Genomic DNA, 72,089 nt, shown 5'->3' with positions numbered 1-72,089 from the left:
AATATCCAAAATCAATATCCTTGTTCCGTAATACAAAAAATGTCATAAAGAAAAAGCTAAATGCTCAATTTCCTAACAATTCAGAAAATATTTGGGCATTTGAACTAAACACCGTGTGAGTATAAGCCTTCAGCGAGTCCCAATTTGCATCTAACGTTGCATCCCTATATAACTCAAAACAAGACCTCTATATAAGCCTTCAGCAAGTCCCAATTTGCATCTAATGTTGCATCCCTATATAACTCAAAACAAGACCTGTGACAAAAGACAAGGTTAATTATAAATTATTATTGAATAAGACACGATGACCATACACGGTAAATAATATTTTGTGCATATCTGTCTGAAAATAATTTTTTTAACCATGTACCTTCACATGAAGTAAATGAGCATAAAATAACAATGAAAAACACATTTGGTAACCAGCACATATTGTAGAATCACTATTGTTCTTTAACAAAATTGAATACAATACCAAACAATTAGACTGCCATCCATCAATAATATGTTGGAAGAAGAAAACAGTTGTTGACTCTCCAGTCAAAAACCTAACAAAGCTAAACCTCTCAACCTCAGAAGGAAGTCCCAAAATATTACTCCGTACTCCCCATGTCACCTTACTAATACACACTGACAATCTTTGAATACATAATAGCCTTGAATACCAAATTGGCAAATTCACTCAACCCACAGTGAATATGAATTGATTTGTGCATTCAAGTATCATGGTGTAGAATAAATGAATGCAATGCATGTTTCAATTAAGTGCATATATATCATGTACCCCGTATTATGTAATAGTATCAAATCGAGAAAACTTCATTAATAGCATTGTAAAAACAAAGCTTTCATACTAGAAAGCATGGCTTGGCAAGTGGAAGTTTTATTCAAAAAAAAAATTGAGGAAGGATAACAGAGTCCTACTGCAAAGCAAATAAGCAGTTAAATTGGTGGCAAATGAATATTTATTCTCGCAGCCAGAAATTTTACAAAAGCTGCAAACTTATAAGACACGCCCACTTATTCCCAACTTAATCCTAAGAGTTAAGGCCTGATCTCACCAATTCAAACCAGTTGCAAATCAACTTGGCCAGATCTCACCAGTACCAAATCGTAAAATAGCCCAGAAACAAACGAACTCAAAGTTCAACAACAAAGGGGGATTGAGACAGATATTACACTATGGAATGAGAAAGACATACCTCTAACATAAATAATGTTTAGCGATTTCTGGAGGTAACTTACCAAGAATCTTGCACAAAATACCTTCAGTCATGATTTCTGGAGTGTATTCCATGTCTTTATTATTAGCAGCACTTTTCTCTTTCGCTTTCCTTTTGTTGTTATTGTTCTCATCAACTAGACTTGTCATTGAATTAGCAAGCTTAAGTATACCAAAGTCTTGAAGTCTTGTCTTATTAGCAAGCTTAAGTATCCCAAGCTCACCAGGAATAAAAACTTCGAAACGATGCAATACATTCACAATAAATCAATATCACACAAACTGAATGTATTGTATGTCGTAAATTGAGCAATTCTCTATATTCATCAATGAGATCCAGAAACTACCTCAAAATGACGTAACTTCATATGTATCCTCCAAGCAAAGCCACTGTAATTAATAATGAAAAGATAAGTGAATTGGTGACAATAGACAACATTCAAAGTAAAAATGAACTTGAAACAAATCTTTCATCATGTATAAATTATTGTTTACTCTCCATGCCCATCAATTACAGCTACAACCACCAAAGACGAAGAGGGCCAACACAAGAAATAATATTTCTTTGCAGAAACGCATTCTCCCTTCCCACTTCCCGTAGGACATATCAGTTACCAAGTCTTTTTGCTTACATAATATAATATCAATTTCTCAACCCTCTCGTTGACATGTTTTCTATAATGTGGATTAAAATAATGTGCAAATATAATTGGTCAGCAATGTTTAAAAAAAAAAAGCGGGTTCTAGGTGAATATATATACTACATGTACGTCAAACAATCAAACAAGCAAAGATGAAACTTGAAAGCATTCATTAATTAATTAGCTCTACAAAGCAAATCTTAGCTTGCTTGTTGTGTTGTCATTAATTACCCTGTCTTTCTCTTATGTTATTTCTGAGATTAAATCGTTAATATTCTTTGTAAACCAACGTTTATACTTTCATTATCGATCTGTCTGTCCTAACTTTTATGTCCTACATCCTATACTTTGCTTAGATTAACAATCAAGAACCACCTCTTCTCTTTTTTTAACTCTCTCAATTTCCCAGCTGACATTAGTTACCACCATTCTCACACATTTCACTTCACACCAGCTAATAACCTGTTCTACAAGTAATACAGTTAGCAAAGAATTCGCCGACCTACACTAACTTGAGAGTTACAAACTAATACATGGCTTGATAAAGTACTCGAAGCAACCAATGAATCAAATGCTAAATAGTAAATACCATACATAATTTGGGAAATAACGGACTACAAAGAAACTGAATAGCTTCATCAGTAAGCTATGGAAGTGCACACCACACCACACCACACCACACACTAAGGGTGTATTTGGATTGAGAGAATTAGAGGGAAAGGGAGGGGTTTAATTTCCTTTGTTTGGTTACAATATATTGAATGAGGGAAATGGAAGGGGAGGGGAATGAGAGGATTTAGTTTCCCTCCTTTAGACCAAACTAAAATCTTGCCAATGAAATCTTTCCATCATTGGCAATATTTGGAAAGAAAACTTTTTTTTACTCTCGTTTCATCAACATCCTCCATCCACTCTACCATCTCCCTCTCTTCCTCCCCTTCCATCACCCTCTCATCATTTTTGTTATCCAAACAACCATAATTTATTTTCCCTTCCCTCCCCTCCCCTACCCTACCCTACCCTACCCTACCCTACCCTACCCTACCTTTCCTTCCCCTCACTCCCCCTTCCCTCCCTTTCCCTCCTAAAATGGTATCCAAATACACCCTAAATTTCACGAATTGGAGGAAGATTGCAGCAGAAATGAAATAAGTTTACTGAGCGGTATGTATGCAACCTTACCCTTGTATTATCAATACAAAGAGGTTGTTTCGGAACTATGGAAGATGAAAATTGCGTCGAGAACTGCATCGAAGGACCACTACTTGACAAAAGAAGAAGCGCAACCCCTTTAGTGAGACATCTTAATTTATTCCATTATAACCATAACCAAAGAGTAATGAGTCAATAAATATTATGATACATACTCAAGTATGGCAACTGTATATTACCACTACCAATCCATTCGCCAATACTTCTGACAAATGAGATAGATAAAACGGGTGGCTTGTATAGCAAAATTAATGAGGCTAATACATGAAACAGTTCACACGTCTTTTTGTATTTTTAACACTATCGTTGATGAATCATGTATAATCCAATATAACTACGCATTAGATACAAGGTAAGCTTTGATTAATAATATAATTATGTTCTAGTAATCAATTCATCTCAATCGAGTAAAGATTATATCACCAATATTAAAAATCAACGCAACATCAAACAATTCAATAACAAATAGAATTGAGTTGCAACACACACACAAAAAAAAAAAAAAAAAAAAAAGCAGTCGAAAAATTGAAATTTCCGAAACTGAATCGCCGTACCTGATAGAAAATTGGGAATATTGCGGGTGAAGTCGATCGATGCAGACGATTGAATTGAATAGCGAAAAACAACTGATGAAGACGATTAATATAATTGGAGGCGCTTGTAAAAGACGATTGAACTGCAGTAGTATTTTTTTCGGTACATCGAACTGCAGTGGTATTGAAGACGATTAGATGATTTAGATCAAAATGTCAAATGGCGATTGTTATCTCTATTTCTAATCTAAACAGATTAAAGTGTGAATTTGCTTTTTCCGTTTTTTTTTTGGCTTTTTTTTTTCTAATTTTCGCTTATCCCACCTAATTTTTACACTTTTAGTAATTTTTTTCATTTTTAAAAATTCTAAAAAAAAAAAAATTTAAATTATGACTTTTAACCGGTTCGGACAAGGCCGGAACCGGAATGGACCAAAACCGGAATCACAAAAAATTAAAGGTCGGAGTCCGGATTGAAATCAAAATTCTGGATCGGAAAATTCCAGTCCAAGGCCACACCGTTGGACCCGTTGACAGAATTTTTCCATACTTACCTATTTACATCAACTTTATAAATGATTTATTAATGTTATACCTATAAAAATGAAAAATATATATTATTATCGTATAATAACGACAAATTACGCATATTTGAACAAGATTTATAATGAATCTTATAAACTAACGTACGTAAGTAAAAAAAATAGAAATATAAATTACGGTCTTTCCAGTACAATCGGGAAAAGTCGAGTCCGAATCGGAATCCTTAAAAGCTTGGACCAGAAATCGAACAATAATTTTTAGTTCCAATTTCAGTCTGGTCCAGTTAATTTTTTTTTTGTACGGACCGGAAGTAAAACACCCCTACATTGATGACACATTGCAACATATCAAAAAGGTGTTGCTAGAACATCCACGAAATGTAACAATTAGAAAATAATGTTGCTCCTGTAGTGATAAAATGCAACATTTTTATGATAAGTGTTGCTTAGATAATATCTTTATTATAATTTGCAACATTAAAAGTAAGTGTTGCGTGCAATATGTTACAATAGGGCCATTTTGTACTAGTGAAAAAAAGAGCGGGTTTTGTAATTAACAACATGAACGAGAACGATTTTAACAACGATTTCAACAATGAAACTAGTAACGAGGTGAGTTTACGATTTAATTTTGTTTCAAATTTATGTTTTATTAGCGATCGATTCCCGAGTTAGGATAGATGCCTCGATTTCAGACGGAATTAGGATAGATTTGTTGACGGAATTAGTCAAAAATGGATTCGAAAAAAAAAAATATATACGAAATGTGTTGGACGAAGAACTTTTTCGTCCAAACCCAGACCCGGACGACAAATTCCTTCGTCCCGTATGGGCCTTCGACGAAGAAATTTTTCGTCTGGGCCTGGATTTGGACGAAAAATTTCTTCGTCCAAGACCCATACTGGACGAAGGAATTTTTCGTCCGGGTCTGGGTTTGGACGAAAAAGTTCTTCGTCCAGCCCATTTCGTATATTTTTTTTCCTTCTTTTTTAGTTTTCGTACGTTGTATTATTTTTTTATTTTTTATTTTTATTCTTTCCGACTCGTTTTGTTTTCGTATAAAATAATTAACATAATTAATTATTATTAACTAATTTATCGAAATGCGTGCGCAGGTGTATAACGATAATATCGGTGGCGACGGTATTGATTACTCTAATCATTTTATGCCCTCCAAAATTTTTTCGTCAAGTATGGAAGGTATACTTGGGCATTTGAGACCGGACTTAAACTCGGGTTTGGTATAAAAAGAGCAAGCAACAAGAGAGTTGGTCATCACACGAGTTCGAAACAGGATTATTTTGTTTGTCGGATGGGTGGAAGATGTCCCGTAAATAATGATGCCGATGCTTTAATGAGGGCTAACACGGTTACCGCGTGATGCAATTGCAAATTTCAAATGAAAGTTGTTGAATTACAAGAGAATAAGTGGAAGCTTGTCATGCTATTCAGGTTTCATAATCATGATTTAACGTTGTATTGTGACGGCGATAGATACTTTGCAAAGTTTGATGAAGAAGAGTTGGCTTATATCGACGCCCAAGTTAGAGCTCACGTAAGACCGGCTATTATTAGTGCGGGTTTGCATCAGCGGAATCCTGAAAAGTCAAGACCTAATCGGCGACAAATCTACAATCGTTCTCAGAAAGTAAGGGCCGAGGAAAGAGATGGGAGAAACCCGGCACAACAGATGTTAGCACTTGCGGTTCAGCATAAGTACTTCACTACTGGGTCACTGATCGGGGGACCGAGGAGCTAACCCACGTGTTCATGGCTCATCTAGAAGCCGTTAAGATGTTTCGATCATACTATTATGTGGTCTTAATCAATTCCACGTACAAGACAAACTTATACGGTCTTCCGCTTGTTGAGATGGTTGGAGTCACACCCGTTGGGAAGACCTTTGTGATCGCGTATGCTCTTGTGACGCATGAGTCCGAGGATGGATATCGTTGGGTCTTACAGCAACTGAAGGCCCTTCTCAATGATGTCGTTCAACCTAATGTTATTGTTACTGATTGCGAGCAAGGGTTGTTGAACGCGATTCTCACCGTTTTTCCGGATTCGTCTCACTTGCTATGTCTTTGGCATATATATGATAAAGTGGAGACGAGAGCACTTCATATCACGAGTCAGGATAGTTGGGCTAAGTTCGTAACTTGTAACTTGTTTAAAGCGGTTGTCGAGGCGGAGACCCGAGACGAGTTTGATGTGGCGTGGGCCAATTTGGCAAGGCAATGGCCGGGAGTGGCGGCTTATATTGAGGGTCAATGGTTCCCGCACGTGGAGAAATGGGCCAAGTACAGAACGAACAAGATAACACATTTTGAGAACACTTCTACATCCCGGGTTGAGTCGGCTCATACGAATTTGAAGAAATGGTTGAATAGCGCGAAGCTGGCCATTGATAGCATCTGGATCCGTTTTCATTCTTTGTTGGAAACACAACATGTTGAGATCCGACGCTTGTTGGAGTTATCTAGATCGAGACGGTTGACTGGTATTAATCAATTATTCTCCAGACTTTCTTATAAAATCTCAAAGACTGCCATCACTGAATTGCGTGGAGAATTCGAAAGAGGCGCCAAGATGACGGAAGATGCCTTGATGATCGATTGCGGTTGCGTAAAGACTACTACACTTGGTTTGTTATGTGCTTGTTCACTTCATTGCATTTCTAGAAACGGATCTCGAGTCCCTCTTGATGCCTTACATGTATTTTGGAGGAAGTTGGGGTACGATGGTTCGGAGGCAATGCCATAGAGTGGCACTAGGAACCACTAATTCAAGTCGAAAAACTAGCACTAGTAAATCTGCAACGATTTGATCGATCCTTAGTTGATAAGCTCTGATTTTTTGAGTATTTGTGAGAACCATTTTAGTATTGTAGTGATTGAATAGGATGGGATGTTATGATTGAAATGGACATAGCAAGGGGTATTTATAAGAAGTCGGTTCATAACGGTTATTTTTGAATTATAACGATGATTTTTGAATTATAACGGTTATTTTTGAATTAAAACAGTTATTTTTGAATTATAATGGTTATTTTTGAATTATAACGGTTATATTCCATCCATTTTCTCCTAGATCTCATCTATATAAACCCCCAAATATTCTTCTATTCTTCACTAACATCTTCATCTTCTTCTATTCATCTTCTTCTATTCTTCACTACCTAAATTGCCCCAAAATTTTTTTCCCCCAAATCTCTTTACTTATGTCGATATCATCCTCAATGTGGAGAAACCACCCAATTGAAGACCTTAATTTTAAGAATCAATCTTGCAATCGTTGTGGCAAACACGCTATCATCAAGATTTCCGGTCAATTAATAATCCAATGAAAGCGTATTTTAAGTGTGTAGATTGCAATAATTTTGTGACGTGGTTGACTGAAGATCATTTGACAATAACGAAAAGGTTCAAGATAGCATGTGAAGGTGAAGCTGATGATGCATCAAGTGGAAATGTCATGAAAGAGCAAGTGATATGTTTAATAGAAGAGATTTCGGGTTTGTCAAGGATGATGAAGTTTTATTTCAAATGTATCTTGTATTTGTTTGTTTTCCTTATGTTAGCCATTGTTATGAAGTAGTGCGTATTTGCAAAAATTTTAAAATTTGTATCAGTTGATTGTTATGCGTTTGTATGGTTTTCCAGAAATTTCAGAATTAGTAATATCATTGTTATGCGTTTGTGCGGATCTCCAAGAGCACGACCGAGGCTGAGTAGGGTCAATTACCGAAGGTGGATCGGGTCTGAACATAGGAAAATACTCATAGATCCACGATTGCAGCAAAGTCAAGCAACCACCAATAGTCTTCACACCAGCACGTTAAGCCACACCCAACTGTCGGTACATGTAGGCTAGTGCACCGGCTCCCCAAGAGTAGTGGTGTACACAAGCAGTATCAATCACTAAGAGAAACAACTGAGGACGTAACCTATCACCGGATTTGTCGACGAAAAGTGTCGACCCCAAGACCACAACCAAGAACCCCAGAGCATGAACATCACCACAACTAGCCATCGCCATGTCACAAACTGCATCTACCAATATACCCTCCATTCTTGTAAATATGGGCCTTCTTATTAGGGTTCAACGGCAACCTCAACTTGTTTTGAGACTTCACAAAGAAGCCACAAACATACATAAGGGGATCCACCAACGTCCCGTCCGCATTCTCCACCTTACATTAATCACCATCTACCCGAACACCTAAGATCTGCGCAACATCGTGAAGGAGTATGGACATCTCCCCAAAAGGCATGTGGAAACTGTTGGTGTCGGGTTGCCATCTCTCAACGAAAGCAGAAATAAGGGGCATGTTAAAATGCTCAGCCATGTAATCTGTAAGATGGGAAAGACCACTACCGTCATAAATAGTCCGAACGGTCGAAGGTAGTCGCCAGCTACTCAACAACCTCGTCCTACCAAACTGGTGGTAACCCGTCAAAACTGGTCGACCGACCTCATTAGGAGTCGGCCATAAGGTGTGGGCAATGTGGCCCCCAAAGCTGGGAATCACGTGGGGAACAAACGGACCACCCGGAACAGGATCGAAAACCAACCAAGAGACATTCTTAGTCGACTTCTTCTTCTTCGGAGCCACGACACTACTATAACTACCATTCGACATCCACTGGAAACGTCCCTCGTCATCCCGTCTACGGGCCACCCTACGCACTCGCTCCGTACCCGCCTCATCCTCACCTATCTCATCAGCAGCCCGAACCACCTTCTCCTCCAAATCCTACGCAGTCCACGACTGGTACTACCCTCTCCAACCACCGGTGCTACCTTAGGCTCAAACTGGAGCCCCTTTCGAGCTCGAACGTGACGATGTTTTCCTCCACCGGCCATCTATTCACAAAATAACAAAAAGGCATTGATTAGTTAAATTAATAAAACCAAAAAATTTATTAATTATAATGTTATTCTTCACTATTTCTTTTTATTTGTCGTGAAGACGGAAAAATAAGTTTAAAAAAATTTAAAAAATAAAATAAATAAAAATACAACGAATTAGGCCCGAACGGGGTTTATTAGTAATAATTAATTATTTTTTTACGAAAACAAAACAAGACGGAAAAATAAGTTTTAAAAATAAATAAATAAATAAATAAAAATAAAAATACAACGAATTAGGCACGGACGGGGTTTATTATTAATTTTTAAAGAAAACAAAACAAGACGGAAAAATAAGTTTTAAAAAAAAAAAGAAAAAAAATCACGGTTTGGGCTTTGGACGAAGAACATTTTCGTCCAAAACCTGGCCCAGACGAAAATTTTCTTCGTCCAGTATGGACGAAGAACATTTAGTATGAACGAAGAACATTTTCGTCTAAATGTTCTTCGTCCAAAGCCCAAACCGTGATTTTTTTTTCTTTGTTTTTTTGACAAAAAATCGATTAAAATGTTGCAATTCGACTTATTCCGTCTCAAATCAAGGCATCTATCCTAATTCCGTCTCCAATAAAGGCATCTATCCTAATTCCGTCACAAACATACAAACTAAGAAAATATTAAAAAAAAATTACTAAAGAATACATACCTTGTTGAATGTTTGAATTTGATGACGGAAATGATGTGGTTGAAGACGGTGTTTTCGTTGTTATGTGAAACGGGTTTTTTTCCTTTAAAGTTTTAGTGTGAAATGGTATTTTTGGGAGATAGTGTGAATATAAGGGGGAGTGTGAGGGAGGGGTAGTTTAGGAAGTTCATTAATAATTGTCGACGATAACTAGTAATGTGTCGACGATCTTTAGTAGGTTGGTTGGGTAATGGGTTTGTTGACTTGGGGTGCCAAGCTAGTCAACGCATGATTTACAAATTTATTCATGAATGTTGAGTTTATCGATCCGGTACTTAAGAGGGGGAGGGGGTGAATTAAGTACCCTTTTAAAAATTAAAGCGAAATTAAAGCAAAAGGTCGTTCACGAATTTCCTTCTGAAACAATACACAGGCTAATTGAACAGTCTCAGTGACTGTTCAAAACAATCAGAGTTGTGCTGTATTGTACGTTTGAGTAGATACGTGAATAAAAAGGGAAAAACAGATAAAATCAAAGGCAAACGAAATAAAAGAAAGCAAGAGACACACGATTTTTAACGTGGTTCGACCTACTCTCTAAAGGTCTACGTCCACCCTCTCTCTTATTATTATTTCCTTTATAACCAAACTCGATTACAAAGAAAACCCCCACGACCAACCCCGATCGTGCGACTCAAGTACAACCCCGTACCCCAAAAACACTCTCTCACAAAAGAAAGATTACAACACACTTTGTCTCCTTATATGGTTCAATAATTTAGAACGATGGAGAACAAATATATATTTTTTTTTTTTTTTTTTTTTGTAAGAAGTGAGCTCTTTCATTAAAAGAAAGAAAAGGACTTACAAAGTAGCACCAACTAGAGGACAGGACCCCTCTGTTCGTTTATTATGCTAATTTTTTATTTAGACGATTCTACGAAGCTAGACTAAGACTAACTGCCTCTTTAGTGAGGCCATTCATACAAGCTAAGACACGAACTCGGATTACATTTTTGGTTACATGAATTAGTTGCTTTGAAGATCGAAATGTATCCTGAAAAATCCGTGCATTCCGTTCAGCCCATAAGTTGTAAACTGCAGCACTGAGAGTACATCTAGCCCATTTCTTCCGAATATTCTTCCCAGTAACCATGGACAGTCTTCTAAGCTCGTGGTTAAGACTCAATGGACGTCTTGTGATCCCTTGCCAAGTGAGGAGAGCTTGAAGTACTCCCTTAGAGTACTCACATTCAAAGAAGAGGTGCGGGGTGGTCTCTGCAGCCTTTAAGCATAAGATACAGCGACTGACCATGTGAAAACCTCGTTTGCAGAGGTTGTCAGTGGTGCTGAGACTGTTTTGCATTGCAAGAAGGACTATAACTTTATACCTGGGCATAACAACAGAGTCCATGAGAGCTTTAGTCCAGTACAACTTGGGGGTGGCTCCTCTGAAAACCTGGTAGTTCATCCTTAATCTGAAATGGGGTGGGGCAAGGGCAGGAAGGAGCTTGGCCTGTTGCAGTCCCGTATCAAGAATGAGCTGGTCACGAAGCTTAAGAAAACGTTTCCAAACAGGGGAGGAGGACACCAGGGGTTGTATGGTCCAAATATCAGCATCCTTGATGATATAGGCATGCATCCATTTAGTCCATACCGACCCAGTGGTGTGAAAGAGTTTCCAGAATTGTTTCAGCATTAACGCTTTATTCCAGCTAAGGATTTCCCTGATATCAAAGCCCCCAGCTCTGGTGCTGCGACAAACTTTATCCCAGCTGAAGAAAATAAGCTTTCGTTCACCCTGTGAATATCCCCAAATAAATTGCCTGCACAGTTTTTCAATATGCTTTATAATATCAGCTGGTAAGAATAGACAGGAACACCAAAAACTTTCCAAACCAAAAATGGCGGAATTAAGAAGCTGCACCCTCCCCGCATAACTCAGATTAATACTTGCCCAGTGATTAATTCTGCTCTGAATTTTCTGAATAAGAGAGTGGTACATGGCTCTGGTTAACCGAGAGGAGTGAAGTGGGGTGCCCAGATATCTAAACGGGAAAGACCCATGTGAGAATTGGGTAGATTGCAGGATGGAATCCTGGATATGCTGATTAACACCACCAAAATAAATGCTAGACTTTTGAGCATTTGCTTTGAGTCCAGACCATGAAGCAAATTGGCTGATCCCAAGAAGAGCAGCATTCACAGAAGCAGTGTCACCCCTAGTGAAGAGCAAAAGGTCATCCACAAAAAGCAGGTGGGAGAGACCAATCCTGGCACACTTAGGGTGAGAGTTAAACTTCAGGCTCCTAAGATGTCTAGAAAGGACCTCCATACAAAGCACAAATAAGAGAGGGGAGAGAGGGTCCCCTTGCCGCAAACCTTTTTTTCCAGGGAAGTACCCGTATCTTTTCCATCTCCTTATCATGCACGCCTTCCCAAGTATCCTCCGATTGCTCTCCATCGTGTTCAACAATCGGACTTGGTGATGGAACAGCACTTTTCCGGCCTTTTCTAATCAAAACCCCTTTTCCCTTTCGATTTATAGCAGCAGAGACAACAGCAGTGTCTTCCAACACACTCGCAGCAGCGATTAGGTCCTCAGAGACGGTTGCATGTGATTTTGTAGACCGGGTTGGAATGGATTTGGTTGGAAGCAAGGGTTTAGATTTGACATTGGGTGATTTTGTGGTGGTTTTGGGAGAGGTATCGGGTGAGAGGGTTGTTTCCGGTGAAGGTTCAGGTTCGGGTTCGGTTTCTGTGTGTCGGGTTTTTGATCGGGTGGTGGTGGAAGCTGGGACGATGGGTTTGGGATCGGCCTTTTCAACGGCGGCCGAGTGCTTGGGTTTGGTGGTTTTTTTCGCCATTGTGGAGATGAAGAAGGTGGGTGGTTGTTTGGAGAATTGAAGAAGATGGGTGGTTGGAGTTTATTGATGGAAGGTGGAGGAGTTAGGATGGGAATTGATTGAGGGTTTTTGTTTTAGGTGAACGGTTTGAGGGTTTTTATGTGGACGGGGTTGTATAGTGGGTGGGCTGGAGTTTTTGGTTGGGTGGGAAGTGGGTGGGCTTTTAGATGCGGTTTTAATTTTGCCATAAACTGCTTGCATGAATACGAATGATAGCATCTCAGAAATAGATCAACTTATTACTAGTCTAGATGAAAACACCAACTAGAGTAAGTAGACTGCACTAAGTTCAATAACTGTAAGACACATTGTCAAAACAAAACGCCTGAATCTCAATTCTAGTCAATCATTTAGGGGAGCAATTTAAGGACAATAGAGACTATGAGCTACTATTCAAGAGACCCAATTCTAATCGGATTTTCTCAAATTGTTCTCTAGCCAAAGGTTTAGTGAAAATATCCGACAACTGATCTTCTGTTTTACAAAATTTTAAGCTTATGTTCCCTTTTTCCACATTATCGCGAAGAAAATGATGACGAATGTCAATATGTTTTGTCTTGGAGTGCTGGACGGGATTTTTAGAAATATTAATTGCGCTAGTGTTATCACAAAGAATGGGAACACAATTAATGATCATACCGTAATCCCGCAGCTGTTGTCTTACCCATAGTATTTGAGCACAACATTGAGCAGCAGCAACATATTCACTCTCAGCCGTAGATAGAGCAACCGTATTTTGTTTCTTGGAAGCCCAAGAGATAAGACACGGTCCTACAAAGGTGGCAATACCAGATGTGCTCTTTCTTTCTACTGAGCAACCTGCATAATCTGCATCTGAATACCCCGTGAGAGTGAAATTGCAGTCCATAGGATACCATAAGTATAAGTCATGGGTACCAATCAAATACCGAAGAATGCGTTTTACAGCTGTTAGGTGTGATTCTTTGGGATTTGATTGAAACCGGGCACACAAGCATACACTATAAAGAATATCCGGACGACTAGCTGTGAGATATAAAAGAGAGCCTATCATACCTCGATACACCTTTTCGTCTACACTTTTACCTTTTTCGTCTCTGTCAAGTTTGAGTGTAGAACACATAGGTGTAGGAAATGGATTAGCTGTAGTCATACCAAATTTCTTTAGCATCTCCTTGATGTATTTTCTTTGATGGATCATTATGCCATGTGTGGTTTGCTTTATCTGAAGACCCAAAAAGAATCCTAGCTCGCCCATCATGCTCATCTCGAACTCCGATTGCATAAGATTGGAAAAATATACACATAAAACATCATTAGTTGCTCCAAAAATGATATCATCTACATAAATTTGAACAACTAATAAGTCCTCCTTCACTGGTTTTAAAAATAGTGTTTTGTCAACTGAACCTCCTTGAAAACCATTTTCAATAAGGAACTTTGATAGTCTATCATACCAAGACCTAGGTGCTTGTTTAAGACCATAAAGTGCCTTATCTAATTTATAAACATGATTAGGAAAATTACTATCTAAAAAACCGGGAGGTTGTTCAACATACACTTCCTCTTGCAAATAGCCATTAAGAAACGCGGTCTTAACGTCCATTTGAAAGAGTTTGATACCCATATGAGCGGCAAAAGCAACAAGGAGACGAATGGCTTCAAGTCTCGCCACTGGAGCAAATGTTTCATCGTAATCAATCCCCTCCTGTTGATTGTATCCTTGCACGACAAGTCTAGCCTTGTTTCTCACAATCACACCTGCATCATCCAATTTGTTTCGAAATACCCATTTCGTTCCTATGACGGAACGATCTCTTGGACGTGGTTCCAAGTGCCACACCTTGCTTCGTTCAAATTGGTTAAGCTCCTCCTGCATAGCAATAACCCAATCAGGATCAGTTAAAGCAACATTAATGTTAGAGGGTTCTAATTCTGATAAGAATGAATAATGGGCACAAAAATTTCTTAAAGAAGATCTAGTTTTGACTCCCTCATGAATGTCAGTCAAAATGTTATCCATTGGATGTGAACTTTGATGCTTCCAACGTCGAGGAACAAATGTTCCTGTTTCTGGTGTAGATTGAACAGTACTGGGTTCTGTTTGATTCTGCTCGTCATACGTAGCTTCAGATTGAATGGTACTGGGTCCTGTTCGATTCTGCTCAACATTTGTATTTGTCTTTCTTGGCGTATTTGAGCTACTGGAGGCCTGATTTGTCTCATTAGACCGTGCAGTCGTCTGTTCAGAGACGCCTGAACTTGGTGATTTTCCAGGATCGGGACGGTTACGTGTTCATTCATTTCCCCACTGAATTAGTGGATACTGTTTCGCACTGTTTCCTTCCAACGACGAGGGATTCTCCTCTAGTTCCGGTGGATCATCTCTTATAAATCCAATCTCAAAGTCATCATCATCATCCTGCAATTCAGCGTTAAGCACATTAGTTTCATCGAAAATTACATGTACACTTTCCTCAAAACACATAGTTCTTTTATTGTAAACTTTATAGGCCTTGCTTTCGTTTGAATATCCAATGAAAACCGCCTCATCGCTTCTTGGATCAAATTTACCCAAATTATTTTTGCCATTGTTGTGAACATAACATTTTGATCCAAAACAGCGGAAATGTGAAATGTTTGGCTTTCGCCCATATAGAAGCTCATAAGGCGTTTTCCTGTGGATAGATCTAATAGCAACACGATTACGAATATAACAAGTCGTGTTCACACTTGACCCAAAAAGTTTCTAGGCAGCTCGCTACAAAGTAACATGGATCTTGTCATATCCTCCAAAGTTCTATTCATTCTTTCCACTACACCATTTTGTTGCGGTGTTCTAGGAGCAGAAAAGTTATGATCAATGCCATGTTCCCTGCAAAAAGATATAAACGAATCATTCTCAAATTCTCTTCCATGATCGGTTCTAATGGAGATCAATTTGTGACCGAGTTTGTTTTGGAGTTTCTTAATCAAAACTTGGAATTCTTCAAAAGTTTCACTTTTAGCATGCAAAAATAAAGTCCAAACAAACCGTGAATAATCGTCCACTAGAACACATACATAAAGACTTCCACCTCGGCTTCTAATCCTCATCAGACCACACAAATCCATGTGAATGAGTTCTAGAGGCTGGGTGGTGCTAACAACCCTTTTAGATTTAAAAGAACTTCGGACATGTTTGCATCGAGCACAAACATCACAGACTCCATCAATTTCAAACTTCATAGAAGGTAGACCTTCCACTAAATCAAGTTTGTAAAGTTTGTTTAGAGATGAAAAGCCAACATGTCCAAACCTCTTATGCCATAAATTAGGATCGTTTTGCAATACCGACAAACATTTAATGGTTTCTCTAGGAATGCTTCCTAAATCAGCCACATAAATGTTATTAACTCTCTTACCTTGAAGAACAATTTCATTCGTACTTTCTTTGATTACATAACAAAGGTTTGCATGAAATTCAACTTTATTTCCTTTGTCACATAATTGAGAAATACTAATCAAATTGTGTTTGAGACCCTTTACAAGCAGCACATCATCAATGGAATGTGAAAGAGACTTACCGACTTTACCAATACCAATTACTTCACCTTTTTTGTTGTCTCCAAATGTCACATTTCCACCGTCGTAGGCCGATAATGAGAGGAATTGGTTTCTATTACCTGTCATGTGTCGTGAACATCCGCTATCAAGATACCAACGGTTGCCTCCTCTCATATGGCCCTGCAAAAGAGAATTAGTTAGATGATTTAGGAACCCAAACAAGTTTGGGTCCCTTCTTATGACGAACAGTATCCAAAACATCTTTTCTAATCCACATTTTCTTAACGACTCTTATGTTTCGATCCAAATGACCTAAGCGTTTTTTACACGCATTAAATACGTGACCTGTGTGTCCACAAAATTTGCAAATAGTGTATTCAGGTAGACCCACGTACTTAGGCTTGCGAAAGTCTCTCTCGATGGGTTTAGATCTTTTAATCTCAACAAGATCTTGGCGTCGATCTGAATTGAACAGTCGGGAGGAGTGTTTACTTTCTGTTCAGGGATCCAGACAGTACGATATTGAGAACCGCCCTGTCTGAAATCAGAACATGAGTCATAGCTAATCCAAGTTTATTGTTGTTCTTAGATTGATTGACTAGAAAATCTAGGACGGTAGTACTACCTTCCCATTTAGCAACTACATTTCTTGCATTACTTAAATCAGTTTCAAGATTGTTGACAACTACGAGCAAATTTTTATTCTTAGCAAGAAGAGAATTATAGTCGTTATTAAGTCTATCAAACTTAGAACAAATTTCAGAGTAAGAGGTTGAACTAGTAGTATGCAATTTTTTAATCTCATCTAGTTCATTTGTCAAGACGTGGATTTTGTTAACAAGAGACTCATTTTCAGCGGTGAGATCTGATTGAACAGTCTGATCGACTGTTTGTTTCTGTATATTCTTCAGATTTCGTCTTAACTCTATATTCTCCTCCGCAATACTTTCAATTTCAGATTGTATGGCCTCAAGACGCTTGTTTTGTTCATAACTTGTATCCAAAGTCTCATCAAGCAATCTTACAATTTTTTCTTTAGACAAAGACCTAATTTTAATTTTGAGATTTGAGAGATTTACCTCATCTTCGGATTCACTATCCGATGCATCAGAGTGAGCCATGAGACACCTTAGGGAGTCGTCATCCCTTCTTCGTTGAGATCTAGGCTTGTAGGTAGATCGTAGGCAGAATTTCTCTTCTTTCTCGTTTTCAGAAGGTTCCTCGTCCTCTGAGTCGGACTCACCCCATACAGCAGCTATCATTGCACGTTTGTACTCCTGCTTAGACTTTTCACGCTTATCCTTAGCCTTTTCTTCTTCCCATTTAGGGCAATTTCGGATCTGATGATTCCGTTCACCGCATTTGAAACATCCCATTCTAGAAGTAGAACGAGATGAGGAAACATATTTCTTTGGTTTATAACTTTCGAACTTTCCTTGATTTTGCTTTCTAATGATTTTGGCAATTCGTTTAGACAGCAAGGCAACTTCCTCCTCAAGATCATTTTCATTATCACTTGAGACGGCATTCAAGGCCAGACCCTTAGCTTTGGGTTTCTCTTCGGCATCATTGTCAAGTGTTATTTCGTGTGCCATAAGAGATCCCATTAGAGCTTCATAGGTAAGAGTGGCTAAGTCTCTACACTCTTCAATGGCCGTGACTTTTTGTCGCCATTTCCTGGTAAGACTTCTTAAAATTTTACGGACAATGTCCTCAGTTTCAAATTGTCTACCAAGATTTGAAAGTTCGTTAGTTATACTTGAAAAACGTGAAGACATGCTTTGTATGGGTTCATCCTCGTGCATTCTAAAGTTTTCATATTGTTGCATTAAGAGATCAATACGTTGTTTCTTTACTTGCACGGTCCCCTCATAGGCTAGTGATAAACTATCCCAAATTTGTTTGGCCGTTTTACATCCTGCAATCCGACTAGTTTCTGATTCGCCAATTCCGGATTGCAGGAGTGATATGGCCCTAGCATTCTTCTCCGCCTTTTTGTAATCATCGGATGTGTAGTCCTTGGGCGCTTTTGCACTAGACACACCATTAGCATTGGTGGTAGTGATAGCAAGAGGACCATTTTCGATGATTACCCAACATTCGTAATCTGTTCCTTGTATGAAGTGCATCATACGATTTTTCCACCAGCCATAGTCCGTGCCATCAAAGACAGGACATTTGACAGATTTGGAATTCATGATAAAATAACGTACAAACGAATAAACTCAAAAAGGATCAAACTCTTTGCTATAAGGCAATCAAGAGCACGAGGCTCTGATACCAATTGTTGAGTTTATCGATCCGGTACTTAAGAGGGGGAGGGGGTGAATTAAGTACCCTTTTAAAAATTAAAGCGAAATTAAAGCAAAAGGTCGTTCACGAATTTCCTTCTGAAACAATACACAGGCTAATTGAACAGTCTCGGTGACTGTTCAAAACAATCAGAGTTGTGCTGTATTGTACGTTTGAGTAGATACGTGAATAAAAAGGGAAAAACAGATAAAATCAAAGGCAAACGAAATAAAAGAAAGCAAGAGACACACGATTTTTAACGTGGTTCGACCTACTCTCTAAAGGTCTACGTCCACCCTCTCTCTTATTATTATTTCCTTTATAACCAAACTCGATTACAAAGAAAACCCCCACGACCAACCCCGATCGTGCGACTCAAGTACAACCCCGTACCCCAAAAACACTCTCTCACAAAAGAAAGATTACAACACACTTTGTCTCCTTATATGGTTCAATAATTTAGAACGATGGAGAACAAATATAGTCTTATGAATATAAGAACTTAAGCACACAAGGATGGTTCACAAGACACGAAAAATTATTTTGCAAAAAGAATTTTATCAAGAAACACACGTGAAAAGTATTTTGCAAAAAGCTGTGGATGTGGAATGTCAAGCTCTCAATTTCGGTGGTTCACAATGACTGATCTGCTGAAAAATTATATAGGGCCATAGGGGATTAGTTTGGTAACAAACCCTATATTTTGGTAAAGAGATAAAGCATATAAAATCTTTTAGAATAAAATATTTCCAAAAAATAATTTGACTTATCTTGCAAGATAAATATCCCAACTAATTTCAAAAGATATTTTTTCTTCAAAACAACCAGAAGGTTCTTAAAAATATCTTAGCCAAATTTTGTTCATAAAACATTTTACTCGAAATCCTTCTTTGCCAAAACAAAATCAGTCACGTGTTCTTCATTCAGTGTTGTGAACCATTCTGAACTGAACAGTCTGCGTAACTGTTCAGAACATACGAGTGAGCTTAAGAACTTCATTCTTACAATAAAGCTAGACAAAGACGGACATATGAACGTGATAGCTTCCATCATCTTTGATCAAGGTAATCCAGACCTGCAACATTAGAAGTCTTGCCAAAACAATAGTTGAGAAGAAACAAAGGATTGGGAACTTGTCATCATCAAGAATCATAGCTCAACAATGAAAAATGATTTTCGAAAGACAATTTTATTAGTTAGGCGCCTTATCACCGGACAGCCGACTTAACTGACTTTAAACATCCTTGGAAATTTACGAACTTTGGAGCATTATTCCCCTAGTTGAAATGTCCACTCATCATATATATACACATATATACTCCTTCCATTATACCTTTTAAATTACGTAAATTGTACTAGTACTTAATTATTATACATACAAATAATAAGGATTACATATAAGGATACAAGTGGAGCAAGTGGGATAATTGTGTGAATGTGATGAAATGCAAGTGGAATTTTGCAAGGTATTTTCGAAACAACCAAATAATGAAAAATGAAAGTATTTGTGAAATGAAGGGAGTACTATATACTCGAGCAGTGGCGGACGAAGGTTGAACCCGGCTATGCAGGAGGTTGTTTAAAAAGAAATAATGAAACTCTTAGATGTTCATACTCTCTCGGTCTCTCTACAAGGTTCACCATTGTGGGTTGACAAATGTTAAATGAGGGTATTATAATGTGGTGCAAAATGAAAGCTGAGTTAATATATATGCAGAGTCAATAGTCGCCACCACTGTTGTCAGAATTCCGATTCGATTCTACGATTTAAAAAGGCTTGACTGATCTCAGATCCTACGATTCTGTTGAGTTTATGGATTCAAGTACCTAAGAGGGGGAGGGGGTGAATTAGGTACTCTTTTTAAAATTTTAACTTCAACTTTATTGGATTAAAGTAAGTTAAGTGAACAAAAGAGTTTGGAGGATACTTTGAATAATATTGAAAGATTGAACAAGTATCGCAATGAATGTTTGCTGAAGTATGAAAGCAACAATCGTTCTGACTGTATCTATTTGTCTCAGTTTGTGGAGTATTACTGCAAACCAAATACGACAGTATGATGAACTGTTACTTCTAAGTTTAAGCGAAACAAAACAAACAAAGTTACAATGAATGTTTGCTGAAGTATGAAAGCAACAATGGTTCTGACTGTATCTATTTGTCTCAGTTTGTGGAGTATTACTGCAGACCAAATACGACAGTATGATGAACTGTTACTTCTAAGTTTAAGCGAAACAAGACAAACAAACAAAGTAAAAAGGCAGCGGAAATGAAATAAGCACTTGAACACGAGATTTTTGAATTGGTTCGGCAAGAAACTCAAGTGCCTACGTCCAATCTACTTTTTATTACTTTCCTTTAGTGATCTACTCCGAAAACTAAAAGACCCTTGTAATAAAAGACGCCAACCTACTCCGGTTGCAAAGCTAGTACAAGAACTACTCCGTTCTAGACAAGCTAACTCGCAATCTACTCCGATTGCCAAGAGTTAAAGGACTACTCCGTCCTAGAACTCAACAACTCGCAACCTACTCCGGTTGCCAACTCACAACCTACTCCGGTTGTCAAGAGATAAGGACTACTCCGTCCTAAACTCTACTAACACACTTAAAATGTAAAGGATCAAGTTTCCACTAACACATTCTTAACAAAGAATAGAGGTGGACAACTTTTACAAGATCAACACTTTTAAGCAAGAGAGTTTAGTATAGAAAAGCAACAAAAGAGCCACGATGTAGAAAACCGAAAGACACTTGAAGACTTTTAAAGGTTTTTGCAAATAAACACAACTTTTAAGCTTTAAAAACAATTTGCAAAGATGAAAGAATTATTTCAGAAAAGTCTTGGGGATTTATGAAGGGAGGGACTCGGTATTTATAGAGGAGGTGAGTGAAGAGGGTTGCTAGGGTTTTGAAGGGTCAAAGGCTTTGCATGTGAGGAGCAATGGTAGCCACCCAAACACTTGCACCAAAGAGGAGTCTTTTGCAAAGGTGAGAATAGAGAAAGAAGGTTTGAAAGACAACCTTAAATGCTCATGTAATTTCAGAAAACAAAGGATGTGAGACAAGTCACACAAAGACAAGTTAACACCAAAATGGCAAAAAGCAACTTTTGTTTTCTTAAAAACCAAGGGATTGAATTTGCACAAAGAGGAAACATTTTGAATAATTCAAACCACTCTTTAAAGAATACTACCTCCTTAATAAAATCAGATTTTTATCTTTGAAAAAATCAGTCACGTGAAAGCATTTGAGAGAAAAAAAGAAGCTTCAAGTTTCTACGAGTTGTGGCAAAGTCCACTCAGCTGTATGCGTGTTAAAGCAACAGTCATCTGGACTGTTTCTATTACTCTGCTATACTAAACTTTCCCACTTGTACATTAGATGACACATGACTAATTACAATGGGATTAATAACAACTTCAATACTTCTTAATCCAAGCTTGATTACATCATTAATCCTGAAAAGGTAAACTAAGATAACACAAATCAAATGGGCATGTTATCATCAACATAAGGAACCCAACAAATTCCCCCTTTGATGATGACAAGCCCCAAACGAATGTATAAGCAATGTAAACACCTTAATTCAAGATTTTAAGCAAGCAAGATCAAATGATAGAGAAGGGACAATATTACCTTACCTAAGGCAAAAGTTAGAATCAAACTACCATGACAATTTTACATTGCCCCAAAACAAGATTCAAGACTAAGAAGGTTAGACAAGACATTAGTTTAATCAATACGCAAAGAGATTAAGAGCATGAGTTTACCTTTTCCCCCTCTTGACATCATCAAACGGATAGGGATGTCAAAAGCATTAGAGTGCAGATATTTCACAAGAAAACACAAAAAGACACATGTAATCGTGACAAGGTAACAAGGTCAACATAAACAAGGATTAAACATGAGTTAATCAAGGTTCACCACGGCTAAATAAAGTTTAACATACACCACCAAGCATCAAAATAGCAAGTAAAGAAAAATAGTCTTAGAATGGCACAACAAGGTGGGACAAAAGATGTAAGGCAAAAGACAAGTGATTATGGGCAAATTTAGGGTGCGGAAGTTTGGTCATCATTTTGGAGGATAATGAAGAGGATTGAAAAAGGTGGAGGTTTGACAATGAAGGGCCGAGTCACAGTCATCTCAACAATCATTGCATTGGATTTTGTTATATTGAAACCACCAAGGTATGCATCGATATACCTTCTCAACATATGATGAAAGAGCATCAACTTCTCATATTTTCCTTAGTACACGACATGTGATGGGGGAACATCAACTTCTTATATGTTGCTCTCATTTCATGAAGATTCTTGACAAATGTGATCTTGACCTTTGAGCATAGCAACAGTGGCATACACTGTGACTTCCTTTCAATTTCTTCCAAATTTTTGCTTTCCTGCTTTTCTCAAGACCGTCGCATTTTTCAATTTCATCTATCTCGTTTCCAATAATCACTTTGACATTTCACATATTGCCTTCCCGGTTTTTTTTTTTTTTTTTTTTTTTTTTTTTTTTTTTTTCAACCAACTTCAATTTTTAATTTCATCTATCTCCGTTTTCTAACCAACTTCCCGATCATCTCTTGAAACATATGTAGAACATAGACCTTTGCGACGATGAAGTAGCTTTCTCCTTTCTTTAGTAGCTTTCCTTGCCGGAATCGGTAGACTTAGTCGGATTTTCATTCAAATCAATTGGAGTTTCTTCAATTTCATCGACATTCATAGTCACGGTCTCGGTGGAGGAGCTTGGGACAGTGGTGAGAGGTCATTTTCACGGGTTTGATGGGTATAGGGGTATTGAATGACGTCTTGACCATGGTGGGTTAAAGGGTAGGTTAAATGGAGGGATTTGGGAGATGAAGGGATAAGTGGGTTGTGAGATTTCGGTGGGTTGAGGGAGTTTGGACGGTGGGTTGTAGGTAGGAAGTGGGTTGAATGGATATGGGTGTGTTAAATGATGTTTTTACCATGGTGGGTTAGGGTAGGTGATGTGGTGAGTTTAGGGAGATGAAGAGATGGACTTTGGGTAGGAGTTTGGACGGGTAGGAGTGGAAGGTGTGTTGGGGTAGTTAATGGCCCATTTAATGAGGTAAGGGAAGTAGTTGGCCCAACTAGACAAATTTAATCACTCGAAATAAAAACGCAAGGTAGCATATAATAAACGTAAATTTAGATATGAGGTTGAGTGATTACCGACTCACAAACACGGTGTCAATTTTGGTCTAAACATGATGTCAATGCACTTAGAACACTTAATAACATATATCCAATTTTAATTTAATCAATTAAGGAATTTTGTAAAACTCACACTAAAAATCACAAGCTATTAATTAACCCAATTTCTAGCCTAAATTTCTCAAAATGTTCTCTTGCAAGTGGCTTAGTGAAAATATCGGCAATTTGATTTTCGGTTTTGCAAAAGAAAAGTTTAATATGTCCTTTTTCCACATGATCTCGGATAAAATGGTGACGAATATCAATATGCTTGGTTTTAGAGTGTTGAATAGGATTTTTGGAAATATTTATTGCACTCGTATTATCACACATTAAAGGAATGGAGTCAAAAATAATACCAAAATCCAAGAGTTGTTGTTTTACCCAAAGGAGTTGAGAACAACAATGTGCCGCACTAACGTACTCACTTTCGGCCGTAGAAAGAGCTACCGTGTTTTGTTTCTTTGAGGCCCAAGAAGTCAAGCAAGGACCCAAGAACGTTGCAATTCCGGAGGTACTCTTTCTATCCACCGTGCACCCCGCATAGTCCGCATCCGAAAAGCCTATAAGATCAAAAGGACAATATAAGGGGTACCAAAGGTAAAGATTTTGTGTTCCAATCAAATACCGAAGAATTCGTTTAACGGCTTTGAAATGTGATTCTTTCGGATTTGCTTGGAACCTAGCACATAAGCATACACTAAAGAGAATGTCGGGACGACTTGCGGTCAAGTAAAGAAGTGAGCCTATCATACCTCTATACACCTTATCACTAACATTCTTACCGAGTTCATCTTTGTCCAATTTGGACCTGGCTACCATAGGTGTATCATGAGGCTTACCATTAGTCATCCCAAATTTCTTAAGCATTTCTTTGATGTACTTTTGTTGATGGATCATGATTCCATCCTTTGATTGCTTAATTTGGAGCCCAAGGAAAAATCCTAGCTCACCCATCATGCTCATTTCAAACTCCGATTTCATTAGTTCCGAAAAGTATAAGTAAAGGAGTTCATTTGTTGCACCAAATATAATGTCATCAACATATACTTGTACAACCAACAGTTAAATCTGATTGTTGCTTCAAGAACAATGTTTTGTCAACGGAGCCTCTTTTAAAACCATTTTCAATAAGAAATTTAGACAATCTATCATACCAACATCTTGGTGCTTGTTTTAAACCATAAAGAGCTTTGTCTAATTTGAAAACATGGTTAGGCAAATCATTGTTCTCAAAACCCGGTGGTTGCTCTACAAAGACATCTTCTTCCAAATATCCATTTAAGAAAGCGGTTTTGACATCCATTTGGAAGAGTTTAATGCCTTTGTGAGCCGCAAAAGCTATAAGCAATCGTATGGCCTCAAGTCTAGCTACCGGTGCATAGGTTTCATCGTAATCAATACCCTCTTGTTGGTTATAACCTTGCACCACTAGTCTAGCCTTGTTCCTTACGATTTCTCCCGAGTCATCAAGCTTGTTGCGAAAGACCCACCTAGTACCAATGACGGTACGATTAGGCGGTCTAGGGACTAAGTGCCATACCTCATTCCTTTTGAATTGATTGAGCTCTTCTTGCATGGCAAGCAACCAATCCGCATCGATCAAGGCGACTGTTACATTTGAAGGTTCAATTTGAGAAAGGAACGCATTGTGGGCACAATACTCATTGAGATGAGCGAGATTGTTGAGGGATGATCTTGTTCGAATTCCCGAGTTGAGATCACTTGTGAGATTAGTAAGTGGATGAGAGCTTTGATGCTTCCACTTCTTTGGAACAATAGTTTCTTGTTCCCCCTCACCGCATCGAGTCTCGATGATCATGTTGCTATTGGCCCGGAAGGTTCTTCATCCTCACTGTTTTGGTTTTCTTGATTACGGAGGTAGAAGCAACGATCGTTGGGTCTTTGCTTCCAGAGAGGAATCGAAGTACTCCGTGTTCCCCCGAGTTGCTGCTCTCCTTTGATGGCGACAGTCTACGTATTCATTTGCAATTCAGTCTTTGGAGCTTCTTCATCCGTGAACACGAAGTCTTTTCGAACAAGACCAATCTCAAACTCATCGTCATCGTCCTCATCATCATTATCCATGTTTTGTACCTGTCCAAGCACACTAGATTCATCAAAAATGACATGGATGCTTTCTTCAATTAACAAGGTTTGTTTATTGTAGACTTTATAGGCCTTGCTATGATCGGAGTACCCAATAAATACTCCTTCATCACTACGTGGATCGAACTTACCCAAATTGTTTTTACCATTGTTGTGAACAAAACATTTGCTTCCAAAACATCTAAAATATGAAATGTTGGGTTTTCTTCCACGCAATGATTCATAAGGGGTTTTATTTAAAATACTCCTTATCATGACACGATTATAAATGTAGCAAGCGGTATTTACCGCTTCGGCCCAAAAGTTCTTAGGCAACTTACTAGTTAATAACATTGTTCTAGCCATTCCTTCAAGGGTTCTATTCATCCTTTCAACCACACCATTTTGTTGTGGGGTTCTAGGAGCCGAGTTATGGTCTACACCATTGTCATCACAATAAGCACCAAATGATGAGTTTTCGAATTCGGTTCCATGATCGGTTCTCATTGAAACAAGTTTTAAACCAAGTTTATTTTGAATCCTTTTTAACCAAATTAGAAACTCATCAAATGTCTCATCCTTAGAGCTTAGGAAGAGTGCCCAAACAAACCTAGAGTAATCATCAACAATGACACACACATAACGACTACCACCTCTACTTCTAGTTCTCATTGGTCCACACAAGTCGATATGTAAAAGTTGCAAAGGTTGAGATGTGCTCATAATTCTTTTGGATTTGAAGGAACTTTTAACATGTTTACCTCTAGCACATTCATCACATACTTTATCAATTTCAAATTTTATATTAGGAATGCCTTCAACCAAATCAAGTCTTTTAAGGGTATTAAGAGTTTTTGTACTAACATGACCAAACCTTTTATGCCATAACCAAGGATCATTGTTCATTACACTCATGCAAGACATGGTGTGACCGGATAGAGAGCTCAAATTAGTTAAGTAAACATCTTTGACACGTCTTCCTTCGAGTATTAATTCATTAGTAGTGGCATCAAAAATTCGACACATATTAGCATGAAATTCAACAACATTACCCTTATCACAAAGTTGAGATATACTAAGGAGATTATGTTTCAAACCTTTGACAAGCCGCACATTGTCGACACAAAGTAAGGATGACTTACCAACTTTTCCAATACCAATTACTTCACCTTTCTTGTTGTCACCAAACCTTACCGTGCCACCATCATACGCTTTAAGTGAGAGGAATTGGCTTCTATCACCCGTCATGTGACGAGAGCATCCACTATCCAAGTACCAATTGCGGCCGCCTCTCACCAAGCCCTACACAAGATTAGTTTTTGAGTTTAGGAACCCAAATGAATTTGGGTCCCCTCTTGTGATCAACATAACTTGTGGTGTCTTTCTTAATGTTCATTTCATTTAATGCTTTGGTGTTCTTGTCAATGTCATCAAATCGTTTAGTACAACCATTAAAAACATGACCATTGTCACCACAATAATTGCAAATGATATATTCGGGAAGACCTACATACTTCCTTCCTCTAAAATCGTTTTTAGGCTTCTGGATGCAACATCGGTCCCGACTGTTCCATTTGAACCCCAAACCAAATGATTTCTCACATTTCACGGTTTGATTCGTGAGGAAGTTTAGCACGGTTTGACTTCCTTCCCATTTTTCAGTGATGTTCTTAGCATTAACAAGTTCATTGGTCAAGTCATGGACACGTGAGAGAAGATGCAAATTCTTTTCTTTTTCTCTTTTAAGTTCATCATTGTTGTCACTTTCTATGGACAATCTTTTCTCAACAATGAAGTCATGGGTGTGGTTGTTGAGCTTAGACACGAGATATATGATTTTTTCTTTGGACTCTTCATATTTACATGTCATCTTGTCAAGTCTTTTGTTTAGATCAACGACTTCATCGGATCTAAGGTGAGGAGAAGACCTAGAAGTGCTACATTCGGGCATACCTTTTTGAAGGAAAGTAAGCCTATCATGGAGATCTTCTATTTCATTCTTGAGACAAACAACCTCACTTTTGAGACACTCATTTTCATTTTCCAACCATTCACCTTTTCTTTTAAACTTGTCTAAGTCGTGGTCGAAAACAACAGTCTTAGAGACTGTTTCTCTTAAGTCTACAACTTCAACTACAAGGTCATAGATCTCATTTTCAAGATCGTCTTTGACCTTCAAAAGATCATCACGTTCCTTGGTTAGTGAGGAAACTTGCATCACCAAGGTAGTGTTGACATTTTCAAGGTCAGAGACGTTCGTGGGTGTCGACCTAAGACGCTCTAGTTCTTTAGTCAAATGTTTGTTTAGCTTGTTGACTCTTTTAACTTCATTATATGCTTCAGATGTGACAGTGACGCAGTCTGTTGCTTTTAGCTCATTTTTCAGATTAAAGTTCTCTTGAGCAATTTCCTCAATCTCATTTTGCATTATATCAAGCTTGTTAGTTTGAGACCGACACTTATCAAAAAGTTGATCAAGAAGCTTACATACTTTCTCTTTGGAGTAAGTTCTAGCCTTGGCCTTTAGATGATTTACCTCGTTGTCGGAATCGGAGTCGGAGTCGTCGGGGTTAGCCATGAGGCATCTTAAGTGTTCAAATTTTGAGGTTTTTGAGACCTTTTCTTTATCATGATTTGCAAGACACATTTTAGCCTCAAGTTCCTCCTCGATGAGTTCCTCATCTTCCTCGGAGTCGGACATTCCCCATATAGCACTCATGACTCTATGTTTATAGTCCTTTTTAACCTTTTCTCTTCTTTCCTTAGATTTGATTTCTTCCCACTTGGGACATTCTTTAATTTGATGAGTTTTATCACCACATTTAAAGCATCCCACGGTGGAAGTAGGTCGTCTCTTAGGAAAGCGTTTTTCAGTAATTATTAGTGAACCCTTTGTTTCCTTGTCCATTGACCAACCCGGCTAAGTTCCTTGTGAACATAGCAAACTCATCTTCCTCCTCATCTTCTTCATCACTTGGAGAAGATGTGAGGGCGAGACTCTTTCCCTTTGATGACTCACTAGAATGCTTATCGAGGTTAAACTCGTGAGCCATTAGTGATCCCATTAGTTCATGAAGAGATAGGGTTGACAAGTCTTTAGCTTCCTCTATGGCGGTGACTTTGGGTTGCCATTTAGGAGTTAGACTACGAAGGATTTTTCGAATGGTGTCCTCGGACTCGAAATTCCTTCCTAGACTTTGAAGCTCATTAATAATACAAGAAAAACGTGAAGAGAAACTGTTTAAAGACTCGTCCTTTGACATTCTAAACATTTCATATTGTTGCATGAGAAGGTCAATACGGTGTTTTCTTACTTGGGACGTCCCTTCATATGCAAGTACAAGGGAATCCCAAATAGCTTTTGCCGTAGGACATCCGGAGATTCGACTAACTTCCCCCTCACCAACACAACGTTGAAGAATCGACATTGCTTTGGAATTCTTTTCGGCAAGCTTGAAGTCGTTCTCATTGTAATTTCTTTCCTCTTTTGTCTTGGTGAAACCGTTAAGAATATCGGTTTCCTCAATGACAAGAGGTCCATTTTGGATGATGTTCCAACATTGATAATCGATACTTTTGATGTAATGTTCCATTTTGAGTTTCCACCAACCAAAATTCGAACCGGTAAAGACCGGGATCTTGGAGTGTTTCTCGGAATCCATTACCCACGAATCAAACTCTAAGGGGATTAGCCTCGATCAAGAGCACGAGGCTCCGATACCAATTGTTGAGTTTATGGATTCAAGTACCTAAGAGGGGGAGGGGGTGAATTAGGTACTCTTTTTAAAATTTTAACTTCAACTTTATTGGATTAAAGTAAGTTAAGTGAACAAAAGAGTTTGGAGGATACTTTGAATAATATTGAAAGATTGAACAAGTATCGCAATGAATGTTTGCTGAAGTATGAAAGCAACAATCGTTATCGTATCTATTTGTCTCGGTTTGTGGAGTATTCTGCAGACCAAATACGACAATATGATGAATCATTACTTCTAAGTTTAAGCGAAACAAAACAAACAAAGTTACAATGAATGTTTGTTTGAAGTATGAAAGCAACAATGGTTCTCGATTTGTATCTATTTGTCTCGGTTTGTGAGTATTATCGCAGACAAATACGACGAAAGATGATGAACTCACATTACTTCTAAGTTTAAGCGAAACAAGACAAACAAACAAAGTAAAAAGGCGGAAAATGAAATAAGCACTTGAACACGAGATTTTTGAATTGGTTCGGCAAGAAACTCAAGTGCCTACGTCCAATCTACTTTTTATTACTTTCCTTTAGTGATCTACTCCGAAAACTAAAAGACCCTTGTAATAAAAGACGCCAACCTACTCCGGTTGCAAAGCTAGTACAAGAACTACTCCGTTCTAGACAAGCTAACTCGCAATCTACTCCGATTGCCAAGAGTTAAAGGACTACTCCGTCCTAGAACTCAACAACTCGCAACCTACTCCGGTTGCCAACTCACAACCTACTCCGGTTGTCAAGAGATAAGGACTACTCCGTCCTAAACTCTACTAACACACTTAAAATGTAAAGGATCAAGTTTCCACTAACACATTCTTAACAAAGAATAGAGGTGGACAACTTTTACAAGATCAACACTTTTAAGCAAGAGAGTTTAGTATAGAAAAGCAAATAATAGCCACGATCGTAGAAACTGAAAGACACTTGAAGACTTTTAAAGGTTTTTGCAAATAAACACAACTTTTAAGCTTTAAAAACAATTTGCAAAGATGAAAGAATTATTTCGAAAAAGTCTTGGGGATTTATGAAGGGAGGGACTCGGTATTTATAGAGGAGGTGAGTGAAGAGGGTTGCTAGGGTTTTGAAGGGTCAAAGGCTTTGCATGTGAGGAGCAATGGTAGCCACCCAAACACTTGCACCAAAGAGGAGTCTTTTGCAAAGGTGAGAATAGAGAAAGAAGGTTTGAAAGACAACCTTAAATGCTCATGTAATTTCGAAAAACAAAGGATGTGAGACAAGTCACACAAAGACAAGTTAACACCAAAATGGCAAAAAGCAACTTTTGTTTTCTTAAAAACCAAGGGATTGAATTTGCACAAAGAGGAAACATTTTGAATAATTCAAACCACTCTTTAAAGAATACTACCTCCTTAATAAAATCAGATTTTTATCTTTGAAAAAATCAGTCACGTGAAAGCATTTGAGAGAAAAAAAGAAGCTTCAAGTTTCTACGAGTTGTGGCAAAGTCCACTCAGCTGTATGCGTGTTAAAGCAACAGTCATCTGGACTGTTTCTATTACTCTGCTATACTAAACTTTCCCACTTGTACATTAGATGACACATGACTAATTACAATGGGATTAATAACAACTTCAATACTTCTTAATCCAAGCTTGATTACATCATTAATCCTGAAAAGGTAAACTAAGATAACACAAATCAAATGGGCATGTTATCATCAACATAAGGAACCCAACAGATTCTATCATGGTTGTAGAATCTTACGATCCTATTCATTTGGAAATTTTTAGATATCGGATCATAATACGTTCCTACGATCTTACGATCCGATTCCGCGTAAGTATTATAAACATGTTCGTACAATGATACTAAAATCAGTAGTTACCAATAATTTATGGATAAATATTATAAAACAAGAAATTGCAGTACCGTGGTTTGAAAACCACTGACATGAAAACTATTACGGCAAGACCAAGGTGGACGAAATGTAGTGGAATATATTAGATGTATAACGCAAGTCCCTTACTTTATACAGTAACCAAGAAAGATCATAAATAGACATTGCAGGCTTCACTGCTTTAAGTTCTTAACATTATTTGTCTTGTATGTATTATAAGTAGAGGCATTCAAGCTTTATCTTGGCTCAAGTTCAGAGACTGAAACCTCATTCATGGACCAAGGCACTGACGTTGATTGATCCGATCCAATATCCTTCCCTAGTTTGGATTCTGTTATGCTCCTTATAAAGAAAGCTGGTTGCTCTGGCATTGGAAGGGAGATCGATTGATTGTCCAACATGAGCACTACTGTGGCCATTGTAGGTCTCTCATCTGTCGATTCTTGGACACACATCAAGCCTAAGTGCATGCATTTCTTAACTTCGTTAATTGAGCATGAGTCTCGTATTGTTTCGTCCACAAGTTCCAAAGGTGTTCCATCTTTCCATGTTTTCCATGCCTACAAATATGCCTTTAATTTGAGAAGGTGATAACCAAAACGAGTATTTTTGTAATAATATTGGTATACAAGTTTTTATTTTGTAGAGGTATGAAAACAATGGAACTTACATAGCTTAAGAGGTCCTCGGCATAACCAGATTCATAGAAACTACTGTTCTTCTTGCCACTAAGAATCTCCAAGACGAGCACACCGAAGCTGTACACATCAGATTTAACAGAAAATTGTCCGTGCATTGCATACTCCGGGGACATGTACCCACTACAAAATCAACATTGTATTTATATATTCCGTAAGCATTTATTAAACCGGGATACAACTCACTAATATTCAATCATCAAAATATACTTACTAGGTGCCAACAACTCTGCTTGTATTGCCTTGTGTTTGATCTACGCCAAAAATCTTCGCCATGCCAAAGTCCGAAATTTTAGGGTTCAGATCACCATCCAACAATATATTACTTGCTTTAAGATCACGATGTATAATCCTAAGACGAGAGTCTTGGTGCAGATAAAGCATTCCTCTGGCAATCCCTCCTATAATATTGTAGCGCTTTCCCCAATCTAAATTATCTTGTTTCTTAGGATCTATTCATCATAAGACATGGACAATTGACAAAGTCATCAAAACTATCAATACCATTCGGATACCATTGTTCACAATTTGCAATATAATTTAGTGTAAGCTATCAGAAAAACGCTTACCGAAAAGGAAATAGTCGAGACTTTTGTTAGGAATGTATTCATAAACAAGTAGCTTTTCGTCTCCTGCCAAGCAAAATCCTAGTAATCGCACCAAATTTCTATGTTGAAGTTTGGCTACTACCAGAACCTCATTCTTGAATTCTTGAACCCCTTGTACAGATGTCTTAGACAGCCTCTTTACTGCTACTACTTGTCCATCTGCCAGAGTCCCCTGCTCCGAAACCACTTAAGTCTTAGCATCAATGACAAATATATGATGCACTCCGAGTTAAGAACGTAATGAATTATCTGTACCTTATAGACGATACCAAAGCCACCTTCTCCGACTTTATTATCGTCAGAAAAATTGTTGGTCGCAGATTGAAGCGTAGCAAGATCATATTGCATGGACTCGGCCAAGGTCAGATCTTCGCTGACTGTTCATTGAGTAGCAAAGAATTAATTAAACTTGATTATTCATAAGGACAATTTTGTATATTTAAAATCTTATATGAACAATTCTTTTAACTCCAACCAAAAGCGATTTGGCAAAGAAATAAAAGTCTGTTCTATGAATATCAAATTAATTAGAGGTGATTTTATTTTTTCAAGAAAGCATAAAATTCATAGAAGGGAAACCTTTACGGCTTTACAAGTCAATATTTGTCCAAAAATAAATTACATTTTTGCCAAATAATCTTTTAGTCAGAAAATTCTTTCATACAGACTATGAGTCGATAAAAAATTACTCCGTATTTTTTTAAATAAAACTCAAATGATTTATCATAAAACTCAGAAAATACAAAATCAGATGTACTACCTCTGATGTATAATCTATGTACTTAGTTTTAACTGAGTTTTATGAGAAAAAGGATTGCGCTCTAGTTTTTGAGTTTATATGTATTTTTTTAGCAATTGAAATTTATAAGTTCTATAATAATTTTTTGATGGTAAAACTCAAAATTAATTGAATTTATAAGTATAGTTTTTGAGCAATGTTGTATTTTTCGCTTAATGTTTAAATGATTGAACTCAAACTTTATACTAAAACTCATATTTTTTAAAATAAAACTCGAAAAATTTATCATAAAACTCAGAAAATACAAAACCATATATACTACATCCAACTACAATCTATATACGGAAGTTTTATAATAAGTCGTATGGATAAGATAATTTTTGCATCCTCTTACCACTTCCGAAAGGTACAGCAACATACTTCTTAGATTTCTTTTTAATCAAACAAATTCCAATAGCAAGTATTATCAATGAAATTACGACGACTGGAACGACAATGGCAACAATCACCTTAGATGATATTTTCTTCTTGCCTGTATCATAAAACGAGTAGTTCGTGAGTCTAATTGAAATGTCAATTTATTCTACTAATGTGTAGAGCAATCTATAAGGTTTTGTACATTAAATATGCAAAAACATTAAGGCTTTCTAGTTGTTTGAGCCTCGTGGGTAGTATTTCTTAGTTGAAAGGTCAAGGTTCAATTCATGTATTGAGCAATTTTTGTTTATAACTAAAGAACAAAATTTTGTGCTTTGCTCGATTTTTCATAGTAAAAAATATTATGCACTCCCAATCTCCCATCGATCAAATCTTAGAATCGTCACTAGGCACTACTCGAAATCAACCCGACTCTAGGCGGTTATACTGATGGTAATCTACCAAAACCACCATTCTCTCTAACATTTTTGTCATTCTCTAAGCATGTGAGGTATATTTTTATTGTGGGTTTTTGTCATTCTCTAAGCATGGTAATCTACCAAAACCACCATTCTCTCTAACCACCATCCATCCATTGAAATGATTTTATACATTTCTTTAATACATGTGAGGTATATTTTTATCAAACATATGAAACTCATTTCACAAGAGAGTATCATTCTTATTTTCTCAAACCCAAACACGACCTGGGACCCGATGTTGAGTGATCAATAACCCGATTGATAATAAACAGCAGCTTAATACGATATGGGTGACATGCATATTAAAACTTATATATGGGTGATATACTGATATTAGGCTGAGCAAAATTATACGATACAGTTTTATTATATGTATGTGATACGCTATACGAATTAAATTATACGGATTTTCGAATATCCGATACGGTTCTTTAAAAACCGTATCAGATAAGGATCGGCAAAATATGAAACCGGATATATGGTATCCGATACGGTTGCCTTTTTTCTAGAATAAAATATTAAAATATATACATAAATAACAAATATCCAATATGTTGGTGGTTAAACCTTATTAGTATTATTAAACTTATAAGTTATTTACTCTTATAACTTTAAAATAAACACTTTTAAGTTACTAAAAAAACCAACAATCACATGTAGAAAAAAAATATATACTCACTCTTATTCACAATAAACTTCCCCTTTCATTTTGACACAAAAATTAAGGAAAGACACTACCCCACCATATAAATAAATTTGGACCACACAAATATACTACCTCACCATACAGTAAAATTTGGACCACACAAATACTTACCAAAAAAGGAAATAAGGAAGTTATTGTGAATAGACGGAAAATGAAATAGGGAAGTTTATATTGAATAGGAAGGAGTATTAAATTACATAAGTGAGGCTGAAAATCGGATACCGGATATACGGTTTCCGGATATACGGAAAAACCATATCGGATAAGGATACTAAAAAAGGGGATTTAAAAAACTGGATATCCGATACGGTTTCCCAAACCGTATCGGATATCCGGTTTTACTCACCCCTAGTTGACATGCATATTAATTCGATAAAAAAATCACTTGGAATTTCTAAATATTAAAATATATGAGTTAATTCTTATCAATCAATCAATCAATACTATATATTAAATCCAGAAACCAAGGGACTTTAATGTAATTAAAGAAAGTTATACAAATTAATTATACTATATAGTTTTAAATTACTAGCACCGTGTGATGGACCCGATTAAGGGATCTCAATGCAAATATTATACAGTCTTGGGTTAAAATTAAATTATATAGAAGTTTGGTAATTTTCCTAAACATTTGTAAGAGACTAAAACATGGTCAATTTCCTTAAAATAAAATAATTAATTAAGATGATCAATTTCCTTAAAATAAATAATTAATTAAGATGGTCAATTTCAAGGAGACTAAAAAAAGAAGATGCTTGGTATTTTCCTAAATAACTAATTAGTATAAACATGCACACTTATGGTATTAATTATTATCATCATAAAATTATATATTAAATTTAAAATTTATGCAATTTTATTAAACTTTATAGTTTATTAGATGTATAGAGATGTGAATTATTTAACATACAAAAATATAATATAAGTAGGTTATAAATAATTCAAGTTAGATTCCATAATATATAACACTGCATAATTCTTTCGATTTGATTTAATGCATATATTTAATATATTTATATATAAATATATAAATATATAATCCTCTTAAAATTGCATGCCTAAGTAGTAAAAGTAATTTCGTCAGTAAAGAAAAAATGGTAGTAACATTGGATATAGTTATATGATCGTAATCACTCATTTGAATAGTAATAGTAACAATATTACCAACGAAATTAGTGAAAGTGGTAGAAACAACAACGGGAGTAGTGAAATAATCAATATTAATGCGGCAATAGTGAAAGTACCAATAATTACGGCGGGAGTAGTGAAATTATCAATATTAATGCGGCAGTAGTGACAGTAACAATAATTACGGCGGGAGTAGTGAAAGTAACAATGATTACGGTCAAGTAGTGAAATGTTATTACTATTGTTTCATTAATAAGAGTAAAATATTAATAGCAGGAGTAGTGAATTTGTCTCAAAATTTATTTCATCGTAATTATAGGATATGTCATAGAAAAATATATTAATAATAAATTTATGGGTTATGCAACTTTAAGTAATTTTATTTAATGAAAAAAAATAATAATGGTAAGTAGAGCCGTAGAGGTAGCCCGGGCGAAGCCGGGCACCAATACTAGTACTATATATATTCTAGAAACCAAGGGATTTCAAAGTAATTAAATAAATCTATACAACTTAATTATACTATATAGTTTTTAATTGATAACACTGTTATGGACCTGACCAAGGGACTTCAATGTAAATATTATATAGTTTTGTTTGAAGTATAAATTTAGATAACACCAGAATATGGTGATTTTCCTTAAAATAAACATGCCCCACTTATGATATTAATTAGTATAAAGATGTTAATTGTTTAACATACACAAATATAATATAAGTATGTTATATTTTGGAAACTATTAAAAGGAAAATAAATCAAGCTAGATTTCCAAAAAATGTAATATCCCATAATTATTTCGATTTGATTTAATGCATATATGTAATATATTTATATAAATATGTAAGCCTCTTAAAATTACATGCGTAAATAGTAAAAGTAACAACATTAGATATAGTAATATGATAGTAATCACTCATTTGAATAGTTAAAGTAACAATATTAGCAGCGAGCGGGAGTAGTGAAAATAATATAAGTAACAAATGGAGTAGTGAAATTATCAATATTAATGCGGTTTTACTGAAAGTAACAATAATTGCGTAACAATAATCATGGCGGAAGTAGTGAAAGTAACAGTAGTAATAACGAATGTAATAAAAGTAACAATACTAACAACAAAAGAAAGTATATATGAACAATTAGCTAACCAATCGATTTAAGTAAAATATTAATAACGGGAGTAGTAATTTGTCTCATAATTTATCTCATCGTAATTTTAAGATATGTCATAGTTAAATATATTAATGATAAATTTGTGAGTTATGCAACTTTAAAGTAGTTTTATTTAATTGAAAATAAATTTTAATGTTAAATAGAGGTACCCCGGACGGAGCCGCATCAATACTAGTACTATATATATATAATCCGGAAACTAAGGGACTTCAATGCAATTAAATAAATCTATAAAATTAATTATATTACATAGTTTTTAATCATAGAGCTGTGTGATGGACCTTACCAAATGACTTCAATGTAAATATTATATTGTTTTGGTTGAAATATAAATTTAGAGAACACCAGGATATAATGAGATTTCTTAAAATAAACATGTCCCACTTATGCTATTAATTAGTATAAAGATGTTAATTATTTAATATAACACAAATATAATATAAGTATGTTATATTTTGGAAACTATTAAAAGGTAAATAAATCAAGCTAGATTTCCAAAATATATAGTATTTCATAATTCTTTCGATTTGATTTAATGCGTATATGTATTATATTTATATAAATACATAAGACTCTTAAAATTGCATGCCTAAATAGTAAAAGTAAATCTGTTAGTAGTGAAAAGAATTGTAGTAACATTAGATATAGTAATATGATAATAATCACTCATTTGAATATTCAAAGTAACAATATTAGCAGCGAACGGGAGTAGTGAAAATAATAGAAGTAACAACGGGAGTAGTGAAATTATCAATATCAATGCGGCAGTAGTGAAAGTAACAATAGTTACGGCGGGAGTAGTTTAAGTAACAATAGTAATAACGAATGTAATAAAAAAACAATACAAACAACAAAATAAAGTATATATGAACAATTAGGTAACCAATTGATTTTATTAATAACGTGAGTACTGAATTTATCTCATAATTTATTTCATCGTAATTTTACGATATGTCATTGAAAAATATATTAATGATAAATTCATGAGTTATGCAATTTTCAAATAGTTTTATTTAATTGAAAATAAATTTTAATGTTAAATAGAGGTAGCCCAGGCGGGGCCGGACACCAAAATTAGTTTAAAGTAATTTGCTTCTCCAACCATAATTATAAAATACCATATTGTTTTTTTATTTTTGGTGTTGACCGGGAGTATTTTCTACCGACAGTTGGGCCAATCTTCTACGGAGTGCTGAAGGCAATTTAATAGGTAGATCCCTCCCAAATTTGACTTTTTCATTCGCAAGTGTAACACCTGGGTCACGGTAGCTCGCCAGGCGGTGTACATGGCCCATAGATCAACACATGTCCTTTCCAGTGCATTTTGTCCTCCCTTATGCGAATCCCGGAAACTTTCCCATGAGGTCACTCATCCTAAGACAACTCTCAACCAGGCATGCTTACGCTTAACTTTGAAATTCTTTTGCATGGATAACCATAAAACAAAGCGCACTTTGTTGATATTAGTAGTACTTTCAATTCCTTTAAGCACTAGTCAGATTTTAAGTTTATCAATGGACCTCTTAGTGCACATTGTTGACATGAGTAGTACTTTTAATCCCTTTAAGCACTAGTCAGATTTTAAGCCTATCAATGGACCTCTTCAAGGGGTACCCCACCCGACTAACGTCTTTGGTTCAGTGGAGTATTACACACCCCCACTTGAAGAACGCAACGTCCTCGTTGCACATGGCAGGATGCATCTGACCGCAGCCAACTAGCCAAGCCAAGAATCCTCCCCCGCTAGGTGGGTGACCCAGGTACTCCTGACCATAGGCTCACCACACGGTCGCAGGGTTTAATACTACGGTTTTTTGTACTGTTGGGTACTCTATCGAGTAAGTGAGTTTTGGTTACGAAACAGTATACGGTCTGATGGGTACTCGATCGAGTAGGTGTCACTCGATCGAGTAGGGGGCACTCGATCGAGTAAGTAACTTACTCGATCGAGTAAGTCGGTTTATACGGGTTATTCGCCGGGTTTTGATAGCAACGGGAGAATATTATATACAGTTCTTTTTACTTTTTCACTCATTCTAAATATTTTACACAAGAGAAAAGTTACGTAGCATTCCTTTCTCTCATTGCTATCAAATCCTAAGGGTTAGAGTCGTCGGATAGCAGAGTTCTTTACACCGTTGAGACCGTCGCGTTGTGGGTAAGATTCTAGTATGATTTTTATGTCGTTTCACTGATTTTAGTTGAAACCCTAATTGGGTATTTTGGGGGTTTTTGGAGTATTGTGATTGGTAGATAATAATTGTATGATTGTGTGTGTGATTATAGGAGGTGATTTCGTAGAAGAACGGTTTTGATTAGCTGATTGTGACGATCTTGGTGATTGCTTTTCCAAGTAGGGTTTCCCTACTCAGTTATTGGTTAAATTGTATTAGATGTTTGATTGATTGTTGATGGTTGTTTAATGTTTTTGATCTATATCGGATTGAAATTGGTAATTGGTAATTATTATTGTATAGTTGGTTGGTTGTATTTGTCTGTGGTTCGCGAGGTGCATCCTCGGCTGAGTGGAGTCACTTTCGGGATTGGCTTCACGCCCTTGATTCGCCCCTTGTGGTTCCCGTCACAAAGCGGATGTGCACATTAAGGAACTTGGGTTTTCGCTCGGTATTAATGAGCGGGGCTTAGGTGGGAACGGCTGCGGTCCCCCACTGACGGTGAGGATTACTGGTTGCGGCAGTAATCTGGCAGGGCTAGACCTTCAGGCTAGTCAGGTGATTGGAGATGTGACGGAGTTGGGTGATTGTATGTATTGTTGATATTGCTTTGTCTTATATTGTGTAATCAGTAACTGACCCCGTTTAATTGTTTTAAAAACTGTGGTGATCCATTCGGGGATGGTGAGCGGGTATGAGATGGATTGCGCGAGGGATAGCTCGGATCGAGTCACCACGTGTCACTAGAGTCTTCCGATGTGTCGTTGAACTATTTTTCTTTTTAGCTGGTTTTGATAATTTGGAACAGTTGTATCACTTTACAGTTTTGGGTTTTTGTTATGTAATCGCTTAAACTTATTTATTTAAAGTACGTTCTCTTATGGTCAATTTGATATACATTGCCTCGGGTAACCGAGATGGTAGCACTTTCATGCATTAGGTGGTCTTGATAAGGCACCTTGGTGTATGGGGGTGTTACAAAGTGGTATTAGAGCGACGATTTTGGAACCTGTAACTAATGAACCTAATGAACTTAGGGAGTCAAACTAAAATGAACTCGGGTAGGAGTTATTAGGTGTAATACTACGGTTTTATGATTCTTTGGGTACTCTATCGAGTGGGGCTTACTCTGTCGAGTAAGTATGTTTTGTGTACGAAACAGTAGTCTGCCTGTAGGGTACTCGATCGAGTAGGCTTGGCACTCGAACGAGTAAGGGGCACTCGATCGATTAACTGACCTACTCGATCGAGTAAGTGGTTTTACGGGTGATATTTGACGGGTTTTGTTAATAATGCGGGAATGGTATAAAAGGCTTTCGTCACTTTTCTCAAAACACTTTTACAACCTAAAAACTTTCAAGAGAAGAATTGGAGTAACGTTGAATCATCCTCGCCGCATTATTAGCAATTCCCGGAGCTAGAAGTGTCGGATTTCGTCATTCTTTATAACTTTGTGATCCTTGCGTCGAGGGTAAGCTTTACATATAACTTTTATATTGTTTTGTTAATATTGGTTAAACCCTAATTTGGGGATTTGGGGGTTTTTATGATTATGTGGTTAAGGTAGTAATTGTATGCATGTATGTATAGGAGGAGGATTCGTAGAGGAGAGATTTTGAGACAGCTGCTAGATCGTCTGATTCTGTGATTGCATTCCAGGTAGGGTTCCTAATCAGTATTAATTACATGATGCGTTTGGTGGTTTCATTGTGATTATTGTTAAAGTATATTGTTGGTGGTTTTGACGATTGTTGGTTGTATTGTTGGTTGTATAATATCGTTGATTGTTGTTGTATCTGTCTGTGGTCTTCAGGGTGCGTCCCTGGCTGAGTGGAGTCACTTGCGGGAGTGGCTTCACGCCCTTGATTCGCCGTCTGTGGAACCCGCTACAGGAGGGGATGTGCACATTAATGAACATGGGGTTTTCGCTCGATGGAGATGAGCGGGGCTTAGGTGGGAACGGCTGCGGTCCCCCACTGGCGGTGTGGAGTACCTGTTGCGATGGGTACTCTGGCAGGACTACTAGTGTGTAGTCAGTTGTGTGGAGATTGATTATGGAGACTGGGGTTTGTTGTGTGTTGAGCTGTTTTGGCATTTGATTTGTTGTGACTTGCTTTTATGTAAATAGTCTTGACCCGTTTAAATGTTTTAAAAAGCTGGGTGATCCATTCGGGGTGGTGAGCGATTATTGAGCGAGTATGAGAGATGCGTATGGAATAGGCCGGGATGAGTCACCACGTTGCGGTTTAGAAGTCTTCCGCGTGTCGACACTTGATAGTATTTTGGCGATGAAGCGATTTTGAGAACTTGTATTTCTTTTTAACAGTTTTGGTATTGGCATGTAATCACGTTAAACAATATTTACTTTTAAGTATGTTTCGGTATTGTCTTATGATTATCATTGCCTCGGGAAACCGAGATGGTGACGTCCTTATACCTAAGTGGTCCTGGTAAGGCACTTGGAATATGGGGGTGTCACATTAGGAGCTAATGCAAAGACTTGGGAGACGTCCTAAGGTCGTGAACTCGCCCTACAACTTTAAACCGGTCACTATGGGGTGTCACGGGATCGCTATGTGTTTACTAATGTTCCATTGCGTATGTTGGATGATATGTTGTATAGAAATGTTGGAAAATGTTTGTCGATGAATGGAGGATGTGGTGGAAAGAGGTGAAGTAGATCATATGATAAAATGTTGTGGATAATAATGTTGCATGACGAATGATTTATAATGTGGCATTATAGTAACATGTGATGTTTGCGTTTGATGTATATATATATATATATATATATATATATATATATATATATATATATATATATATATATATACGAACTGAGTTACGGTGCGAACCGTACGAACTACCTAGATACACTTAATATTACTACTAGATACATTTTGTATAACTACTAGGTACACATGTACCTAGTATTAATGTCACATGTATCTAGCGGTAATACCACATGTACCCGGGAAATATTTTTTGTATCCACCTCTGGCGCCACCACAACTACCAAAGATCGCTGCCCGCCACCGCCACGACTATCACCACCACCGTCACGCCACCACAAATTACACAACGGCCACCTCGGCACGGCACCGAAGATCCACGACAACCACAATAACCCGACGCTCGACCACATACCCATCACTAACGTCACGCCTACCCAGTTTTCCCGTCAGACTGGATAATCTACGCTCCTCTATCGTTATCGCCGACGAACACAGTAATGTCGTGGGGGTGGTAAACAATTGAAAATCCGCATATAACAACGACCCATCACTTAAACCCACGCAAGATCCACATTTCTTTAGATAAATTCGAAATCTAAAAGCCAGATCTACAACAAACAAAGAACAAATTAATAAAACTAATAGATCCACCGAAGTTGCCTGAAAGCTTAGACCCATAAAATGGTGTTCATCGACAGTTTAACGGCTTAATTTCATGAATGGCGTTTGGAGAAGTGGAATAGCAAGGTCATCGACAAAGGAATGGACGACGTTCGAGCGAAAACGCGTTGTGGCCTTGCGGCGTCGGGCAATGGCGCGTCGTGTCTGGCCGGCGTCGGAACATCGGCGTCGTGGTCAGTGAAGGTGGAGAGAAAGTAGGTAAGAAGAGGAAGAGGAAAGTAAAAGGTTTGGGGAAAGGGATGTACGGAAATGTCAGTTGTGTTATGCTCTTCATTTTGTTTTATTTTCCTCTTTTTAAGTCAGTTCGTACGGTTCGCACCGTAATTTAGTTCGCACGGGATCTCGATTCTATATATATATATATATATATATATATATATATATATATATATATATATATATATATATATATATATATATATATATGCGGGATCTCGTGAGTTTGATTCTTATGGTGAGTTTGTGCTTTAAAATTTGAATCATTGAATAAAGTGAAATCAACGGCTGACATCAACTGTTTTAATAACAAATTAAAATCCTTATGTCCCAACTCCAAGTGACACACATAACTCCAACCATCAACAATAGTCATTCATAACTTTACACCTACTTTCAACAGTCTCAACATAGCAATGCCGACAACCACTAACGGCCTGACGATGGAGCTCCGTCATGAACCTCGTTAGCGATCAAGCGCAAGTTCACCGTACCGTCGCTGCTTTTCCTTATATTCTCCTTTTTTGTTGTCCGGATTATCTTAATTAATCTCGTCTCCGGCGTACTACTCGCACCACCACCAAAATTAGAGATATTTTCGACCAAAATGGAATCCATTGGACTCGAAATATTGCAACAATATCATTAGTGTGGTTAGTTTTTTGAATTTTTTCTTCGTTTTGCTTAAATCTACGATTTAAATCACAATTATTTTTAAAAAAAATGAGATGTAGTGTTTTCATGGAGGTGCGTCAGCGTGGTGCGATTTTATATTTGACGGAGTTTTGAATTTTCGCTCTCCGGAGTTCCGTCATCAATTATTATTTTTCATCATTTTTTTTACCTTTTTTTTTCATTTATTTGTTATAATGTTCATATTTTGTTCGAATTTTTCAGATTTATATTGTTGTTGAATTGTATATGGATTAATAGTTGATTAATCGAAGTATGTGCGAGTATGATATTGCTGTAATGTTTTAGTTTTGGATTAATGGTTGATTAATCTCTTGCTGGTTTATTAATTTCCTGCAAGTTGGGTTTTTTCTCTGGTATGCAATAGGTGAAATGGGCTGTTTTTAATTGATGAAAAACGTCTTGTGTGGGATTGATTGTTTTTGGTACTTTGAATATCCGATCTTTATAAATGTTTCGATTATCCGATCTTTATAAATGTTTCGATTATTTTTTCTCTGGTTAATAAAAACTTGTGAAAGATACCTACAATATCTATGTTATATATGATAAAAGTATTGTAGTAGTATTTTCTGTTTTTGTGTCCAGAATATGTTCTTCCTGCTAATTAAACATGTGTTTAAGACTTAACTAGATTTATACCCGTGCAAAAAAATGCACGGGTCGTATTTGTCAACAAATACGGAGCACAAAAAATTTTCATGGAAATTATATAAATTTACCCAATTTAATAAACTCATTATTGCAAGCCCATTTTAAACCCCGTGCATAATTGTAAGGGATTGAATATGTAATTGTTGGATGGGATGCGTAAATGTTGAAGATTAATTAATTTGTACAAAATATAATTTAAAATACTAATCAAATATATAACCTAATATAAGTCATACACAGAATATAAATAGTGTGATAAGATTATAAATATTCAAAAGTTTATTTATAAACCATGTTAAAGGTTTTATTGGATGTACACTCTTATTGCTGTCACACTTTATAAACAATTTTTTCGTCATTGATATGTGGTGTTTTATTTTAAAAAAAATAATAAGGAAATGACTAAAATGGAATTACATTGAATATAATTATCGAAAACGGGTCAATATAGAGTTGACTTTTGAAGTCGCTAACTAAGCCAACGACCGATTGGGTCTATAACTCTTATTGAGTTTTGTTTAACATATTATGGGCTAAAAAGTTAAATAATGACAGTAGCCCAATAGCCCAATATAATCCATATATATTCACCCCACCCAAATTAAACCCTACCCACCTTAAAGAACATAGTACTATACTCCGTCTCCAACCTCTCACACTCAGTCACCCATCTCTCTTTTAAAAACCCCAAATTAAACTCATCTCAGTGTCACTCATAAGTCATAACCCTCATCATCTCCCTCAAATCTGCGTTTTCATCCCATTAAACTCATCACCCTCAATGATCAATAATTACAAACCATGATTTTTCCTTTGATTTTGTTTATCGATCAACATGGAGGTTATTATTGTGAGCCTAAGATTGATCTTCCTATTTTTCTTTTTAAGTTGGGTACCGATGTTAACTAATGGAGTAATTTAGAAAGCAAGTATGTACATAACAGCATTTATTTGGCTTTAAATTCTTGCTATTTTATCAAAGTTTTATTTTTATTTTATTTTTTGAAAATTGTCTTTTTATAATGGGAAAGCACGTGAATTGAGAATGTTTTGATTTATTCACTGATTTCACTAATACCCCACAAAAGTTTTTGAACTTTTTCCCCCTTTATTTAAAATTCCTCACCAAAATAATTTTTTTAGCATTGATAATTATTGTGTTAGATGATTATTTAATTAGTTTTAATTTTAACTCGTTTTTTTGGGTATGTAATTTTTTGTATTTGGATTGTATTTAATTTTATTTTCAATTTGGTTAGTTGGATGCTAAAATATAATCATATCATTTAGGCGATATATAATCATAATCATAATCATATCATATATTCCCTTAATAGTCCCTTAAATTAAATCTGAAAACAGGTTAAAAGAAGAGAGAGAGTAATTAAATACCAAATGAGGAGAGAGGGTAATTAAACAATTTGTGTAAAACGTGGGGTTCTTTTTCCCTTAAATCTTGCAGCCAATAGGAAGCTTTTAAATGCTTCAGCTTTTATAGATAGGGGATTATTGGCAACTAGTTCTACTAATCTCTACTTTATTAAACCCCACTTATTTTTTTGTTTGACTCACTAAACTTGTATTTCTTTTATTTATTTGGTCTGATTAATTCAATAAACTAAGTTTAAATGGTGGTGTAGATGGTCTTCATGAACTAATAGTGATGAACAATAGACCCTGCACGTCTCAGATTCATAATGTATATATCTTTCACTTCTTAATTTTCTGTGACAATCACCAGCTGTCTTTTGAAATTTTCTTAATTTTTTGTTTTAAATCAAATGGGTCATTAAATTTTATTTGTAAAGTTCAAGTTTTGTTATGTTTTAATCCATTTTTATGTGCTTCATCTTCCCAAAATTTATATTCTGAATTATAGATGGAAGTTGGCAAATTATTCTTTTCTTTTGAGCTAGAAATGGAGAAAGTAAGTTTTTTCTTGGGTGCAATCCCGTATCAATTTAAGGCGCATATACCCGTCTTAACAAGATTTTGTGATCCTGAATAAATATGAATTTTATAACTTAAGCAAATGAAATGGTGTCTTTTATGCTCTATATGTGTTGAATTCACATTTTGTGGTTATGAATAAATAAGTTGTAATGCTTTAATTTGACGTTCTCACAGGTGCAAAAGTTCAGTAGATCACCAGGGTATGTGCTTACGTTTGTCTCTTCTCTTATAGCTCAAAGATGTCGCCAAAGAGTTCTGCTATGTATGCTATGACGCAAGAGATGAGGGTCGATGATATAGCCAAGATGCTTGAGCGTCAAGATGCGCTTACCGAGGTCCTAAAGAGATTTGGGAAAGACAAAGATGCTGGGGTAGACTTTGCCAAGATGAGAACTACGATAGCCCGCTTCAACCCAAAAGAGTATATGGGTACCGGTGCGCCAATTTTGCTCGACAATTGGCATAGAGAGATGGAGAACATCTTGAATGTGATTCATTGTCCCGAGGACTTTAAAGTGGAACAAGCTGCGTTCTATTTGAGAGAGGCTGCAGGGGAATGGTGGGACAAGGTAAGGAGAGTGCCCTAGATCTGTATCTGAAACAGGGAAAGTCAGCTATACCTTGGGTTGAGTTTAAGAGAGCTATGCGCCAGGAGTTTGTACCTGAGCACGTTTGTAGTAAGCTGAGGGAGGAGTTCGATGCTTTTAAGATGACTTCGGATATGACAGTGGCTGAGTACTATCATAAGTTTAACGAGAAATCGAGGTATGCAGAGGACATGGGGCTGAGTCAGGAGAGAACTTGGCACTGAGGTTTGATAAGGGGTTGACGTACCAGATAATGGAGAAGTTACCAGTTGGGTTTGGGTCCTTACAGATGTTAAGGAAGTTTATGAGCGAGCAGGGAGAGCTGAGAGATTGGTCGAGATGGCCAGAGAGAACAAGGAGAGAGGTCTGAAAAGAGAAAGGCTGAGAGTGAGGGTGGTGGTCAGTCCAGTTACAAGAGGGGTAACCATAACCAAGCGAAGGCTTACTCATCGGGATCGGGTTTTAGTGGTGGAGCTTCTTATGGGCGTGGTCGTGGTGGTAGCAGTTGGAACATCTATTGTTTCAACTGTGGCGGTATGGGCCACAAGAGGCATGAGTGTACTAGTACCGTGGGGAGAGGTTTTCAGAGACCATCGCAGGGGAGCTTTTCGCAGGGTCCGTCTCAGAGTTATGGTAGCAACCGACCGGCGGGGTCATGGAATAACCAAGGAGGTCAGAGTAACAACGGTGGATCTAACCACAATGGCGGTAACTCTTATCAGAAACCGGCAGCTAACAACAATCAGGGGTCAGCTGGCAAGCCATCTACTTCAGCTAGTACAGTTCAGGGAGGTGGAAAAAAGACCAGTGGCAAGTTATTCATGATGGACAAGAAAGCTGCTGAGGATGATGCTCACGTGATCACGGGTACCTTTCTTGTTAATGATGTTTCTACCTTTGTTTTGTTTGATTCGGGGGCGTCACACTCTTTTGTATCGTCGAGTCATGCTAAGCTTTTGGGTTTGAGAGAGTTTGAGTCTGTGAAAGATGAGGTTTTTATACCGTCAGGTGAGTCAGTGTCTTGTGGGAGGTTGTATAAGGGTGTATCTATGATAGTTGGGCAGGTTGATCTTCAAGCGAATTTGTTAGAATTTTAAATGGATGGTTTTGAGATGATAGTTGGTATGGATTGGCTGGGTAAGTACAAGGCTAGAATAGATTATCACCAAAAGAGAGTCTCTTTGAGAGGTCCTAAGGGAGTTAGTGTGTCTTATCGTGGATTTGTTATCAAACCCAAAGTCAAAGTGATTGCAGCGGTGACATTGAAGTCTTATCTGAGGAAGGGGTGTCCTTTGATCCTATGCCATGGGAAAGATCATAGTATGGTGGGTCCGACAGCTGATCAGATACCAGTGGTGGGAGAGTTCCCAGATGTTTTTCCGGAGGAGATACAAGGTTTGCCACGGAAGAGGGATATAGATTTCAGTGTGGAGTTGAAACCAGGGATGAGACCAATCTCTAAGGCCCCGTACCGCATGGGTCCTAAAGAGTTAGCAGAGCTGAAGAAGCAGTTGGATGATTTGATAGATAAGGGGTACACTAGACCTAGTGTAGCGCCGTGGGGAGACTACCGGGAGCTGAACAGTGTTACAGTGAAGAACAAGTATCCTTTGCCAAGGATAGATGATCTGTTTGACCAGTTGGGTGGGGCAGGAGACTTTTCAAAGATTTATTTAAGATCAGGTTACTATCAGGTGAGGATTCGGGATGAGGACGTACCGAAGACAGCTTTTCGATCGAGTTATGGTCACTATGAGTATGGGGTGATGCCGTTTGGGTTGTTTAATGCACCAGCAGTGTTTATGGATTTGATGAACCGGGTCTTTAGTCAGTTTTTGGATTAGTTTGTGGTGGTGTTCATAGATGATATCTTAGTCTATTCCAAGACTAAGGAGGAGCATGAGGAGCACTTAAGGTTGATGTTACAAACTTTGCGCGACAATGAGCTGTATGCAAAGTTGTCTAAGTGTGAGTTCTGGCTCGAGGAAGTTGCCTTTCTGGGGCATGTGATTTTTAAAGAGGGTGTATATGTGGATCCTATAAAGATAGAGGCAGTGTCTAAGTGGGAATCACCAAAGAATGTGGCAGAGATCATGAGTTTCTTGGGTTTGGCAGGGTACTATCGTCGGTTCGTGAAAGACTTTTCAAAGATCGCCAGACCTATGACAGCATTGATGAGGAAAGAGAACAAGTTTCGGTGGGATGAAAGTTGTGAGACGGCGTTCCAAACATTAAAGGAGCGTTTGACCACAACTCCGGTCTTATATTTTCCTGAAGGGTGTGAGAACATTGAGGTGTATACAAATGTTTCAAAGAACGGGATGGGTTGTTTGTTGATGCATAACGGGAAAGTCATTGCCTATACTTCTAGGCAATTGAAGCCTTATGAGGAGAACAATCTGACACATGATCTAGAGTTGGGTGCAGTTGTGTTTGCTCTCAAGATTTGGAGGCACTATCTTTATGGGGCGACCTTTAAGGTGTTTTCAGATCACAAGAGTCTAAAGTACATCTTTAATCAAAAGGAGCTGAACATGAGACAGAGGAGGTGGATGGAGCTTATAGAGGACTATGACATGGATATCATATACCATGAAAGGAAAGCGAATGTGGTTGCTAATGCATTGAGCAGGAAGAGTGTGCATTCTCTATGCACAGCTAAGTCTTTGATGAGGTTGAGAGATGAGGTGGGAAAGATGGGGATACATGTGATACAAAAAGGGGATGCTAGAGGGGACTTGACAGTGGAGCCAGATCTTTATGATGATATTCGCAGGAAGCAGGCTCTTGATTCTAAGATTCAAGAGTGGAGAGCCGGAGTAGAGAAGGGGACAGTGTCTCGGTTCTCTATTCATTCAGATGTAAGTGTTCGGTTTGATGGGAGATGGTGTGTACCTAGGGATGAAGAGTTGAAAAAGGTGATCATGACAGAGGCTCATTGCACACCGTTTTCGGTAAATCCAGGTGGTGACAAGCTGTATAGAGATTTGAAGAAGACTTTCTGGTGGCCTGGGACGAAAAGGGAAACAACTGAGTTCCTGGCTCGATGTTTGACATGTCAGAGGGTTAAGGGAGAGTAGCGACGACCACAAGGTAAGATTCAGTCTCTTGAGGTACCTGAGTGGAAGTGGGAGTCTATCTCCATGGACTTTATAGTGGGTTTACCGAGGAGCCACCATGGTAATAACATGATATGGGTGATAGTTGACCGTTTGACTAATTCAGCTCACTTTATTCCAATGAAAGATACATGAAGTAAGGTTCAGTTGGCTAATGGGTACAGGAAGCATGTGGTGAGGTTACATGGAGTCCCAAAAGACATTGTGTCAGACCGAGATGCGAGATTTATTTCACGGTTTTGGCAAGAGTTGCAGAAGATGATGGGAACTACCTTGAAGATGAGTACTGCTTTTCATCTTGCAACAGATGGACAGACAGAGCGAACCATCAAGACTTTGGAGGATATGTTGCGAGCTTGTGTGATGGAGTTTGGTGGTAGTTGGGAAGATAGGTTGGATTTGATCGAGTTTTCTTACAATAACAGCTACCACATGGGTATTGGGATGGCTCCGTTTGAGGCTTTATATGAGAGGAGGTGTAGGAGTCCGATTTGCTGGGATGATAGAGCTGAGGCAGTGGTTTTAGGACCACAGATGGTACAGGAGATGATAGACCAAGTGAAGGTGATTCGGCAAAAGATGAAAGCGGCCCAGGATCGACAAAAGAGTTATGCAGACTTACATCGTCGGGACATCGAGTTTCAGGTTGGGGATAAGGTTCTTCTGAAAGTATTTCCTATGCGTGGAGTTATGAGGTTTGGTAAGAAAGGGAAGCTGAGCCAGAAGTTCATTGGACCATATGAGATTTTGGATCGTGTGGGAGAGGTTGCTTACCGGTTAGCTTTACCAACAGCTTTGGATCGTGTGCATAATGTGTTTTGTGTGTCTCAGTTACGGAAGTATGTGAGTGATCCCTCCCATGTGTTAGAGGTAGAGAACATCGAGTAGGATGAATACTTGTCTTATCTTGAGGTGCCAAAACAGATTCTTGATCGCAAGGTTCGGAAAACTAGGTCTGGGGAAACGGTGTTGCTTAAGGTTATATGGTATAATCATGAGGTTGAGGAAGCTACTTGAGAGGCGGAGGAGGCTATGAGGGAGCGGTATCCGTCTCTTTTTTATCAGGTATGTGTGGTTACGGGGACGTAACCATGTTTCTTTTAGGGGAGTAGGAGGTGATCGCATAAGGTTTTGGTGTGGTTTTATGTTAGTTTTTGTACAGTTAGTAGTTGTTTTGAGTGGGTTTGAGTTGTGGTTGGGGGTGTTATTTTGAGTTTTTGTGGCGTTGTTGTGTCATGGTTGAGTTAGTATGTTTGCTTTTGAGTATGGGTTTGAACTTCGGGGACGAAGTTCATTTTTAAGGAGGGAAGACTGTAATACTACGGTTTTCTGTACTCTTGGGTACTCTATCGAGTAAGGCTTACTCTGTCGAGTAAGTGAGTTTTAGTTACGAAACAGTGTACGGTCTGATGGGTACTCGATCGAGTAGGTGTCACTCGATCGAGTAGGGGCACTCGATCGAGTAAGTCGGTTTATAAGGTTTATTCGCCGGGCTTTGATAGCAACGGGAGAATGTTATTTAAAGTTATTTTTACCAGTTATTTTTATTTTTTCACTCATTCTAAATATTTTACACAAGAGAAAAGTTACGTAGCATTCCTTTCTCTCATTGCTATCAAATCGTAAGGGTTAGAGTCGTCGGATAGCAGAGTTTTTACACCGTTGAGACCGTCGCGTTGTGGGTAAGATTCTAGTATGATTTTTATGTCGTTTCACTGATTTTAGTTGAAACCCTAATTGGGTATTTTGGGGGTTTTGGGAGTATTGTGATTGGTAGATAGTAATTGTATGATTGTGTGTGTGATTAGAGGAGGTGATTTCGTAGAAGAACGGTTTTGATTAGCTGATTGTGACGATCTTGGTGATTGCTTTTCCAGGTAGGGTTTCCCTACTCAGTATTGGTTAAATTGTATTAGATGTTTGATTAATTGTTAATGGTTGTTTAATTAGTTGATCTATATCGGATTGGAATTGGTAATTGGTAATTGTTGTTGTATAGTTGGTTGATTGTGTTTGTCTGTGGTTTGCGAGGTGTGTCCTCGACAAAGTGGAGTCACTTGCGGGAGTGGCTTCAAGCCCTTGATTCGCCCCTTGTGGTTCCCGTCACAAGGGGGATGTGCACATTAAGGAACTTGGGTTTTCGTTCGGTATTGATGAGCGGGGCTTAGGTGGGAACGGCTGCGATCCCCCACTGGCGGTAAGGATTACTGGTTGCGGCCATAATCTGGTAGGGCTAGACCTTAAGGCTAGTCAGGTGATTGGAGATGTGACGGAGTTGGGTGATTGTATGTATTGTTGATATTGCTTTGTCTTATATTGTGTAATCAGTAACTTACCCCGTTTAATTGTTTTAAAACTATGGTGATTCATTCGGGGATGGTGAGCAGTTGTTGAGCAAGTATGAGATGGATTGCGCGAGGGATAGCTCGGATCGAGTCACCACGTGTCACTAGAGTCTTCCGCTGTGTCGTTGAACTATATTTCTTTTTAGTTGGTTTTGATAATTTGGAACAATTGTATCACTTTTCAGTTTTGGGTTTTTGTTATGTAATCGCTTAAACTTATTTATTTAAAGTACGATCTCTTATGGTCAATTTGTTATACATTGCCTCGGGTAACCGAGATGGTAGCACTTTCATGCATTAGGTGGTCTTGGTAAAGCACCTTGGTGTATGAGAATGTTACACATGGTTGCTCTGATACCACTTGTAACACCCCGGCCCAAACCCCGGGTCAGGTACAATCACTCACAGTAGCTCGTTAGGCTGTGTACATGGCCCATAGATTAACACGGGTCCTTTCCAGTGCATTTTGTCCTCACTCATGCGTATCCGGACCCCTTCCCAGGAGGCCACCCATCCTAAGACTACTCTTAGTCAAGCTAACTGTAGAGTTCTTCTGCATAGATAACCAGAAAAAAAGTACAATTTGTTGATATGAATAATGTTTTCAATCCCTTTAATCACTAGTCAGATTTTAAGTCTATCAATGTACCTCTTCAAAGGGGGTACCTCTGTAATACTACGGTTTTATGAGTCTATGGGTACTCTATCGAGTGGGGTTTACTCTGTCGAGTAAGTAGCTTTTTACGCAAAACAGTAGAGTGCCTGTAGGGTACTCGATCGAGTAAGTTGGGGACTCGATCGAGTAAGGGTCACTCAATCGAGTAAGTCACTTACTCGATCGAGTAAGTGTGTTTTACGGGTTGATTAGCCGGGTTTTGTTAATGATGTGAGATTAATATAAAAGGGTGGCCGTCACTATTCTTAATCACTGTTAATCTTTCTAAAAGCCTTTTTGAGAAAAAGAGAAGTTACGTAGTTTGTGTTCTTCGCATTGTTAACAAATCCCAAGGCTAGGAGTGTCGGATCATCTCAATCTTTACGCCGTTGTGATCGTTGTGTCGAGGGTAAGCTTTTTGTATAATTTTCATAATGTTTCGTTAAGGTTGGTTAAACCCTAATTGGGTAATATTGGGGGGTTTTGGGTGATTTGTATGATTGTGGTAGTAGTTGTATGTATACGTGTTATAGGAGGAGGTTTCGTCGAGGAGAGATTATGATTAGCTGTTAGACCGTCTGTAGTGTTTGCATTCCAGGTAGGGTTTCCCTACTCAGTATCGGTTACATAATGTGTTGGTGATTGTTGTTGTGATTGTTGATTAATTATAATGTTGGATTGGTTTTGGTGATTGTTGATAGTACATTCTTGATTGATTGTGTAACTGTCTGTGATCTTCGGGGTGCGTCTCTTGCTGAGTGGAGTCACTTGTGGGAGTGGCTTCACGCCCTTGATTCGCCTTCTATGGAACCCGCCACAGAAGGGATGTGCACATTAATGAACATGGGTTTATCGCTCGATGGAAATGAGCGGGGCTTAGGTGGGAACGGCTGCGGTCCCCCACTAGCGGCGAGGAGTACTTGCTGCGATGGGTACTCTGGCAGGGCTACACACTTCAGTGTGTAGTCAGATTGTGGAGATGAGATGGAGTTGTGGTGATTGAGTTGAGCTGATTGAGTTGATTGTATCTTTTTTCTTTGCACCGTTGTTTTATGTAATCGATCGACCCGTTAATTGTTTTAAAAACTGTGGTGATCCATTCGGGGATGGTGAGCAGTTATTGAGCAGGTATGAGACGATGCACATGGGTTAGCTGGGATGAGTCACCACGTTGCTGTTTCAAGAAGTCTTCCGCTGTGTCGAACATTCTTTAGTTGTTTAGTAGTTGACAGTTTTTGAGGACCTTTGTATTTCTTTTAGCAGTTTTTGAGTTTGGTTGTATCACTTAAACTTTATTATCATTTAAGTACGTTTTGTTATTGTCTATTTGATTATCATTGCCTCGGGTAACCGAGATGGTGTCGTTCTCATACCTTAAGTGGTCATGGTAAGGAACTTGGAGTATGGGGGTGTCACAACCTCACCCGAATATCGTCTTCGGTTCAGTGGAGTATTAAACCTAGGGTCGGGAGCGGTGATGCTCTAATACCAAGTTGTAACGCCTTGGCCCAAACCTTGAGTCGGGAGCGGTCACTCACGGTAGCTCGTCAGGCTGTTTACATGGCCCACAGATAAACACGGGTCCTTTCCAGCGCATTTTGTGCTCAATCATGCGCATCCAGGAAACCTTCCTAAGAGGTCGCTCATCCTAAGACTACTCCCATGCTTAATTGTGGAGTTCTTTTGCATGGATAACTAGAAAAGAAAGTGCACTTTGTTAATATTAGTAGTACTTTCAATCCCTTTAAGCACTAGTCAAATTTTAAGCCTATCAATGGACCTCTTCAAGGGGGTACCCCAACCAAATAACGTTTTCGGTTCAGCGGAGTATTACAGTAAGAGTCAAGAATCGAACCCTAAACCACTTGTTTATGATAATATTCTTAGTATGTTTAAAAATGTTCCCATTTTTGGTTTACTTTTTGGTTGATGTTACGGTTTCATGCTATCATACCAAAGAATCGTTTTCACAAGAAAACAACAAAAATTAATATAAACCCAACTTTTTTTATGATATTAATTACATTTTCAGCATGTGTAATTATTTAAGGTTTAAACATGAATTTAGACCTGGCAAACAGATCGGGTCGTATCGGGTTTGTGTTCGTGTCACATGAAACGGGTCACAAACCCTCCAACCTAAACCCGACCCAATTCAATATCGTGTCGTGTACATGTCGACCCACTTATATAAATGGATCATCAAGCCTCAACTCTAACCCGTTAATTTTGTATCGAGTTCGTGTCGTGTTTTCGTGTCATGTCTATATTTAGAAATTTTAAGTATATTTATGTGATGGAAGATCAAGCAAAATTAAGATTAATTTAGTAAACAAATTATTTGTGTTAAGTTCGTGTTAGAGAGCTCAACCCAAACCCAACCCAATTAAATATCGTGTCGTATTCATGTCGACCCACCTACATAAATGAATCATTAAGTCTCAACAAAAACCCATTAATTTTGTATCGAGTTTGTATCGTGTTTTCGTGTCGTGTTATTACTTGCCGATTCTACATAAACTCTATTGTCGTAGTCCTAAATCTCTTCAGGCAACTTTTTGAACACTTCTAAACATAAACACACTTTCCCCAATTCCCCTCCATGTAAATCATAAAATTAGCGGTAACCATTTATTGGACGAGAAAGTCTCCTGCAGCCATGCACTCATGCTTAAGACTGTTTAACTTGTAAAACCAATAAATAAAACCTATTATGAATAGTTACTTTAGGGAAATTTGAGCAAAGTAAAGAATATAATTTTACACTAACACACAGAACGAAGCTATTCCTTGGCCTGATGGGCCATGGCCCGGGTAAGGTTGGAAATATTAGTAAATAAAGGAGATAAAAAGACATTGTGCTGCAATTGGCATAACAGCAACAACCTGTCGAAGTACTCCTATGCCTTCCTATGCCTTGATGTCACGCGTTCGACCCTCAACATTAAATTGTCTCACATTATGTTTTTCTCTTTTGACTGTTGACCATTGTCATATTTTTTTAACTCTCATTTTTGACAACAATTATTCTTTAACATCTATAAAGTATAAACCCATTTTATCGAAAGCTTATTTGTTTCGAATTCTTTTTCATCACATAAGTTATTGTCAAAATGCTTTATCGAAAGCTTATTTGTTTCGAATTCTTTTCCATCACATAAGTTATTGTCAAAATGCTTTATAAATTGTAGAATAAATTTGTTGAATAAAAAAAGGTAATCCGTATAATAATCTAAAAAGCATACTCTTATTGTCTCAATCATTTGGTATCATTGATTGAATTACGTCTCACAAAGAATATAAAAATTAAACAATTTAATTAAGACAGAGGGAGTAATAAATATTGACAATACCAAATAACGGTGTGAGGTCTATAATAGATGGGTGTAGACAAATCGGCCCCGGTTATTATTTTGTCCTAGCTTCGTCCCTGCTAACACATACAACGGCCTTATACAAATATTATTGTTAACTTGTAATTTTTTACAATGGCAACTTTTTTTTAGTGGAACACAGCTTAAGTTTTGTTATTTAGACTTTTCTCAGTTATATTTTGTCGCAATATATTTACATCAATAATAAATCTGTCGCTCTCGATTCTACATGCGTACTGTGACGGAACAACATGTTAGTTAGATTTTCCCCTTGTAATTTATTTCACTAAGACTTTTCAAAATGAGGCAACTATTAAACGGTGCAGTGAATGTGACCAAATAAAAGCAGCAAATGGCCCCCGATATTAATTGAAGTGGACGACAATATTATACAAATGTTAGGTTAACCAAGACCTCTGAGATTTTTATATATATTGACTTCAAGTCAACCATGGGGACGACTTCTTGACTTTTACACTCCAAACTTTCTAGATTGTTGCTTCAACAGTGTGTCAGTGTGTGTGAATTGTGATAGTATATCCAAACGGTGACGTATCTTCCATTGTCGTTTTACATTCTATCTGGGAGATTATGGATTACCTTTTGTGACCATTGTTGGATTAGAGAGAGAATATTTTTTTTATAGTCTCCATGTGAATAATTTATTATTTTTTAACGTTTTTTATTATTTTATTTTGATTTAAGAGAAATATCTAAAACAATTGAATTAATTAAGAGATTTAAGTAATGGTATGAAATATGTATTTTAATGAAATGTAAGACGTATAGTTGATCAAGATTTAGGACTTACCGTGTGAGATAATAAGGACCGGTAGGATAGACGAGGAATAATTAACGGCACCAATGTAAAACGGGTAGGTCTCATATCGGATATAGCAAGAAGGCTGCAAAGTCCGAGAACCTTCCTTGATACGTAGCCTGCTAATAGCAATGGTCAAGCACCGGGTGCAATCATCGGTTGATAAGTCAGGTGCACACTGCTCCATCGCGTACAATGTGTCCGATTTGGTAAAATTCACCATTTTTGTCGTGAATTTGATACCAGATTGATTGTTAGCCGTTGGAGCTACCAAACCATTCATAGTTTTCAACACAACATTGTTGAACAATGTAACGTTCCCGGTGTGACTGTCACCCAATAATAACACACGAGGATCGACTTCCATTTTGCCAAATAGAGACTCGTTCGAATACCGCACCATGCACTCATCGTACCATATCACTGCCACCTGTTGACGAAAGAAGAAAAAAAGATACGGAGTATATCGATTAGATGTGATACACATACACAATTACACATGAAAAGAATTAATATTACATGTTAAATAATCCTCTATTTATTAAAACAATAAGAGAAACTCTTATTTTTCCGCCTAAAACATATTTAATAAGATTAAGCTTTTAGTATTTTTGGCATATATTATAAGTATGGTATATTATTAATGAAATAATCTTTTAAATTTAATATTTAAAACATTCTATTCTATATTTCACATCTTGCATAAAATTATCTACATTCTTAAATAATATGGAGTACACTAAAAAATAAAACACTATAATAACGTGCAAACACGGATCTAAACTAGTAAATCAATAAACATATTATCTATGCAATGATAGCCCGCTAAGTACACATTATAACTAATGATCGGGTGCAATCATCGGTTGCATGCCTAAGTAGTAAATGTAATTTCGTCAGTAAAGAAAATAATTGTAGTAACATTGGATATAGTTATATGATAGTAATGACTCATTTGAATAGTAAAAGTAACAATATTATCAGCGAGATTAGTGAAAGTGATAGAAACAACAACGGGAGTAGTGAAATAATCAATATTAATGCGGCAATAGTGAAAGTAACAATAATTACGGCAGGAGTAATGAAATTATCAATATTAATGCGGTAGTTGTGACAGTAACAATAACTACGGTGGGAGTAGTAAAAGTAATAATGATTACGGGCAAGTAGTGAAATGTTATTATTATTGTTTCATCAATAAGAGTAAAATATTAATAGTTGGAGTAGTGAATTTGTCTCAAAATTTATTTCATCATAATTTTAGGACATGTCATAGAAAAATATATTAATGATAAATTTATGGGTTATGCAACTTTAAGTAATTTTATTTAATTAAAAAAAATTAACGGTAAGTAGAGATAGCCCGGGCGAAGCCGGACACCAATACTAGTAAAAAAAGATAGTATGACTAAGCTAAATCAAATTTGTGTTGGTGATAAAAGAAAGAAATTTGAATTTCTTTTATATCGTTAATTTTTTAAGACTTGTAACTTCTAATTATGTTTAATTAATCAATTTAATTATACTCCGTAACATAGAATTTCTATATGTTTAGTAGGAGTTGCGATGTTTTATTTAATTTGGAGTATACTTGATCTATTTTTTAGTCTTAATTATTAAGAAAATATTAATTTAATTATATTTTACATCCAACAAGCCCGCAAACCCTCGGACAAGAAAATGGGCGGACATGGAGATCACTAGTCAGCCCGCTTGAACCGGCTTGTACATGGTATATTAGGTCCGTTGGACACTTAAAAATTAATTTCCATTGATTATGGAACTTTAATTGTTAATATAAAATTGGAATGGAGACAGTAGTACCTTAGAAGTGGGGCAATATGTATTAGGTAGGTCGGTAGTGGTGGCGGTGGTAACACAATCAGCGCACGAGGAGGCGTTCTGATCACCACGACAGAGGTAAAACCCATAAACGGCATCTTTGGTGCGGTTGCCGGACTCGGTGATATAGAAGCCCGAGTGGGTTTTGGCAACATGGGTTGAGAGTGAGTTGAGGACGGTGTTGAGGTTTGCTTTGTAAAGGCTGTTAGCAGGAAAAGTGGTGTTTGCACAGATATTAAACAAGTAGCTTGGTGTTGCAGTTAAGCTTGGAATCATTAACAGGAGACACAGTGACACAAGTATTAAGGACATGCTTTTCATTACTCTCCTATGTGTGTGAGCTACAAAATGGTTGAATCTTAAACAACAAGAGAGGTATAAGGGTTTATATCATTACATGTGCAATTATTATTCTGTTTTTTTTTTTTTGGGTTTGAGGTGGCACTATATGGGAGCACAAAATCTTCAGCTTGTGACGGAATTAGCCCGTCACAAGCAAGACGCTTTGAGGAGGGAGAGTGAGAGAAGCAAGTAGAATTTTTTGGATTAGTAGAGGGTTAATTAGCAAACTAATTAGAGAATTAGCGGTCATTTTAAACTATTTTGGACCAATGGGTCCACGTTATCACGTTATTTTTTTTTTTCCAGTTTTTCTACAAAGCCGTTGAAGTTCTTAGCGGCTTACTCTAATTGCACCTAAAATTTCACACCCCTCAAATCCAGTACCTACTTGAGTCCCAAAATTTTAGAAAACGTTGTAAGCCGCTGAAACTCTCGGCGGCTTATATTCTTAGCGGAAAAGACGATGTTGAATTTTAATGTTGTTGGCTATGGAAGCCGCTAAGAAAAGCAGCGACTTAGCTGTTGATATAAAAAAAACGCGAATCTCACTCACTCTCTCATAACGACTAAACACAAAAATCCCCAATTAAATCCCAAACCCTAGAAACCCGAAAAACCCAATTTCTCACTCACATTCTACCAAGTTTCTTTCAATCAATTAATCTCAATCAATCTAATTCATCCTATATTCAAGGTACTAATCATTCTATTGTAATTTAGCATTGTTGTTTAATTGATTTTGTGCAAAGTTTACAAATCTCGTTTTAGCTTAGTTTAGAACTATATAAATTAGTTTAGCTTAGTTTGTTTCGTTTTAGCTTAGCTTAGTTTACAAATTAGTAGTTTACTTGTTCAACTTAGTATTTCACATTAATTTGGAACAATGTATGGAGATAAATAATTATCCATTGATTTGTTGGTGGAATGGTGAAATAGTGGTAAATGGTAAAGATATTAGTTATAAGGGTGGTTGTGAGAGCTTTGTTATTGTTAATACTAATATTAGTCTTAATGAGCTCAAGAATGAAATATATGAGTCTTTAGAGGTAGATAAAACAAAATTTGAGCTTAATATCAAAATGAAATTCCCAAGTGTAAGATGTTACAAATTGTTATCCTTGAGTAATGATCGTAGTTTGAAAGCTTTATGGGCAAGTGTGTGTCAATCAAAAGCCGCATCCATGGATTTGTTTATTGAGTTGAATCCTCTTGAACAAGCTCTTGAAATTAGTCAAACAACTTTACAACCCTTTAATTTGTCATTCACAAATATGCTTAATCGAGTTGAGGATCCCAATTGGTATGTGTCAACTAATAATGTCGACGAAGCGGCCATAAATGGTAATATTTTTGGAGATGAAATTGAAAATGGCATTGAAGAGGAGGATGCTATGTTGTTGTTGAGTGAGGATGAGGATGCTATGGTAGACCTTGTCTCTCAAACATGTACTAACACTCAATATATTAAGGTTCATGCTTTAGATGTTGAGCATGTAAATAGTTGGTATAAATCAAGTGTGGCTCCATTTATGAATGGTGGGGAGTTTAGTGTTGGGAAAAAATTTGCAAGCAAAGAGATTTTGCGATAAGTTGTCACATCCTACAACGTCCTTAGAAACCAAGTTTACAAAAACTACCGAATCAAAACCTCACACCGTGACGTTTAAATGTAATAGAAAACCCTTAGCTTGTAGTTGGTATTTAAGAGCGAGTAAAAAAATATTTCAATGGATGTCTTCACAATTGTGTCATACAAAGGTCCACATGAAGCGTCTTGCGTGGTTCGCAAACCATCTCTTGATCATCCAAACTTAAGGGGGGGGGGGGAGTTTATTAGTAATGCTATTAAGCATCTCGTGAAAGAAGATTGGGGGGCTAAGGTGAGTTTGTTAAGGGCATCCATAACAAAGGAATTCAACTTCAAGATCTCTTATTGGAAGATATGGATGGCAAAACAAAGAGCGTTGGTGGAACTTTATGGAGATTGGGAGGATTCTTATGCTTTTCTTCCTCGTTACTTAGATGCTTTAAAAGAAGCAAATCCGGGAACCATTGTCCATTTTGTCAATAAACCCACTAATGATCCCAATGTTGAAATATTTGATAAAGTCTTTTGGTCATTTGGTCCCTCCATCAAAGGTTTTCATCATTGTAGGCCCATTATTACCATAGATGGCACTCATCTTTATGGCAAATATCGCGGGGTCTTGATGATTGCAATGGGAGTTGATGCCAATGACCAACAATTTTCATTAGAATTTGCCATTGTTGAGAAAGAGGACTATAAGAATTGGGGTTGATTTTTGGCTTGCATTAGGCATTGTGTCACGCGGCATAGAGGTATTTGTGTGTTGTCTGACCGTCATCCGGGTATCTTAAAAGCAATGACCGAAGTGAGGAGTGGTTGGGAAGAGCCATATGCTTTTCATAGGTATTGTATTCGACATCATGCATCCAACATTAACACGATGTTCAAAGATTCAGATTTGAAATCAACTTTCTTAGACACCGCTATGCAACACCAAATCCGAAAATTTGACTTAGGCATGGAGAAAATTGGTTTGATCAATGCGAATGCTAAAGCTTTGTTAGAAAGCATCCCTCCAAGTAAGTGGTCTCTTGCTCATGATGGTGGTAAAATAAATGGTTTGCAGACAACAGATATGTGTGAATGTTTCAATGGTGTGCTAAAGGGGGTAAGATTTCTTCCAATTCAAGCCCTTGTAAAAGCCACTTTTACCCGAGTTAACAAGTATTTCGTGGATAGACGAAAATTTACAAGGGATAGGTTGTTAGGTGGTTTGAAATGGTCGGATAAAGTATGTAAAATACTTGACGAAATTGAAGAAATTGCCGCTCACCATGAAGTTAGTGAATACGATTTAGATAAAAGCCTTTATGAAGTGACTACAAGACAAGGTCGTCGTGTTGGAAATCTTGGTGGAAGAAGCCACACGGTGCTTTTGACAGAACGGACTTGTACTTGTAATAAGTGTCAAAACTTTCATTATCCTTGTTCACATGTAATGGCAGTATGTCGCTTATTTTCGATCGAGGTTGATCAATATGTTGACCCATTTTACTCATCCGGGGAATATCATGGTTGTTATCGTGCAATCTTTCAACCTCTTCCCGATGAGGGTTATTGGAAGCCGTGGACGGGGAAGGTATTGATTCCAAATCATACTTTGATTAGAGGAAAAGGAAGACCACAATCTAAAAGAATCCGTAATGAAATGGATGAGGGTTCCAAGTCGACCGTTACTTGTAGTTTGTGCAATGTTGAGGGTCATAACAAGAGGTCATGTTCAACAAATAAATCTAGGGGGTAATATATCATGATATTTGTTCATTGCTTAACATTCAAGTATTAAAACCCTTGTAATTTTTTTACTTGTTTGACAATGTTTATTTTTGTTGATGTGTTTAGGTCAAATGGAACCGGGCCCAGTAGATGATAGCGTTCTCACAATGCAAAATGATCATAGAAGCATGGTTATTTGGGAAGGAGAGGTAATTAACGGTTCTACTTAGCGTATTATCTTTAAACAAAAAAATATGTACTTGTTTAACTTATTTTAAAACATATATGTTTATTTTTTTTGAAGGATATCGAGCCGCTAAAATGTAGAAATCATCTATATTCCAAATCTAAATTCACCGTAGCCCCAGTTGTTGAGAATTTCATTAGTGGAACCCAGTTTCATGGTATTCATAGGTTAGCTTATGTTGTAGCTCGTCCTGATATGATAACTGCATTAGTTGAGCGTTGGAGACAAGCAAGAAACCCACACTTTTCATTTAACGGTTGGAGAAGCCACCATCACTTTGCAAGATGTAAATGTTTTGTTGGGTCTAAAGGTCGGGGGATTACCTATAACTGGTAAATATGATTACTTTTGGCCTGAGTTATTGGAGCATCACTTAGGTATTAGACCACCAACTGCTGCATTTAAGGGAAAAACTTTGAAAATTTCTTGGTTAAGAGCAAATTTTCAAGGCATATCACAAGATGCAACCGAGCAACAACTTCATGCATATGTAAAAGCTTATTTGTTATACTTGATCGGTACCGTGCTCTTTCCGTATAAAAGTGGGAATAGAGTACAATTAATTTACTTCCCCCTTTTGACAAATTTGGAAAGATTGAATGAATATAGTTGGGGAATTGAAGTGCAAAACTTGCTTATTTGTATAGAAACTTGTGTACGGCTTGTACGAGAGGAGCGGTAGATATTGGTGGTTGTTGTCTTGTTCTAATGCAACTTTGGTCTTGGGAACGTATATCTATTGGTCGACCTACCATCATGACATCAATAGTAGAGGAGCAAGCCAGTGTCGAATACCCTCTTGGTTTACAAGTGGTGGATGGTGTTTTGACCCACTTGGTTGTAGGTGGCTAATTAAGAGTAGATCGGGCTTACCAGGATCACTTGATTGGATTAGTTCAATGTAGGCATTCACTTGATACCATGACCTACACTATGTTCACTTGGCAACCCTATACCACGGATGTCCTTTTCCTTCTTCCTGCCATTTGTACCGAAGATCCTCGTGAGTGGATTGTAAATGCACCACTCATTTGCTTTGAAGCCGTTGAGTGGCATTTTCCTAATAAGGTTGTTAGGCAATTTGGTTGGCATCCAACGGTTCCCCCTCTATGCAAGACATCTAAAAAGTTGCATAAAATTGATCGTCGGGGAAATGCCACTGATTATGAGGAATTGCATAAAGTTCGCATTGCGAAGTGGAATAACCGCAAGACAAGATTGACCCCTAGAGGTGTTCCTTACAATGGTTACCTTGACTACAATAATCCATACCTACAATGGTATCGTGCCATCACTCATCTAGTAATTAGCAACCTTAGTACCGAAACACAAAGCAAAGACTTATATGAGAAGAAACACAATTTCTATCCGAATGCGGCGGATAATATGCTACTTGTAAGTATTTCTTTAATTTTAACAACCTTTGTATAATGTAATTTGTTTAGTATTTGTTTAATTTTAACAATCATTTTACTTGTTCAATTTTGCAGACGGAGGGTCATTTATACAACTATAACCATGCTACTACTATGCTTGGTAACATGCCGGACGATGTTCCACTATCTCATGTAGGCATGGTGCGCAAGATGCAGACAATGTCACTCGAATGCTTGCAACGCACGGGACATGGGCATCTAGTCCAACCCATTGAGGTCGATCATCCAAGCCCTCTACACCAACCTCCTCCTAGATATCATTTACGTCACTTAGAGCATAGACTTACTCTGATCCGTGAGGAGGACACACCTACCGGTTCAAGTTCAAGAACAAATCCAAAGAGAAGTCGCTCAAGATTGGGTTAATGTGTCATTTAGTTTGATGGAAATGCGTAATTTGTATGAATTTTAGTTTATTTCAAAAGTATGACTTTAGTTTGAAAGAATTGTTTGGAGGAATTCGTGTATGAACTTTGTTTTAAATTTGATTATCATTGACATCGCTTACATTTCCGGATTTCAGCCCCGCATTTGGCGTGTGTATGTTTGGGCAATGTATGTAATGGTGAAGATTTGGCAGATGTATAATGGTGAAGATTTGGCAGGTTGGCAATTTATGTAATGGAGTTTGTGTTCGTTGAAATTGCAGGTTTGGGCAGTGGTGTTTGAAGCGTCTTTTTGATGAAGTAACCTAGCAAACCGCTAAGATCTTCAGCGGCTTCTCATGTAATTACAGAAAACTCAAGGAAGCTGCTAATGTCTTTAGCGGCTTTGTAGGTTGATGGCTATTTTGAGACTCCAGTAGCTGCTGGATACATGGCCTGGGCTCTGAAAATTCAGTGGAAGCCGCTGAAGATCTTAGCGTTTTTGTATGCCATTGTTTTTTTAAAAAAAATCTTGATGAAGCCGCTAAGAGTTTCAGCGGCTTACTGCGTTTTCTAAAATTTTGAGACTCCAGTACCTACTGGATTTGAGGGGAGTGGAATTTTATGTGCAATTAGGTTAAGCCGCTAAGAACTTTAGCGACTTTGTAGAAAGAGTGGAAAAAAAAATAACGTGATGACGTGGATCCATTGGTCCAAAATAGTTTGAAATGGCCGCTAATTCTCTAATTAGTTTACTAATTAACCCTACTAATCCAAAAAATTCAAGTATTGGACTGTATAAACACGAACTGGAATCTTGAACATTGAATAATTAACCACGACGACTTAATGTCATGATCACAAATTAACTACCTCAACAAACTAATGAGCTGGCATAACAACCTCAACAGACGGATGAGTTGGCATAACAGAAAGTTGTTATAATTCAGTTAGAGGAGTTTGTTCGAATTAGTTAGGGGAGGGATTGATCCTCAACTATAAATAAGCCTCTAGTTCATTCATTCTGATTCATTCACTGTATTAATAATTTCTTAACAACTCTCTCTCAGTCTTTCAATCGTGTAATCATTCAATCATTCAATAATAAACTTTTGGCTCGATTGTTTTTTGTCAATTAGCAATCCTGCATTAGTTTCTCGGATTTCTTTGATTGATTCCTAGAAGTCTATTCCAAGTGGTATTAGAGATTCACTCCTGGCAATCTCCTGAATCATTCTGGAAATATCTCAATACTCTTTACAAAAACTCCACTAAACTACCAGTTCAACAATGGCGGCAAAAGCAGCCATGGAAGAATTCCAGAAAAGTTTGAAGGATTCATGGACTGAATTCTTAGCAGAGCAGCAGAGACAGCAGAATGAGTTCAGGGACGAAATGCGTGCCCAAAGGGAAACAATGCTACGAATTACAAACCAATTTCAGGAAATTGGTACCAAGGTTACAACATTGGAATGGAATGTGTCCATCAATGGTGGAAGTCCTAACAATGGAGGGCAATTTAACTCAAATTTTGCCAGATTATTCTCAAAAATTGAGTTTCCAAGGTTTAATGGTGAAGATGTTCAATGATGGGTTTACAGATGTGAGCAATTCTTCGAAGTTGATGCTACAAATGACAACTTGAAGGTGAAATTGGTGTCCATACATTTGGAGAGAAAAGCTCTCCTATGGCATCAATCCTCGATGAAGACTAATCCACAAGTAGTATGGCCTGTGTGGCAGGTGTATAAAGCTGCAATACTAGCACGATTTGGGAATCAGCCATATGATGATCCTATTTCAGAATTGATGAATCTGAAGCATTCTGGAACTGTGGAAGCATATCAAGAGAAATTTGATGCTTTGTTGATCAGGACTGATTTGTCAAAAAAGCAAGCCATTAGTTGTTTCTTAAGTGGATTACAATCTGACATCCAAAGCACTGTAAGAATGTTCAAACCACAGTCTTTAATTGATGCTTATACCTTGTCTAGATTACAAGAAAACACCCTATCTTGCATTAATAAGAGAAATAAACCTCTTTTAGATAAGCCTGTGCACAAATCTTTTTCACCATATCAGCCACAATAAAATAACATTTCAAAACCAGTTGTAATCAACCCTCAATTCAAAACAACCAGACAAAAGTTAACCCCTGAGTTTATTGCTGAAAGAAGGGCCAAAAATCTATGTTTCTTTTGTCCTGAGAAGTTTGTTGCTGGTCATAAATGTCCTGCTCAGTTACATAGTATTGAGGTTATTACCATTTCTGAGGATGTGTTGGAGGATTCTGAAAGTTCAGAAATTTGGCACCAGGAGGATAGTAATGATGAGTTACCCCCCTAATTTCCTTAAATGCAATAACTGGAAATGCTGCTTATCAAACAATGAAGGTCACAGGGAAAGTTCATGGTGATTCCTTAAATATACTCATAGATTCAGGGAGTACCCATAATTTTCTGGATGAGAATACAACAAGAAAATTAGGGTGTAAAATCACCCCAAGTTATCTTGTGGCTATATCTGTGGCTAATGGTGAAAGCCTTTACAACAAATCTGTGGTTAAGCAATTCAGTTGGCAACTGCAAGGAGAAACATTCCAAACTGACATCATGTTAGTACTATTGGGTACCTGTGACATGGTCCTTGGAGTGCAATGGCTCTCTTCCTTAGGTCCTATGCTGTGGGATTTCAGGCAGCTTAGGATGCAGGTTCAATACAAGGGGAAGAAGCATGTGTTGAGGGGAGGAAAAGTAGGTACAATGGGCTGGGTAAATGACAAGCAATTGCAGTCACTCATTGTCAAAGGTCCCTGTACTACAACACCTCAACTGTTTGCATTCTGTGTTCAGTCCACATAAGTGACTCAAGCAAATGAAGGTAACCCTGTACCTTCTGCAATACAAGTTGTTCTAGATGACTTTGCTGATATTTTTAAGACCCGCACTGAATTACCTCCCCATAGAACTCATGACCATAAAATTCATTTAAAGGAGGGAACAACACCAATTAATGTAAGGCCTTATAGATATCCTGTTATTCAAAAAGATGCTATTGAAAGAATTCTTAAGGAAATGTTGAAATCAGGGGTTGTTAGGCCAAGTCAAAGCCCTTTTTCTTCTCCTATTGTGTTGGTTAAAAAGAAAGATGGTACATGGAGACTTTGCATTGATTATAGGGAGTTAAAGAAGCATACAATTAAGGATAAATTTCCAATCCCTGTCATTGAGGAATTATTGGATGAGTTACATGGAGCTGTGATTTTTTCTAAAATTGACCTTAGATCTGGCTACTGGCAGATAAGAATGCATTCCACTGATATTCCTAAAACTGCATTTAGGACACATGAAGGTCATTATGAATTTTTGGTCATGCCTTTTGGTCTCACCAATGCACCATCAACTTTTCAACATCTTATGAACACAATTTTTAAGTCTTACTTAAGAAAATTTGTGTTAGTATTCTTTGATGATATCTTGATATATAGTAAGAGTTTGGAAGAACACACACAACATGTCAGATTGGTTTTATCTATCTTGAGGCAACATACACTATATGCCAAACTGTCTAAGTGTGTGTTTGGAGCACCTGAGGTAGAATACTTAGGACATATGATCTCTGCCAAAGGGGTGGAAATAGATCCTGCCAAAATTAAGGCTATGGTGGACTGCCCGGAACCCAAGAATGTCAAGGAGTAGAGAGGATTTCTGGGTCTTACAGGATATTAAAGGAAATTTATCCAAGGGTATGGAATTATCAGCAAACCCTTAACCAATTTACTAAAGAAAAATGGATATGCCTGGGATGCTACAGCTACTGCTGCATTTCTTAAATTGAAGAATGCAATGACTAGAGCACCTGTTTTGGCTCTTCCTAATTTCTCAGTGGATTTTGTGGTAGAAACAGATGCTTCAGATAAGGGAATGGGGGCTGTGCTTACTCAAAATGGTCACCCTATTGCTTACATAAGTGAGGCATTCTCTCAAAGGACTCAAGCCAACTCCACCTATGAGAAGGAGTTATTAGCTGTCATCTTTGCTGTGGAGAAATGGAGGCCATATCTGAGTGGGAGGCACTTTAAGATTAAGACTGATCATTTCAACCTTAGATACCTAGACTGATCGTTAACCGCGTGTGTTAAAGATCGTTATCTTTATTGCTTCCTTGAATTGTTAATGCTGTTGTTGGATTAAATCTAGACGCTTGGCTTAGATTATTCAATAATTAGAGTCTTCTAATATCGTGTTTCGAGTTAGCTGACTAAACTTAAGAGGGAGAAGGAAACTCGTATTTCCACAATAAAGTACTTGAGAGTAATTGAATTAAATACAATCGAAGACCAATTAGTTTGTTGATAGTGGATGTTTGTTGACCCAAGACCTTTAATCATCTGAATTAATCATCTTTATAACTTTTTCTTATTAGTCATTAGCTTATTCAATCAACAAAACCCCCCATATTATTGTTACTTGTACTCTTTACTTTTTACACATTAATTACATCGCCTTCCCTGTGGATTCGACACTCGACTTACCTCTACTATATAGTTAAGGTAATAGGACTTTATTACTTATTTTTGGGAGCATACGACTTCGGCTCACCAACAACCGACGTTATAATTACCTTTAGTGGCGGTTCTGTAACAATAACCGTCGTTTTATATAAGTCTATAATGGCGGTTTTGTTCCATAATCGCCACTGTAGGCAAGCTATAGTGGCGGTTGTACAACCGCCGCGAAGCATAAACAGCCCCGTGATATATGACGCACCCAAAATCTGTAAAAACCGCCACAAAAAGGTAATTTATGACCGCCACTATAGGAGTTTTTTCTACTAGTGAAGGGGAGTTAAGGAGGAAAGGCAAACTGGTAGTGGGAAATGATGAGAAACTGAAACAGAAGGTTATTTCTTTATTACATGATGCACCAGTAGGAGGACACTCAGGACTATTACAGCAGTTACCTATTCCACATGCTATTTGGACTGATATTTCCATGGACTTTGTGGAAGGCTTACCTAAATCTCAAGGGAAGGATACTATACTTGTGGTGAGGGATAGGCTAAGCAAGTATGCACACTTTGTATTGCTCAGTCATCCCTTTTCTGCTGTATCAGTAGCTCAAATATTCCTAGACCAGATCTTTAGGTTACATGGCATGCCTAGAACAGTAGTCTCTGATAGGGACAAAGTGTTCATCAGTACTTTCTGGAAGGAACTCCTCAGGTTGAAACAAGTGGATCTTCTAATGTCCTCTAGTTACCACCCTCAAACAGATGATCAAACCTAGGTGGTTAATAAGTGTCTCGAGACATACTTGAGGTGTATGATAGGAGAAAAACCTAAGGATTGGGCACATTGGATCCCATTAGCTGAATGGTGGTACAACACTACATACCATTCATCTGCTAATACTACCCCTTTTGAGATTGTGTATGGTCAATCTCCCAATTTACATGTACCTTATGTCCTAGGGGACAGTAAGGTGGAGTTGATTGACAGGATTTTAACAGCAAGGGAGCAGTGTCTCAAAATGCTCAAGTTTCACCTCAAAAGAGCTCAGGATAGAATCAAGAGCCAAGCTGACAAAGGAAAGGTGGATAAGGAATTTGTAGTAGGGGATCTTGTGTATGTTAAGCTGCAACCTTATAGGCAGATGTCCCTGTCTTTTAGGTCATCTGCTAAGATATCCCCACGATATTTTGGGCCCTTTTCCATCATGGCTAGGGTTGGGACTGTTGCATACAAATTACAGTTACCCCCTGAAGCAAAAATTTATCCTGTTTTCCATATATCTGTGTTGAAGAAGCATGAAGGTCCACTGCCAGGGGTGTGTTCTGTGCCTGATGTAGATGAATAGCAGCAATTAAGGGCGGAACCTGTGGGTCTCTTGGGAAGGAAGATGGAAAGGAAACCAAGCAGTGGTGTACGTGCTGATTCAGTGGTCCAATGGTGATGCTACTGATGCTACTTGGGAGCCTTATGATACTATTGCAGGTTTCCTCATTTTAATCTTCAATCATAGAGCAGCTTGAGGACAAGCTGAATTTCAAGGGGAGTGGATTGTCATGATCACAAAATAACTACCTCAACAAACTAATGAGCTGGCATAACAACCTCAACAGACGGATGAGTTGGCATAACAGAAAGTTGTTATAATTCAGTTAGAGGAGTTTGTTAGAATTAGTTAGGGGAGGGATTGTATACATACCCGGTATCTGCTGAGACTCCGACAAACACCCGATGATTATCGGACTACAACATGTTTGGGATCGCAGCGTTTGATCGACAGTTTGTGTACAACTTTACGTCGGAAAACTTAAAACGATTTCGAAAACAAAACATTTCAAAAATACCTGGAGTGTTTAATGCACGACGACGGGGTCGCGACGACACTAACTAGAGTCAAAAACGACACCGGACCAAAAACCGACTCAAAAATTCAAATCCCGACTCCAACAACGAGTCAAATCGAGTCAAACACAAAAACCAAAAATATCTCAAACCTTCTATGCTAAGTTTTCCCGGATTCATGTTGGTCAAGTACCAAACATGTGACTACAAAACCTAGGATAGAACAAATCATGATTGCGTTTGTTGTGATAGTGACAACACAACTCGAAGTGCCGCGACGTGGCTCGCGCCTCTTTGAGCAGCCCAGGTGGCCACGTCGCTCAAAACTCACACAACCACTCATTCTCCTATAAATACCCCTCAAATGCCACCCATTTGAGACTTACGCGAGTGTCTGCCCCCTCTTTTCTCCCTTAAAATTCTCGACTCGACTTCTTAAGTCACAATCCGACGCGTATTTATGACCTACCGATCGTAAATACGAGCCTTACACATTGTTTGGTACCGTCATCATGCATTAAATCACTTGTCCGACCACTTTGACCACTACACCATCACTAAACTTTTAAAACACTCTTTTACTTACCAAAACGGTTTTAAACCGAGTTTTTCCGATCAAACGAGTTATTACACTTACGTCGGTCACTCGCCATAACCAAACATGTAAGTATGAGGGTGTAAAAATCCTCTTTTATTATGTTTTCATTTGTTTCATGACTTTAACATGCTAAAACATGCATAACATGAACCGAAACATGGAATAAACGAGCCAAAACTGATTTTTGGTCTGAGGCAGAAGCCCCTTAGGTCGCCAACTGGCTCGCGCCTAAATGGGGTATTCAGACCAGAGATCAACAGTGTTTGTTCTCGTCATTTCCCTTAATCCATTTTTCATATTTGTAATCGGTTTTTACC

At 37.6% G+C, this 72,089-nt stretch overlaps 3 protein-coding genes and 1 long non-coding RNA gene across 5 annotated transcripts in view; 2 read left to right on the top strand and 2 right to left on the bottom strand.

The window, feature by feature from the left end:
• LOC141642617 (uncharacterized) overlaps positions 1-3,945 on the bottom strand; it is a 3,996-nt gene extending 51 nt beyond the window's left edge. The window contains exons 1-3 of one of the 2 annotated variants that reach the window (XR_012543362.1): positions 3,630-3,916; positions 1,570-1,612; positions 1-1,458 (exon numbers count right to left, since the gene is read on the bottom strand). The exon at positions 1-1,458 is cut by the window's left edge and continues 51 nt beyond it. This is a non-coding gene — a long non-coding RNA (uncharacterized LOC141642617). Of the gene's footprint in view, positions 1,613-3,629 lie in introns of both variants that reach the window. The other variant, XR_012543361.1, reaches the window with a different exon arrangement.
• A 1,975-nt stretch (positions 3,946-5,920) lies between these two features.
• LOC141639636 (protein FAR1-RELATED SEQUENCE 2-like) lies at positions 5,921-6,913 on the top strand. The gene has a single exon (XM_074448713.1). The coding sequence runs from the start codon at positions 5,921-5,923 to the stop codon at positions 6,911-6,913; it is 993 nt and encodes a 330-aa protein (XP_074304814.1).
• A 24,443-nt stretch (positions 6,914-31,356) lies between these two features.
• LOC141642612 (cysteine-rich receptor-like protein kinase 10) lies at positions 31,357-59,537 on the bottom strand. Its single transcript, XM_074451460.1, has 8 exons — positions 59,111-59,537; positions 57,278-57,716; positions 33,771-33,908; positions 32,893-33,014; positions 32,599-32,809; positions 32,244-32,481; positions 32,002-32,152; positions 31,357-31,891 (listed from the first exon to the last, which is right to left on the bottom strand). The coding sequence occupies exons 1-8, from the start codon at positions 59,447-59,449 to the stop codon at positions 31,568-31,570; spliced, it is 1,962 nt and encodes a 653-aa protein (XP_074307561.1). The 5' UTR covers positions 59,450-59,537; the 3' UTR covers positions 31,357-31,567.
• Positions 59,538-61,197: 1,660 nt separating this feature from the next.
• LOC141639614 (uncharacterized) lies at positions 61,198-61,770 on the top strand. The gene has a single exon (XM_074448692.1). It carries the CDS (start codon positions 61,198-61,200, stop codon positions 61,768-61,770), a length of 573 nt encoding a protein of 190 aa, XP_074304793.1.
• The last annotated feature ends 10,319 nt before the right edge of the window (positions 61,771-72,089 follow it).

This window comes from Silene latifolia, chromosome 2, assembly GCF_048544455.1.
Source record: "Silene latifolia isolate original U9 population chromosome 2, ASM4854445v1, whole genome shotgun sequence".
NCBI lineage: Eukaryota > Viridiplantae > Streptophyta > Magnoliopsida > Caryophyllales > Caryophyllaceae > Silene > Silene latifolia.
Note: the sequence above shows the minus strand (reverse complement) of the source record. Positions and strands in the feature narration are given on the sequence as shown.

What these genes read in the sequence shown, in the direction of transcription:
- LOC141639636 (XM_074448713.1), top strand. Translation starts at nt 5,921, where the DNA reads ATGGCTCATCTAGAAGCCGTTAAGATGTTTCGATCATACTATTATGTG.
- LOC141642612 (XM_074451460.1), bottom strand. Translation starts at nt 59,449, where the DNA reads ATGAAAAGCATGTCCTTAATACTTGTGTCACTGTGTCTCCTGTTAATG. An exon ending in GGTCCTTATTATCTCACACG is followed by an intron (nt 33,909 to 57,277) that starts GTAAGTCCTAAA and finishes TTTATGATACAG; the next exon opens with GCAAGAAGAAAATATCATCT. An exon ending in TGCTGTACCTTTCGGAAGTG is followed by an intron (nt 33,015 to 33,770) that starts GTAAGAGGATGC and finishes CTCAATGAACAG; the next exon opens with TCAGCGAAGATCTGACCTTG.
- LOC141639614 (XM_074448692.1), top strand. Translation starts at nt 61,198, where the DNA reads ATGGATGTCTTCACAATTGTGTCATACAAAGGTCCACATGAAGCGTCT.